Genomic DNA, 72,089 nt, shown 5'->3' on the forward strand with positions numbered 1-72,089 from the left:
TTCATTAAAAAAAGTCCGTTTCGAGTCAGCGCTCGTGTGTGTAGTCTTCTTACTTCGTCCTTCGTCTTCTTCGCGCTGTACCCCCCATGATGACAAATAAGGCGCTTTTAGAACTAACCAGGCCTAGCCACAAAAATCGGCTACAACTAGTCATTGACACATTTTCTTAGAGCGCAATGTTTTAATTGAAAACTTGACCCTACTTAGGTGGGACGTCCCTGATAAGGCACCCTTACGCATGCACAGTCCGCCTCTGGAGCTGAAGCAAAGTCATAACGTCGCATACGCATGAACGAGCAGAGACACGTCGCTAATGTGGCCTTTTAGGTTCGAATTGACCGCAATGAATACTGCAAGTGATTCTTCAGAGGCGGCACGACTCAGTGGAGCCCTGGACTGAGGGCCCACCCTTGCTCGAAGACTCAAGTCGCCAGCGCCCAAGCAGGACGACCAAGAAGTCTTCATCTCCGCGAATCTCTTGAAAGAGCAATAAAAGTTTTCTCTCTCTCTCTCTCAGAGGCGAAAATTAATCTATTCCTCAAGAAATCTCCTCGATTAAGGAATATAGTCAACAAAGTGATCTAGTCGGTAAAGAAATCTGTAAAGGATATATTCGCGTCTCTGCAAATCATACATTTTGCAAGAGGTCAGCCAGACCGTATCAATCCGTTTCAGAAGCTCCTGAGATTTTGCATCGCGATTGTGCGGCTGTTCTTCTCAGTATGTCTAAGTAGAATGTATTTATGAAAGCGTAGTGTTTTGCGTGTAAGAGCAGCGTGAACTTCCGTAAACCACCGTAATTTCTGCCTTTCTCTGGCTTCACCTAGCACAAATCGCAGCCCAAGTTCTTACCCTCCAACAGTCATTGCGCCGTTCCAGGTACCATGTAACCACTAAGGCAACGGAGCTAAAGAGGCCGAACCGCAAACGCAGATTGTTCGTAGAGTAGGTAGCGGCGCCGCCGCTGATCGGCGCAGCTTTGTTCATAAACCTTAAATATGGATGCCGCTCTCAAATTTTCACCTCCGTATATCGCGAAATGAAATACCTCAGCACCTGTCGCTCAATCTCTCGTTGCACAGTGGTAACCGCCCTGTGAGTTCTTGCTTCTCTTATTGGGCGGTCTGTTGAATCCTTCGTACATCAGAGTTATGCATACGTCACGGCATATTGCACAACACAATATACGTACACAACAGGCCAAGACGCCATCATTCACGGAGGAAAGCTCTGGTGGAAGCAGGTGTCTTTTCCGGTGAATGAATAGGTACAGAGGGCTAACATCATCATTTTGCACGCCCGATATAAGTGAAACTCAAGCCGAAGTTACCATAACCTCCGGTTTAGTGGTCAGTGAGCAACGCCGCTATTCGATGGTTACAGAGGCAGCATTAATGTTTTAAAGCGCTGTCTCATTGCGGCTGAGTGGGTTAGAAATATAATTACATTGCTTGGTTGCATGACAGCGTCCCTTCGTTCCATACAAGTATTGTCTTAAGTAAAAGTATACGCAGCGCAAGAAACAGACAGAAGAGGACAGAAACAACAGTACAGGACTTCTGCGCTGCCTATACTTTTACTTAAGATGAGCCACTGACTACCACATACAAAGATTTTGATCAAATAGTGTCCTTCGTTTTCGGGCTTTGTTTTTCCCGAAACTGGAAAGGTAAGAATTTAATGACATTTTTGAAGTATACAAATGCTCTATCTTACCGGCACTCACCAATGGGGCAGAAATGTGGAGGCTAGCAAAAAGAGTTCAGCTTAAGTTAAGAGCAACGCAGTGAGCTATGGAAAGAAAAATGATAGGTGTAACGTTAAGAGACCGGAAGCGGGCAGAGGGTGAGAGAACCAACGTGCGTTAATGACATCTAGTCGATAACAAGAGAAAGAAATATGCTTGGGCAGGCATGTAATGCGAAGGCAGATAACTGCTGGTCCTTAAGTAACGGAGTGGATTCCAAGAGAAGGCAAGCGTAACGGGTGGGGGGTGGGGGGGGTAGGAGAGAGAGGGCAGTAGGAGATTAGGTACGCGGATCAGATGAAAAAGTTTGCGGGGATACGGTCGCCGCAGCTGGCAAAGGAGCGGGGGGTTAATTGGAGAGACATGGGAGAGGCCTTTGCTCTGCAGTGGGCGTAGTCAGGCTGATAATGATCATGACATTTTTGGATTTCAAATTCAGCAAAATTCTGCTTGTTCACACAAAATTTCTATAATTTGGATTTTTTTTCTGTTGTTTCTACCTGCAAAGATGCAATTTACTCTAAGCGCTAGCATTTGTGCTAGACAAGGAATGCGCGACTTTTTGGCCACTATTTCGTCAACATGAAAATGGCGGGCTACGCTAGAAAACTGCTCTCCAAATCAGGTTTTTCTACACATATTAACAATATTTCATCGGATACACTAAAATTATACTACGTATACCTTCCGCGTGTGTGCAAGGCCAGCCTACCTTGTTGGACATCACAGACACCACGTTAGACACGCAGAAGCCTGGAGCAAGATGTCGTGAGCCTGGATAGTGCTTCAGACAATGATACCGAAGAAATATCTGAGCAGAATCTGTGTTTCGACCTCTTGCTTCTAAACAGCACTTTACAAACTTTCCCTCAAAGACATCCTCGTCATGCATGAACAACAAGAATTAAGAGATGGTTGAGATCACAAGTTCAACTAAAACCCTCCTTAAAAAAGCCCAGAAGTTACACAAATCGGAGCAAGTTTTGAAAGCCGATCCTGCGCGGAAGGAATACGGCACGCGATCACAGTAGAAGATTTGCGAAGCTTGGAGAAACAACCACTCACTGCCCACGTTGAGCGCGTGCCCTATTCTGTGTTGAGTGACGCCCTCTTCTCTTCGCTCCTGAATGGCGGTGCCAGGTCGTTGAGAAGTGGCTCGAGCACTCTGGTAATCTGTCTCCTCGCCTGATAAATAGTGATGCGTCCCTTGGCGGGCGGGTGAGAAAGCGGTTGTACCGTTGATGCTAAGTGTATGGGCACGTCTCTCTTGGCGCGAAGTGGCAAACTGGTGCGGCGGGCCCTATGTATGAAGGACATTTAGCGCCATTGGCAAACCCGCGCCGTAGTTCTATAGCTTTGAACAAGCACTTCGCCCTGGGTGAACCCCACTCGGGTAGCCACGAAACAGCGAAGAAACGCGCGTCAGTTTTCAGGACGACTACATCGTGATTCTCCGGTCGGACTGGCGCAGTTCCTGGTGACGAAATTATGTTTTGTACCGGTCGCCTCTCTCTCGTGGGTTAGTGCACTTTCTTACAGGGTATTTCTTTGTATTGCAGCCTCTCTCTAGGGATAATATGCATGTATTGCATTGTTATGGAGAACACCCTGCATGCGTTCTTAGGACTGTTATCCGAATCCTTACTATACATGTCGTAGTTCTTACGCATATAAAGCTTCTTTGTTTGCCAACCTTTCACTCCTTCCTGTTCTCTGGTTTGCGACCAGCGAAAGTGGGGCACGAAACAGTTGTCCTGGTGGCTGGTTTCTGTCTTAGCGAGCAACGCTGAGTCGAGGGCATCTGTTTAGATACTAACAGCCACATCATACACTTCCAGTGTCTGGGAGCGCACGCAACCAGGGTGCACTGTGGCAGCAAAATATCAGCTAATTTTCGTGCTGTAACTTCAGTTTTGTGTGGGAGAACGTACAGGGTCGTCCACTCTAAGTACGAACACGGCGAAGCGTGGCCGCGCTCCGCGGGGCGCGAGCGCATCCGGCGCGGTCGCGCATCGAAGCTTTGCAGCGCAGGCGCACACGGGCCTGGAGGCGGAGCCTCCTGTCGTCGTCTGCTACAGCGCGGGTGCGCACAGTGCCTGCTCTGTGGTGAAGCGCACCTAACTTTCTGCTTGATTGCAGCGCTCGTGTGCACCAAGACAGCACTGCGGTAAAGCGCACTAACCACAACGCGTCGTCGCAGGGTTGCGCGTACGACAACTAAGCGGCCTCTCGTGTCAGTGACACGATCTCGATGATATGCTTGTATTCCTGCAAACGTGTCATTTCAGGTTTGAATTGATTTGGTGTATGGAGTTTAACATCCGAAAGCGACATAGTGTACAAGGGACGTTATAGTCGATGATGTGCGCGTTTTTAACGTGCGCTGACATCTGCGGTTCTTGACTATAACGTCCCTTTCGATTTCTTTGAAAGAAGGTCCCGTTTTTGGGGACGTTTTTTGAGAGGTGTAGACGAGCTGGAATTGCAAAACGTTGCTCGGCTTGGATGTGCAGAGCATATGGCCACTTTTACGTGCCAAGTGCTGCATTTTGTCATAGTGACACGCATGCACTTCTATGCGAGAGACGTGAACCGTCGGCTGGAGAACAGAGAAAAGGTTGTCATTGCAAATAAAAAAGCTCGCCTTCTGTAGCCATTCCCTCCGTGCTTCCGACTTAGTGTGTCTGCATTTAATGCTTGTCTGTGTTCAACGAAATTAACATTCTAAAAATGAAAGTGCAGGACGCTGCTCCCGTCTGTGCGATCATTGCAAATAAAAAGCTCTTCTATAGGTTATTCCCTTCCTGCAACCAGCTAAGTGTGTCTGCATTTATACTTGTGTTCACTGAAATTGGCATTCTAAAGAACGTGCCAAATGCTGCTCGTTTCTGTGGTGCTTCGTTGATAATATAGCGCGGAATTCCGTGACTGATCTAGAAGCGGAACATCGCTAGTTTTAACCTTTCATTAATGTTTCGTGCATTCTCCCGAAGAAATATTGATAGCTTTACTCCAACAGACGCATATCATCAGCGCTAAACATCGCAAACGCGATGCGATAAAGCGCAATGGAAACAATTGTTTTTTGCGAACTGGCATCAGCCTGCTCTTTATCTCAGCCTTACTAGCCAGGCGAAACATTTCTTTAACCATGAGACTGAAGTTTCAATGTGACAGCTCTAAAAGTACAGCAAATTTGAGTTCGACGTGTTCGTTCCCAATGTTATCGCGGATGAGAACGGGCTGTCACAGCAACTGCCAAGCGCGAGCGCTCCGGCGGCTCCGGGCCGACAGCGACAGCAGCGCCGCGTGGTGAGAGGAAGCGGACGGGGGCCGCTTTCTCGGGCGCGGCCCGGGGGTGCTTGCAGACTGAAAGGGATCCAAAAACGTTGCCTATACAGTACCCATCTCACTGTCACCGCTCCAGACTATGGCAGTATTATGTGCTGAAGGTTTAACAAGGTTGTAGCGCTGGTTAAGAGGCCCTAAAAGTGGCTTTAATAAAGTTACCGTACGCCTGGGATGTTAAAGCACGCCACTTAACGAATCTTGTCCACTAAGAATTTTTTTAACGTGCATTGTAGAAACTGAGTTTGAATTTCAGCGTCTTCGCACCTTTACCTCTCCTGTCGCCACTTTTTGCACGCTGGAAGGTCGGCCCTCTTCCGCCAGCCCCACCCCCAGTGTCGGCGCTTCTTGACCAGAAGAAGCTGAGGCTTCTTGGCTGCGGCCATAATAGGTACGTTGCGGTTGAAAGAATGAAACCAATTGCCACATGTCAACTTGAATACGCAGGTGCATGCTAACGAGGAGGGTGCGAACGTGAAAAAATCGTCTGGAACGCTCCCCAACTTGCGCGCGTTATTGTGGGTTCTCTGTTGCGTGTATAAGTGTATTATTTGGCTCAGGAGTTCATAAAAAAAATTAGCGGGGGCTTAGCTTTGGTTACGCCTGGTAGGTTGCGAAAGCAAAAGCGCAGCGCCTCCAACAGAAGGAACGCAGTGCGCCGCGTCTACAGGTCACGCGTGGCTACCGGCCGCCGCTGCGCAACGACTCGACTTAGTAGCCCATCTCTCACCCCGGTATGACGTCGCGATATGACGTCACTAGGCGTGGTAGGACTGTCAGAGGTCATTCTAAATGTTGCGAGTGTCTACCGGCCGCCGCTGCGCGACGACTCGACATGGTAGCCTATCTCTCACTTGGTATGACGACAGAGGTCATTCTAAAGGTCAAACGTGGATACCGGCCGCCGCTACGCGAAAGGCCGTTCATGAGCGTGGTATTCCTTTCGCAATAAAAAACCATGAAGTGACTGAGCGAGTTCATGTGGTGTGTTGGGAAGGTGTTTCAGAGCCTCTTTGACAGGTCTACCGCTACGCCTCACCTAATCGCCGTTGTGCAAGCGGAACTGGCAGAACCATATGCCAAACTGGTGTTGTTTATTGATTTCAACATAGCGTCACCTCATCAGTACCAAATGAGCGCAAACACAAGCGTTTATCTTCAAAATATGCCAGGCGTCAGGAATGACATGAATGCGAAGAAGAACTAGTTTGGTTTGGTTTATTGGGGTTTAACGTCCCAAAGCGACTCAGGCTATGAGGGACGCCGTAGTGAACGTCTCCGGCAATTTCGACCACCTGGGGTTCTTTAACGTGCACTGATATCGCACAGTACACGGGCCTCTAGAATTTCGCCTCCATCGAAATTCAGCCGCCGCAGCCGGGATCGAAGCCGCGTCTTTCGAGTCAGCAGCCGAGCACCGTAACCACAGAGCCACCGCGGCGGGGCGAAGATCTAGTAATGCAGAATTTATTTATTTGAGCTTGAAATCGATCACCCATAGGAACTCGTTCCAGGCGGTGCTGTACACATAAGCATGACGGCCGCGTGGAACATCAACGCTGCCTGCTGCACCTGCGGGGAAGGTCACTGGCCTAGGACACTCCGCAGGTACCGCAGGTTGGAGAAGAGCTCGTACGCGGGCGGGCATCCTGCTGGCCAGTTTGTAGCCAGGGAACAGGTACAGACACCTTTTGCTGTTCGTCCTGAAGAACCACGCATGCAATCCGAGAAGAAAAAAAAAATTGCGTTTAGATTAATGGACTGGCTTATATCCTTTTCGATCACTGGGAGCCACAGCCTAAACGGTCAATAGCAAGCAGAACCTTTACGTACCCTGCAACCATCAGATGAAAAATTATATTATTCTCAAGTCGTATTAAGTTATAGTGCACACAACGCACTTTTACTAACATAGCTTCCAAGTATTGGTGACTAATTGAAGTGAATCTGTTAAAGCACCGAATTCGTCCACGTGCTTGTGAGACGCAGCTACTCTAAGCCGGTCCCGTCTTAGTGCTCCCAGAGCGACTAAGTTTCGCAAAGGAAGTTTTGCTTCTCTTTATTGGGGAGGTGCGAAGCTACGTCATAACGATGCGTCAAACACCCCGCCTGCACAATGGCAGCGCACCGCATACTGCTGTGCGAGTAAAATTATTAGGCAGGTTTAGTTACGTACAGTGTTCACATACGCAAACGTGAGATGTCTATGCGTAGCCTACGCGGAAGTCATTTGAAACCATATTCGTTAGACGTACGGCACGCGCGCTGCACATTGCTCCTAGGACCAATACTAACAGATAGAGACGCTGCTGTAGCGACTCTAATACAAGTCAAGCCAAACCAAAGCCAGTCGAACTTTGTCGGAGCTCTGGTACGAGGACGAGAAACGCGACTTCGTCATGCTTAACACCAGAAGAATGCCCTTTTATCAGAAAAACAAAAGCTATTTGTCACTTATTGCGAGGATAAGAATGGGTTAATTGAAGGAGTATACATCAGTTTAGTAAACGATAAGGCGTCAAGGGATTAGTTACGAAGCTGCTTTCGCACACACGTCCGTGAGACTCCCACAAACCCTTTGCGTTCTGCGCATGCGCGCTGGTCGCACGTAAAAGCACGTCAAGTTCCTATATACGTTAAACTAACTTTCAAGTGTCGGAAAACGGTTGTAGATCAGGGTAACGCGGAAGCTGCAGAAAAGTACGGAAAAGCGTCTGATAAATCTCTGAAGCAAAAATGATGTATTGAATGGTCTGAAAATGCCGCGCACTATACTGACACTTAAAAGAACCGCACTCGGCTGGAATGCAAATCCAGACATTGCTGGGAACAAGCTACCCGTGTCTGCTCGCAAATATCATCGCAACATATCAGACTTCAATGCCTGCAACGTTTCCTGTATGTTACGATACTTAACGAGACAAAGTTTCAGAGCCGCTCTACTACCCAAAGCGAAGCTATAGCCTGTGACTGTTCCGGTGTGGTAATAAAGTTGCCCGAATGAGGAAATTTTAGATCCAGGTAAGAATATTCCGCATATTATTTGTATGTAAATCCAAAGCAGCATCTTCTACGTATTTCCAATATTCGATAGGACCTGAATATTTGGAAGAAACAGAACATCCGGAAATGCATTTACAAGGATTGGTTTCCCTGTTCTGGTGCAAGGCTTCGCGAGCTGCAACGACAGCGGCGCAGCAACAAGGCGAGTTCGTGCGCAGCCCTGGCAGCGATGTGCTTGCGATTAAGTCGTTTATTCTGTGCAGACAGTGACAATGGGCCCATTTCGCACTCGCACTACTTCGCCTCGCCCACTGCAGTAATATAGTAAAGGAACGATTGTGATGAGGCATTCCACTACAAAGCGAATAGGTACGTCCAGCAAGCCAACAGCTATATAGGACATGTTTTGCTGGTTGCAACGACGTGAATGGCAAAGTGTGTTGGCTGCACTCTTTTAGTTTGTTGGGTACCTATGGAGATCATGTGGGAAAGAAAGACATGGCAGCTACGATTCACAATCGCCGCTATGAAGGCAGTTCATGTGAAACCTCACACCGCCCTCAAGCCCAGATCTGTTAGGAAACCTATGACGGAAGTTCCTGCTGTCACCTGCATAGATCGTCCCTCTCGATCATGTTCTCGCACCGCCTATCTATGACGACGCAAGAAAACATATGAAAGCGGTGATAAGCTGAGCTTCCAAAGGCGGCACTAACACGCCCCCTTCACATGCTAGTGGTAAGCATCTCACACAAGTGGAACTTCTCAGAGTTTCACCTGCCCTCGTCTTACCCCAGACTTCCAAATTTAAAAACATTTATATCACATTATATGGGTGCCAACCACTGTCCGAATAATAAACAATAGTCGTAGGATGTGGAAGGTCGAACGAGAAAGATGCGCAGCATTGGTACGGCGGTAGTGGGTGTGTCAGTTTTTAAAAAGCGGTTCATTGCGCAACAGGAACTCCCCTTGAGTGCATAAAGTTCCTAAATATTAACTACACAGAAAGCTGGCGCCACCATACTCGTGAGTTCCACAAGAGCAGTTTATCCACCGTTGGAATGCCGGGAACACGAGGTTTCTCTGCTTGGCTAGTGTTATCCACCGCGACTTGACGAGACCGCACCGCGACTTGACGAGACCGTGATACTGGGAAAAAGTAAAAATGAACAAGCGCGGCTGGCTTTGGAAGCTTTCCACATAAAGGAAAACGCGGTAGATTGTATCAGTGACACGTCCGTGGCTCTGTACGTTGCCGAAATCAACTTTTTGCGTTCGCGTCTGCGTTAACAGCCGTTGGCATGACTATTGTGATTACAGATTGCTTTTGAGCATGCGTGGCCAGGTGTATAAGTAAGCGTTTCAAGGAAGAAATAAACAGTTGTTAGTGCGCTTGTGTGTGTCCCTGTGTCTTTCTTCGTGGTTCGTCCTTTGATTGCGCATCCTTTACCTTCACAACATCATGTACCAACTAGGCCCTACCCAAGTTTTGTTGAATATCCTTAAAAAATAACGAAGATCGCATAAAAATCAATTTTTGCAAAAAGTTATGTTGAGGAGACGTTTTGGGATCGAAGTGTCTTATAATGAAATATTCGTGCTGTAAATTGCAATAAGTGGGCAAAAAAGCAGGTAGGTGTAAACGAGCACAGATTGGCCCACGGTGAGAGAGGGGTTCTGGTCATGACGCCAAATATAGCTAATTGTCAAAATCATATTTCCTGCGTTAGTAGACACACTTTTCAGAAGAAATATTCCATCAAAAGATTATTACATTTAAAATCAAAAATAAAAATGGTTCATTGGTGTTGCTTGCTATTCCGAGTTCGCGCCCCATGTTCATGCTCTAAGAAACTTGTCCGAACCCTCTGTATTCAATAAGTACGCAGCTGGCTCTTACGATCTCTTGGAACTGCGTATACGGTCTTTGGAAACACACGAACTAGGGAGCTGAAACCTGCGCTACTACAGTTAAGTGGCAGCTGCGCTCATGCTGACGCATGCAACTTTTATGCTTCTTTTGTGGGCCAGTTGGTGATCCATATTGAGAAAAAAAATTGATTTGAGGCCGCAAACAGGGACGAGAGTGTGGAAGAAAAACTCTATGATGTGTTTTCTTTGATGCCACCGAAGCACTCTTTCAACCTTTTCTGATGCAGGCTGAAATGAACCCCGTCGATAGGAGTTCAGAAATCACCCACGTGTTTGTGCTTATCATTCCGACCAGTTCATAAATCCGCTCTTCACTGAAACTGCATGTAGGTGCATGTACGCAGAGAGAAAGAGGAGATTGGGAAAGTGGATGTTTAATTTGCGTTTGCTGTCTATATATACACAGCTTGTGTACTGTTTACGAAAATAAGAACTCGAAGTTTACCTGCAGCCGTCATTATTTACTACGTAAACAATGTAAAGTTTGGTCAGCTTCACTAATCTCTCAGAAACGAGCGCACCAAAAAGAAATAATTGTCTTCTTCCGCTTCTTGACCCCAAAGCCAGAAAAACAACACCAGCGGGGGTGCTCATGCCCGAATTCACGTGAAGTAATCCACCCTCTTCTTAGTGAAAAGAGATTACATGTCTCAGTCTAACAACACAGCAGCAGCAGCAGCACTTGGACATTCTTTACGGTGACCATTATCGTGTCAGTGCACTTATTGCAGCCTTCGGACGCTTCAAATCCCAAATTAACTTCTTGCGTTGCAGGATAACTACACCACCACAAAGCGCACAAAACTTCAATGCAAACGAAGCCGAAGAATAAAAAAGTTTTATATGTAGAGCACTCAAAAAGTCAGCAGATATGAAATTGAAGAAACGGTTTCCGACATGCACAGTGGGTCCCTGGTGGATGAAGTGCGGAGCCGGCCAGCTTTCGCTCTGTTAATATATAAAAACTCTAAGCTTTACAGTTCTCCCCAAATAGGACAGAACACAGAACATAGAAATATGAACATGGTAGTCCTTCGCAGGACTATCACGCAGAACCACGTGCACTGTCTCTTATCCTTGTTGCTCTCTTTGTCGCTGTTTGTAGTTTACTGCGCAATGCAATGTTATGGGGCCGCATAAATTCGTCTCAGGCCTTTATATGTAGAACTTGAGCCCGACCGCTCGATTCGTAGCCATCTTAAGCACAACTGGCGAGTGCAGCGACGCCAGCGAACATCACCGTGCATGTCTAGGTAACCGAGAGCGACTTCATTCTCCGGCTGAGTAGGGCGACAAAACGGTACGGGCTCTAGGACGCTGTTGTTTAGGTGACGATAAACAAAGAACATAGAAAAATGAACACGACAGTGCTTCGCGGGAATATCACGCAAAATCAGGCATGCAGTCTTTTATGGCAGTTGCTCTTTTTGTCGCGGTTCTGTAGAGTTTACTGCGCATGCCCGGGTTAGGCCGCATAAACCCGTCGCAGGCCTTTCAATGTAGGACACTGACCACGACACCGCGAGATTGACACCCATCTTAAGCACAGCTAGCAACCTGAGCGATGCCAGCCAACATCACCGTGCATGTCAAGGTAACCTCAAGGGACTTCATTGTCTGGCTCTGTGGCACGAGAAAATGGTAAGGGCTCTAGGACGCTGTATTCTTGGTCCGAGGCTACACTGAATTCGGATACTTTTTTTCGCTCCTGAGAGGTGAGCGTCTCTCATTCGTTACTGTTGAAATTTACAACTTAATGCCTATTTACCCACTTTTTTGGACGTTTGCTATTCTATTCCGTTTCTCTAGGTAACATTGATTATTGGTTTTTTTCTCCTTTTATACTTCATAAGGTATGCGAAAACTGGAAGTTGCGGGCAAGGGGGCTGTGCTCGATATTGGTGGTAAATTCAGGGTGTTCAAGCCTAGGCTCAGAGCTATAAGCCTGAAGCCATCCCATGGTCGAGAACCTATATTAAATAGCCCCCTTTATTCGGCCCGGACCGCGTTGTCGGGGGACTCCTTCTCACGCAGTGGTCTAGTTCCATCTGCTCGCGCAGCTGGAGGTAATGCGGGAGCCTGCAGTCACTGTAAAAAGGTAGTAGTACTTACTAACTTTCGAGTAGTAACTGGCTGTCACATGTTTTACTACCCTGTTAGTAACTGCCCCTAGTGACGGGAAGGTTATTAAGAGTTACTAACCCATTCAGTTAGTAGCAGCTGGTACCAGCAGTTAGTAACTGGAAGCTAACCGAGAAAATGAACTGAAACTCGCATATGCTGCTAGGTTTTTCATACGGTGTGCTTCTGTGGCTTGTTAAATTTGTGCATACTGGAAAAATAAAAGATCTACACAGTCAGTTTCACTAATTCCCGCAGCCAGTGAGAACAATCAGAACGTGTTGGCCTGAAATCACACTCTTAGGTTTAGCATTATTGCTCATTAGACGTACAAGTCATGCAAGTTGATGGCACTAAACAAACGTACCGGGCCCACACAAAGGTTCAGAATGCAAGAAATGCACAAATCAGAAACACGTAAATTCTTCACAGTCACATGTTCGCTAAAATCTCACTCTCAATTTCTCGCTAATGGCTTTTACCCGTTGAGCATAGATACCACATTAATTATGAACTTGATATTCTCGAAATTGCTTAGTCTCAACGCCCCGGCAGAAAGGTTTAATTACAAAATCAATTTTTTTGTACGACAGTCCATGTCAGTTGTATTCTTTCACTTTATTTTAGCGTTAAAGGAACTTCGAAGTAACTAGCAACCATAGTTACTAAAAAGGTAACAAGGGCTTCTTTTATAAAGTATACCGTGAAGAGGATAGTAAGTAGTTAGTAAAACGTACAGTAAAACAAAGTCAAAGTAAGTAGCTTCGACACTGACCACCTGTTTACTATCTTTTTTTTAATGAGTCAAAGGTTGTGCTTGCGGCTTCCGTTCTTAAAATAAACATCATCCTTTTAGAGCCGTACGTGAAGTCAACATGCGTGAAAAACAATACTAGAAAATATACAATATAGGGGTACCCAGAGGAGACGGCCTTCAATCTTCTCGAACCACTTCCACCACCCGTTTGTGGTGCATAATACCTTAGATACTCTGACTGAAACGAAGCCTAGCAGTTGACTTTTTATGTATGGAGACTTTGCGCCAAAGTACCAATATCGACCTGCGCACTTGTTTTCTGAAGAACGGTGGACAAGAAGCCTTGCAGGAAATCCAGCCGGGAGGGACGTCGAGGGCGCATCGTCCGGCGCGGAAGGCTTGCAGGATGACTTCTGGCGCCCGGCCTTGGAACCTGCAGAAAGACGCCATCTGGAATACTCCTCTACTCACACATTAACTTTTTATTTAAGAGACGTCTTATTATTTATTCTAATGAGTATCAAGGCCTTTGCTCTGCAAAATGATCCTCTACATGTACAGGGTCGTCCACTCTAAGTACAAACACGGCGCAGCGTGGCCGCGCTCCGCGGGGCGCGAGCGCATCCGGCGCGGTCGCGCATCGAAGCTCGGCGGCGCAGGCGCAACGGGCCTGGAGGCGGTGCTTCGCGTCGGCTGCTACAGCGTGAGTGCGCACAGTGCTTGCTGTGCGGTGAAGCGCACCCAACTTTCTGCATGATTACAGCGCTCGTGTGCACCGAGACAGCACTTGGGGAAAGCGCACTAACTACAGCGCGTTGTCGCTGATTGCGCGTACGACAACCCAACGGCCTCTCGTCTCAGTGCCACGATTTCGGTGATATGCATGCATTGCTACAAACTTGTCATTTCAGGTTTGAATTGATTTGGTTTATGGGGTTTAACGTCCGAAATGGACCGACTACAAGGAACGTTATAGTCGAGGGCCCTAGCTTATTGTCGACCACATGCAGGTTTTTAACGTGCGCTGACATCCCACAGCACACGTGTGCCTTGCGTTTTGCCTCCATTGAAACGGGCCCGCCGCAATCAAGGGCATACCCTTTAGGGCGGAGCTTAAGCATCTCCCAAATTTTACTATTCCCATCTTCGCTGTGTCAGACGCCCATTACTTGCTTTTCGACTGCCTATGAAAGCTTCTCCGGCTTGATGCGTCATCATTTAAGTTGGAAGTTCCGCCCCGGTCCTGTTCTTTATGGCCTCTCTTCTGTAGCACACAGCTGAGTCACACATATTCCATAGTCTTGCACAAAACGGTGTTATTAGCTCCGCCACAGTGGCTCAGTGGTTACGGCGCTCGGCTGCTGGCCCGGAAGACGCGGGTTCGATCCCGGCCGCGGTGGCCGAATTTCGATGGAGGCGAAATTCTAGAGGCTGACCTACTGTGCGATGTCAGCGCACGCTAAAGAACCCCAGGTGGTCGAAATCTTCGGAGCCCTTCACTACGGCATCCCTCATAGCCAGAGTCGCTTTGGGACGTTAAACCCCAATAAACAAACAAACAAACAAACAAACAAACAAACAAACGGTGGTATAAGAGCTGCTCGGTGTTCATTAATTTTTCCTTGAGCAGAGTCAGTGCCGTAGATTTAAATGTGATATTAAAAGCATGCAGTACAGCAGTAGTACAGGTCCGACTTCCGTCATTTGCAAGGTGTATCGGCTGTCGGTCCATGCTAGGCAGAGCATCCCAATCTTTCATCAGCAGGCGAGGCTGATACGCTGCTTGAAATGACTGGCTGTCTAGGTGGCTGGTCTGCCCGAGCGAACAATTCTCGAATGATGTGCGAAAGCTCGAGCCACCAGACGTTGCTGGCTCAGCGTTTTTTTATCGGCAGACAACGTCACGTTATCAGTGTTTTCAGTCATCCTTGCGACTTCTCTTATACTTTGTCGCTTGTTTCCAATGCTCCTCTGCAATAAAAACGGTGTGGCAGTGTGGGGTTACCGCATTTTTAGTTGCCCGTGCGGGAAGTCAGCCATGTCTCGTGTACCGGAATGCGACAGAAGACGCATCGTAGATTTAAGTCTGCAAGCTTACTCTCAAAGAAAAATATCCCAGTTGACAAATAGGCCACTCTCGACCGTCAACCGGATAATCAAGGCATACAAGTAAGAGCAACGAATTAAGGATGCTCCGCGGTAAGCCCGCCCAAGAGTCACCACCGAGGAGGACGACATGGCCATTGTTGCGGCAGCGGTCGACAAGCCTACGGCGAGTGTGGGCGGGAGTAAGAACTGCGTCGGGATCCAGGTGTTTTCAAATACTACAGTGAAGCGTCGTCTGTACGAGGGAGGCATAAAATCAAGAACCGCGGCTCAGAAGCCCGTTGTGAGCGCGGCCAACCGGCAAAAATGCCTGGAATTTGCCCGACAGCATCAGCAATGGACCGGGGACCATTGGGCGAAGGTGGTGTTTACGGACGAGTCAGCGTTCACAACAAGATGGGACCAGAGGCAACGAGTCTGGCGGCCCGAGAACTGTCGGTAAGGATAATTACGTAGGCTATCGTATCCTAGAAAGTGGGAACTCAGATTTCGTCCACTATTATTGGCTGCCCAAGGGTATAATCAAACTAAGGAGCATTTTTACGTTTTTAGACTAATTCTGGCCAAGTATAATTTCCGCACTGGCCTAATTTTCGGTTTTTCGCAAATAGCGTACATTAGGAAAAAACCCAACTAAAGTTTGGCAAAACAAATTATTTATATCAGCATATTTCTGCTGCCCATCAGACAACGCTGAAGGATGAAATTATTCAATACCGGTTCCTTGTAGCTTAGCGGTTGCAACTGCTTGTGTACCAATGCCAACAAAAGTTTTCATTTTTTGTAGGTATATGCCGGAGTATATACAGCGAGTCGCCGCCAGCGGCCGTTCCGCTGTCAGCGTTTGGGGAGCTATGACAGCTGAAGGTCTAGGACCCCTGGTCCGAATTGACAGCCGGTTGAACGGAGACACTTATTGTGCCATCCTGGACGATGTGCTGCTTCCATATCTTCAGAAGAATCGATTGGTGGGCGAGTTGGTACAGGACTAGATGATACAAAGCGCAAAAGGGACAGGATGAACGAAGCGCCTTGTCCGTGTTGTTACTTCGTTCCTCCTGTCCCTTTTGCGCTTTGTTCCATATCTTGCTGGAGGACCATTCGCTTATAATAATTTTATTCTTCAGCATGAGAATCCCCATCCACAAGTCAAAGAAGGTGGCTGCGTTTCTGGAGCTCCGCGAAGTGGCAGTACTGGAAAGGCTTCCACAGTCGCCGGACCTCAACATAATAGAAAGCATTTGGGGCAAGTTGAAGTTCGCCTTGGCCCGTCGAGAGCTCCGTGTTCTCTCAGCGGACGCGCTATGGACTGTCGTCAAAGAGGAATGGGAGCGGCTTAGAACAAACACGGATATTTGCCGGTGCCTCTACAGCAGCCTGCAGAACAGAATGCAGGCTATGATTGACTCTATAGACGAGCCCACCCGCTACTGATCTCAGTCAGGCAACTCGCGGAAGCGTGCCACGTAAAGGAAGGTGACAGTCAGTGGCCCCATCCTTCTTTCACAATCTATGAAATCTTTGTTCTTTTGTCCTTGTTTTTTGTACGGCCGTGCAGTGCCACGTTCTGTGGGGGGTTTCAAGTATGCCGTCGGCTGTCGTTTGCGATGATGACTGTGTTGCCGCGATGCCCACATTTGAAAGTGTTCTGTAATTTCGCCATGCTTCCTACGCCCAGTGAGGACAACCAGCACGTTCGGCGTCTATACTAGGGTAAAATTTTAAACACTCAGCGCAGGAGGTAAGAAAATGGCGCGACCTCCAATATAACTACGCCGACCAATTAAACAATGTACGAAATAAGATTTTAAATTATGGCTATATTAACCCGTTTTGAGTTCACCTATAATTTCCGTAATATACAGAAAAAACACTACACATTTTTCGGGTCTAGGCATCTTCAGAAATGATATGGAAGAAATTTCATAACAATAGCAGCAATAGTTTAATGGAAAAAAAGTAGGACGCATGTGTCCCATTGGCACATGCTGTCCTTTTGAAAAAGTGGGACAGCACTGTCCCATTGACTCACGCGAGCACCAAGCTGTGATTAGTGCTGTCATTTTTGGTGGAAGGGGCCGAAGCAGGTGGCACATAGGGGTACATTCACACACCACACACAAACTTCGTGCGCGTTTCACTCCCGGAGGTGGAACACCACCTACATCTCCGCCTGTTTGGCACTTTCCTTGGGTTGCGACCATTACCTGCAAACCTTGTTTCGTCCGCAATTCCGACCATTTTTTGGCCGCTCCTAGTGCCACCTTTGTCCTTGCGGAACGGTCCAGCAGAGCTGTAGTGTCGGAACGTTTGCCCATTGATCAGCTGCCGTCCCAGAACGAGCCGAAACCACATGTTGCTCACGTCGCTATTGCCATTGTGCTGAATGAAGCTGTTTACAACTGCTCAGTCAAAAAGAAAATAAAATATGCGATACCACGACTTTTTCGATCGCCTGTCAGCAGCATAGAAGTTTCTTTTCTGGTCGAATTTGTCCACGGCTCCCATCCAACGGTTGTAGTCGGCGACCGCTTTTGGGCAGACCACACCCACTGATGAACCATTGGAAAGTTTTCTTTGGACTTCAGTTTCTTTCGGGTCGTGAAAATTAGATAGAACATGAATGTTCTTTGAATCATGCCACTGGTATGCTGAGACGTTGCCTTTGCTGTGCCAGAGGGACTCTCCCTTCTGAAGCTTGTTGTTTTTCTTTAGATCGTCAGGAAGATCCTTCCTGTTGACTCGGACGGTACCCGCGGCCAAGATACCCTTCTGAGCAAGCGTTTGCATAAGCGGTGTAGACGTGAAATAGTTATCGAAGTACAGCTGTGTCCCAGGCTCTACGCTTTCAGAAAGGAAAGGACGACATACTCGCCTAAGCTTTGGCCTGCGGGCCGGTGCTCATTTTTTCCCTCGTATACCTGAGACTGGAGCTTGTAACCAGTCTGTGCGTCTGCCCTGCACCATTCTTTGTACCCACGTTTGATCGGTTTCAAAAGAAGGTACTGCTTCATGCTTGACCTTCCTTTGAAAGCGATCATGCTTTCATCAATTGATTGATGACAGGAGGGAGTGTATTCTTGAAACTTTTGGTTCAGCTTTGTAATAAGAGGGCGCACCGTGGCCAGACGGTCATATGCCTCTTCTCCTTTTTTTCTTTCGTTGGGTTGTTCACATGAATGTAGTTCATAATTTGCTGAAATCGTTTGATGGACATCAGTTTTGAAATTTCTTCACAATGAAAGAGAGGGTCATGGCTCCAATACTGATACAGGTGGTGCCTTGGGCACACGCTCATCAACAGCAGTGCACCAAAATACGCTCGCAACTCTTCTGTCAGAATTTGCCACTTCCTTGGGTAATTCTTTGTACCGAACAGGTTCGTCTGCTCAACTAAAAATTCAATCATCTCATCATCAAAATAGAGCGCGAAGGCATCAACTGCGCGTGCTGGCGCCTTTAGGGAGGTTTGAGAATCCCACGTCTTTGGACTTTGAACTGTACTCAGCGGTTCATTTGTAGTCCATGCACTGCCGACCTCCTCCTCTTCTGGCTCACTCTCTCCACCTTGATCCAGCAGGAGCTCATTCCGTTTCCTTCTCACTCTTTTTTTTTGAAGGAGTAGACCGCCGTTGGCGCTTGCTTATTGATGGACCAGCTTCGATTTCATCGTCGTCAAAGCACGAATCCGACGGCGCTAGCTCAGGGACAAAGTCGTCCTCGCTGCTTTGGGCCTCGTCTTCGCTAGTCTCAGACTCGTCAGGCAAACTGAAGTAGAGCGCCAGTGCTTCATCCCGCGTAAGCGAGCGTCCTGCGAGTTCGTAAACGAAACGAAACTTAGAATTATCAACATCGACAGCTTACATCGTTAGTTGTAACATACTTTGTGCATACTGTGTGCAAAAATTGTGCCCCTGGAGCGCGCTCTTCACGTTCGCTTGTGGTTTTCGATCCCGTCAATCCGCCTCTGGTGCTCATAGAGACCTCTTTTTCGGGCACTCTGCGACTCTGACTACCTAATAAATCGTTTAGGGCATGCACAAAGTATTTCTCTTACAGGATAGAAAAGGAAAAACTTACCATTCATCTCGAAATCTCTTTGGGGAGTAACAAGCGGGAGTAATTTTTCAGGCAGGAATCTTCACAAAGGCAAAAGTTCAGCTTTGAATGCTGGTGGTGCCATCTACAGGAAAACCTAAAACTTAGTGGCACAAGTATTGTCAGAAACTCAGGATATATGGCGCGACAAGGCTGTTACCCAGAAATTCACCCGCTGCCGCATGAATACTTAATACTCCTGAGAGTAATAAGAAACCCATTGGCATCGAAAAACTTTATTTTTTATTTACTTAAAGTTACTGAAAGTTACGTAGAGTTATTATTTACTTTGGAATTTGCTTCTCGCTCATATACCAAGAAACGTTTTGGCTGCAGACTATTTTCGGTTTTGAAAGAATTGTGTGCGCCGATCCTGAATGCGGTTGAGCTTTCATTGACCTCAGTTCTATCCGACTTGTCATCGAATGGGTCTTCATATTGTCTCTTCCGTTCCTATTGTCTCCCAAAGCGGGGCCTCTGGCGCTAATAATTGTGTTTCAGGAATTGTTTAACTCCCCGAGAGGAAGAGTGCCGACTCCGTATCCTTTATCGCTATCGTCGGCATCAAGTACCTCGTGAGTCGCAGCCGACCGCCCATGTGGTTTGTGCAATAAAATTCGTACTTGTAGCTAACCCTGTTCTTGGGATTATTTACTTCGTTCCTTTTTCACTTTCATTACGTTCCACCACGTGCGAAACAAAAAATGTCGCCAGCAAAGCGCTATCGGAGACGACGAAAGCGTTGTGGCGCGCGAGAAATGAAGAAAGAAATCTAGACCCATTATCAGTGTTTGAGCGCTACGCTTAATGTCCTGCGGCTGGTGGCATGAGCTTCGGACAAAAAAAAAGCACTCGCTTAGGCTGCTTAATTTTTTTAAGAAATGATTGGGATGTAAACCAAAATTGCATGATGGTTTAAACATAATTGCGTTTTCTTTTCAACCTGATAAGACGTTCTGGTTATTTCCATAAGTACTGTAAATTTTGAAGCACCATGAAGCCATCCGCGAACTCCTTCGCGCACTGTGCGCACCCGCGCTGTAGCAGACGATGCGAAACAATGCCTCCAGGCCCGTGTGCACCTGCGCCGCAGTGCTTCGATGAGCGACAGCGCCCCGCGGAGCGCGGTCACGCTGCGCCGTGTTCGCACTTAGAGTGGACGGCCCTGTACGTACATGCCATGGCATTACATCAGGCACAGCACCTCGACTGCTTGCTACAAGAAAGTTGAAATATCCAAGATTTCAACACGACACCTCACTTAAGCTTATTTGTTGAATTCTCTATGTTTGCTTGTTCGCGCCCACAAATTTTATCATGAACAACCTACAACAAAGCCCAGCTTTCCATACTGTTGAACTACATCAAGTAAATCGTGGATTTGACAACCGCAGGTCGACCTCGTGCAGTAAACTCATTGCTGCTTGAGAAGCAGTGTGAGGTGACATTATTTGTATTTGACCCTAAATCTGTGAGCGTAGGGTGAAGGTGGGAGCGCGGGGTGACGCTGGATGTACCCAGCTGTTCTCACGCACCCGTTAAAATGGTCTGGAAGCGCCGGACTCTATCTCACTAATGCTGCTGCAGTGCAAAAAAATTGGCAGAAGATCAGCTTGGTTAAGCCCGGAAATTGCCAAAGCAACTTCACCCGTTTCTTCAGCCCGCATCCGCCGTGTCTACCGCCGCTCTGCGCCGACGGTTGTTGTTGTTGTTGTTGCGACTGAGAGAAGAATGAAAAGGAAAGTGCACGGGCCTGCCAACTGGCTCCAGCCGAGCCACCACCGCTGCCACGTGCAGATAGAGGAGAGTTAAAAGGTCAGAGGAAAGAGATAAGGGAAAGAAAAGACGCGCGTCGCAGCAACAACCGCGTCCGCCGAAGCGGACGCTAGCTGAAAACAGAGATAAGCGGCGCCGTCGGCTCAGAGCGCGCAGCTATAACGAGACGTGGGGAGTTACCAGGCATGACGTGAGAACCAGGCCTCCACTCCTCATGGTTTTAAGGTCAAATAGCATAGCCGCATGACCTTCAGCTTTTTAGAGTAGGAGAGAACTTTCGCTCCAAAATGTCGATATCCTTGGCCAGACGCACTGCAGTAATGAATATGCAGCGTACAGGCAGTGTTCACTACGAGGAAAACGGTGCGTCGTTAGTCTGGCCAGAATGCGTGCTCCGTGCCCCATTGATTTGAAAAAGGCACAGCAAGATTAACGCCTTCATTAACTACCCAACGTTCTGTCGCCAGCGTACATAGGCCCCGATCGCACCACCTTTAACAGGTACTCACCGAAGCCAGGCCCGCTGCAATCCAGCCATGGAAACCACAGGTCGACGCATTTCAGCCGGAGGGTTGGGACCGTCTTCCTCGAGGTAGGTGGTATTTGCCCGGAAGGTAGGAGCCGAGTCCCCTCCGGAGTGCAGCTGCCTGCTGGTCGAGAGATCCAGGATGCCACGGTGACGAAGTCACTGCTCCGTCATTGTTCGATCCGCAATTCGGGCTTTTTCCGCTCACGTGCCACGTTCTTATGATGATGATGATGACGTCCTCAGGCTTAATGCCACATACCCACGGCGGGGGATTGGCCAGGGTGCATAGCAGATACAAACGCACACATGTACAAGTAATGGAGTATTTTGATAATTTTGGGACGTAGAGCTATAATTTGTACAAAACAAAAAATACGGAAAGGAAAAGCAGTGAATTCACATTTTAGCAGAGAAATCTACTAGATGAAATTATACAAACGTGAATCCCGCAGTGACGCTTCTTCATCGCTGTCTCTTCTTGGCACTTCTTCGTCGTTGTTGCATTTTTATTTTGCCCACAATATTTCTAGCATCTGTTACTTAAACCAGATTCACCTAAGGCGAGAAGAACTCGGGTATATGGAGGGCAAACAGCGTTAACGTTTTTAGTTTACTTCCTTTCTTTGAGTGTTTTTTACCACGGTTGATTCGGCTTACAGTTGTCCAGTTCAATTTGTCGTCATTTTCATGGCCTTGCCAGAAGAGGACGCAAGATTAATCAGCCGGTAATTTCAATAGTTTCAAGTAGACCGGGGCCGCAGTCTCGGCCAGGTAGTCATACGGGCGTCGTTGCAAAGAGCGCCACTTGCGTTCGTAACTGAATATTTTGACAATTTCTAATGTTTTCTTTTCCCCGAACGCACACGTGTTCTCAGACGGCGCAGAGCTGTAGCTGATCGACAGTGGTGTTTGCACTGTGAATTGATCCAAGTGCACATGTGACACTAAACACTATTTCCGCGCTACACGCGTACGAAGAAAGGACATCAAGTGTTTGTGAAATAGGCAGTACACAGAGGAGACATTACTGCATCTCTGAAGGCGAAACGCAGATAAGTCAGTCATGACGTTGCCTAAATCGCACAGCATGGCCTAAATTGTCATTTTGTTGCCATTCTTACCTAGGCACTTCTAATTATTCCCTAGTCATTAAGTTCACGTCATGTGGCTTCTAGGGCATAGTGACAGTTCACATACCATGTGCTGACAGCCAACGCTCAGATGTCCTCATCTTCGTTGGCTTATTATACAAACGCCGTAGAATTAGAATATCGCGGTTTCTGCAGACAAGGAGATGCACACGGAAGGCGTGAGTTCACGTTGGTTAAGCGACCACTTGGACACATTGTGGCAGGAGAATTCTTGTACTCAATCTCCTAATGATTGAATTATTTTTTGTTCGTTGAACTTGGTGAGAATTCCTATACCAAAAAACGTGGGTCGCTCGTATTCTAAGGCACTTCTATTTGGTAGAATTACCGCAGAACGGCCATGTGTGGAGATATTCCCCTCCGAACCTCCAAACCAGTCCGCATTACTACGCATGCATGTTGGCGACGATCTGCGCGAGAGTCCTATCTGGTGCGACACGGTCGTTGTGTGGTGTTTCGTAATTAAAACATATAACCTTTGCACTCCACCTTCAGGCGGTCGATCGCGATGAAATGCTACGCTTGCACAAAGAGGCAGCTTTACTCGACTGCTTTTATTTTTGTTCAACCTCGAAAGCCCAATTTTGTGCACCTTGTGTCATACTCACAAATTTGATCGCATTAAATTGCATGTTGTAGTCATTGTTAAATCCATGAAAAAGCAGAAGTTTGTCCACACGTACACCTACCTAATGTTTCTATGCCGAAGCAGACCCGAAATGTCGCCTTTAACACCACGCAGTTCTTCTGCCATTGTGCTTAAAATAATTAAACCTTACGCAACTTGTACATGCGGAATCATTTTCAAGGTTTATGTGTACTGGCGACTCCAAATGGAGCGTAATTTCTTATACTACCTTTTTTTACACAAGAAATTCAATAGTTTCTCAGAAAATAAACTACCCAGAGAAATATTGGCGGGGCAGGCAGAGGCGGGTATCACTAAAGTGGCACGCTGCAGAACGAATTGCAGAACCTGCATCTGAGAGGCGCAATCTTTAAGACTTGGGACAACTGGCACACTGTGAGATCTCGAGGGAACAGTGCCCAGCTCCTAGATTTGTAAGCTGTGCAGGTCAGGCGACTGCGCGAGGTTTATCCTAGCCACGGAAAAGCATCACTCTTGGTTGGTTTATGGTTTATGGGGGTTTAACGCACCAAAGCGACTCAGGCTATCATTGAGGCCGTAGTGAAGGGCTTCGGAAATTTCTACAACCTGATGTTCTTTAACCTGCACTTACATCCTACTGTACACGGGCCTCTAGGATTCCGCCTAAATCGAAATTCGACTGCCACGGTCGGGATCGAACCCTCGTCTTTCGGGTCAGCTGCCGAGCGCCATAACCACTGAGCCAGCGCGGCAGATCTTTTGATTGCTTTCTGCATGCATATATTTGACCATGGAGGTATTTATGTTCGAGTGCACTTCCTCATTGGAGTACACACTGAGGACATACTAATTATATTTATAACCGGTGTTTCCACTTCATAGAGAGCCAATATGGACGAGGTAGCTCGAACACCAACATCGGCAGCAAGCGCGAATCAGGGGACGGAATACCACAGCCTCACTCAAAAGTAAAAAAGTTCGAGGGATTTGCCCGTAGGTCGGGCAGAGGGGCTCTTGAAACATCCGTGAAAGTACTAAGTTTCTCAGGGACGAGGGAAAGAGTTCATCTCACCTCGTAGAGATTTTGAACACTGGGGATAAATAAAGACATGGTGGAAAATAAAAACAGCGCAAACTAAGACAGAAAACAGAGAAAAGAGGGAGACACTACAAGCGCTGACTCGCAACTAAGGTTTATTAGAAAGAACAGAACAGAATATATACAATAACCACCAACGACTGCGTACGTCATAACAGATTACGTGCAAGGCGTGCAAGATGATCTAAACAGGAGCAGCGCGTGTGTGCACCCGGTTATTTAAGTACCTAAATTCCAAATCTGACAAGGCCACTGAAGGATCACTCACGCACCGTTTGCCGTTTTTCAGGATAAAGAACGCTTCCATCAGCTCACGGGTCACCTTATCTTGGTGGAAAAAAAGCACGTTAGATAAATGAAGAACCACACAGCGTGGCCGAATAGCAAGCCCCCTAATGCTGCATGGTTTTGACAGATGCTGTGTGTTTACAGATTGCACGGGAAGTGCCACGATCATTTCCTTTACCAAGAATTTGTGACAGCGCCCAGCCAGTACCGATAATCCTAGCGGACTATCATATTCTGCTTGGTCACTCATTTTCTTACATCACAGATGATGTCAGTGACCTTTATTGGAATCTGATCCCAGTGACACGCAGTGGCTATAAAGGGAAATAGAAGGTATTGTCCCAAAGTCCTTATAATGATTGGCAAGAGTTTGATATTACTTGGTTCCCTGCATAACTGTCACCATACGAATACTTTATGGGCAAAAAGTTAGCATACTTTTCGAGCACAGCGCATAGAGAGCGCACGTAACGCTGGTATAGATCCTCAGAAGGTGGGGCTTGTGACCATATTGTTGCAATGGCGTCTTTGGGAAGTGGAACACAAAAAATCACGGATAAACCGAATTGCAGAGCTTGTGAGCAAGAGTTGCAGATTTGTAATGCGTAATTACGTAACTTCCAGAAATTCCCTTTATAAGTGCCAGTCGTCGTAACCCTTCATGTGTCCTTAGAATGGCTCCGTCAGGGTTGGAGATGCGATCAATACAAATTCTGACCATTTCGAGGTCGTATTAAAGGAAACGAAGACCCAAACATGCACCATAACTTTTTCGCACACATTTTAGTATTTAATGAATTAAAAAAATGGATGTCTGGTACTGGTAATGAATAGAAAACATGAATAATAAGCTCATCTGCAGTGAGGCAATAACTTGCAGTTTCTCGTTTACAGACTTTACAGAAGATTATCTGTGTGAGTACGGATCCTATCCTAGTGTTTTGCACGCCGCGCTTCAGACTAGACAAAGACGAAAGCAACGGGCGAAAACAGCCAGAAATTTCACATGCCATCATGCACGGGAATAGCTTGCTTAGCCTGTTTTCAGTGCAAGTGCACTCGATCCACCAAGTGGCAAATCCGTACGAAATTTCTCATCTACTTAGCACTGCATGAGATGAGCGCGTGTGTGCCCACGTTAATATTTTGCATCAAATTACTAGTCGCATTCGCGATGACGATTAAGTCAATTTTCCAGCATTCAGGGCATTACGGAAGGAAAAGGCCGAGTTAGCAATTACAGCAAGGTGCAGAAAACTGGGTTACACACAAAAATGGCTCATATTGGTAAAATATTATTTATTGCAGATACATGATTCGCCTCTTGTGAGTGCACGTAACGTATTATGGCAGAGCTGCAAGCCGGTGATGTGCTTGTCGCTGAAGCCCACAGAATTGCTGGTCGAGAAGACTGGCACCGAGGCCGGCTTCTCCGCTCAATCGGGACGCTCGAAGCGATGGTGAAGTGTCCCCAACCTGCATGGGTGACGCTAAACTAGGCCTTGCAGCTGCTGCAGGTGCGCCTGTTTCTAGCGCCATCTCAATGCGCTAATTGATGAAGCTGGTGCCTGAGCCAACCATGCTTCCAGCCCCACACGGGCTGCTGCCCAGCGCGGATCATAGCTTGTAAGCACACTTTCCTTACAGGTAAACTAAATGTAAGGTATTGAATGGTAGCATTAGAGAACCTTGTGAAATCGATATGTATGCAGCGTGCAACCGTAAGCAGCAGAGTATGTCACCGTCATTCAGTCGAATTTATGTGTGGGAACAGGAAGCACGACAGGGCTGGAAATGTGCTCAGGCAGAGTAAGGAGCTCGCAGATAAGTGTGGTTCTACTGAGGTTGGAATAAAGAAATCTAAAGGCCGTCCGGATGGCCACACTTTTTTGTGATAATTTTGAACAGGGTGTTTGTGGTGAATAAGCACATCCAATTCGTTCCTCTCATAGAGCACATACTCACGAGGCTCCGCTTACATTATCGCTGCAATATTCTGCAGGAGAAATTAAAAAACATACACCAAATTTTTGAAATCTAGGTGTCATTCAAAGGTACAGGGTGCTCTCTCCTTTCTTATGTAGTCACGTCTTCTAAAACTCTATAGCAATGCCGGCGCTCTGAGGAGCCTCTGTTGCTTTCTCTCAATTTTCTTCAAGCCGCAAAATGCCAGAAAACTTTAAATAAGCGCCGCAGTTGGGCTTGCGCACAAGTAGATATGCCGCTTGTCTTCCCCCACGCATAACTGCCAGAATGCTGGTGGATTCCATCACCAACGTCAGCACTCCTAAGCCCAACATGGGCATGCTTTATCGAACAACCTTGTTTCGATGCCCCCATTTTTGCTATTTACGGACTTGAATTGTCAATAAACCATCGCCAAACTCGAGCGGCTATGCGGTCATCAAGACACTCTCCAAGACATTAAAACTTTGTTTTGTGGGTTGGGTTATATAGCGCATAAGCCGCTGAAGCTCTCATACGCCAAACAGAGGTTTTAGAAGATCTCACTGTTGCGCTTGCGGACTACTAGATTTGAAATGGTTATAAGTTGACTCACAACTTCTTAGCCTAGTAATGCATCCTGTACAAAGGGTAAGCTCTGGTGGAAAGTAACCTGTTTGTCGTAGAATAGTGTGACATGCTTTTTTCTAGGTTTTTCGAGTTTTCTGCATGGAAATGGGACAAGGTTCACGGTAAACACTTGGCCACAATCTTCACAAAGAGTATTTGTGTTTCATGAGTAGGAGCTCATGGATAAGTTCGCTTGTAAATGCCGTCGACGAGGCAAAAGGTACGACGGCTGTGCTTGCACACAAGTGGATAACCCACGTCTTTGTCATGCAGGTAAGAAAGTGCTTTGAAAAATGTTTTCGCTCTAGCGAGCGGTGTCTTGTCGTGCTGACGCGCCCTGGAGTAATTCCTGATGTAATGAGTCACCTCGAGTGTGCGACAACGAAATTGTTATTTGCTAGCCCTGACGTTTAGTCCAATCGAGGACCGATACTTCGGAACTTTCACATGTAACGTTTAAGGGACGCGGCTTTCATGTTGCGAAAATATTGAAGGAAAATTCAGCTATAGAAATCTCCAGATTTCGTATCAGTAAGGTGTTTTAACCCTTTCTGCCCAGGCGAGTCAATTTACACCACAATACAAATATCCAGCACGCCTGAGTAACGGACGAAAATACTATTAATTTTCAATATTATGGTTACTCCGGGATCCCTCTTGGTATCGACATCGCAGTTCACGCATTTCCATTAAGCTGTGCGGTCTAAGGAAGAAGAAGCAACGTGGCAGGCATGAAGTGAAGAAGCCTTGGAAAATCAAATTTGTACATATATGTCTCATTAACCTTTCCCTCTATTCCGCTCACAGGTTATTATGCTTCATGAAACGTGCATCCAAGCTCATGTCCGGGTCGAATGTATTATTTAATGACTAGGGGCAGCGGTGCAACAGGTATTTCACATGTACGACTTTGACCCTTTCAGTGCAGGTGCGGATGCACCTGAACTGCTTGCTGTAGTGCTGGAGTGCTGACATGAATATTCTCGCATCTAATAGACGAACTCGGAATATTTATTTTTGATCTACTGGAAAATAGAAGCTTTCGCTATCGTAGAAGGTGAATGTTGGGATTAAGGCTGGAAAGGACATTGCGGATATCGGCGAGCAGCAGCCGGAGCTAAGGAACAGTAATAATAAATGGACGCAGTAATACGGACGATGAGAAGGGAGGCATGTCGCAACGTAAATAGGAAAGAGCGCGGCGCATTTTGCGGCAACTGCGAGATCCACCTATCCGTTACGAAATAAAAAACATTCTGGAATTAACAGGAACACACTGCGCCGTCGTTCATCTTGCGAACATGGCGTACAGGTCGCCCAAGAGGCGACCGCGGCCACATTTATAGAGTGCTGCTCGAGAGGAGTTGGTCGCGAAGCGAGGGTGTTAGCGTCCGGCCGGCGCTGTGGTGCCAGGGCATTCTCTAGCGTGAGATAGCGACATTTCGTCCCCTTCCGCATTTCGCCACAGACTGCCACGCGGTTTGCTACCGTCCTCCCCCCCCCCTCCCCCCCCTTTTATACGATTAGCCGCTATGTGGAGCAGGTATGGGGATCAGCGATGCACAAAGCGGCTGGAACAAAGCTTTGGCCTATGGTCAAAAGTCATGCAAGGCGTCCGTGATCCGAAGGAGAGACTCAGGCGGACGCCATTGGCTGTGGCTGGCTGTGGCATTGCGGTTGAGCTTTAGGTGGGTGTCAGGTGGGTAGGTGTGTCGGGGGTGGCGTGATTTCTGCAACTGTTGCCAGTCGGAGCTGCCCGATTCCCAGGCAGGCACTACATGAGGCACAGCGAGGTGCGAGGCGGGGGAATGGCTGCTGTGGACTGCATGCGGCTGCTGGGACGTCCAGCCAGCCGTGGACTTATTGGCTTGAAAGTGACGGGCGGCCGCTCGAGTGCAGCATTCGTCACTGGTTTGTTAAAGATGAGGTAGCATGGTCGGGCGCCGGAGAGGGAATGAAGGAGGTCGGAGACGAGGATGCGGGAAAAGACAATGAGAGAAGACTTTTACAATTAAATTTACATTATTTACAAGTGAGCTCGGTAACGAGACGCTCACTGCTGGAACGCTGCATAAGGACAGCACATGATGAGACCATCTGATGAAAAGCCCTTCGGCCGTACCGCTGCCGAGGTTTTAAAGAGTTCCCTTTCCCTAGGTTCCCAGATGGGGGCCGGGCCTGCCGAGGAAGGAAGTTCTCAGTGGCACCAATCACAAACACACACACACTCCCGAGGGATCACCGCCGTCACGCGCTGGGAGGGGGGGAGCGATGCCATCCATGTAGCGCAGACGCCGGAATGTCCACCAGCGGCGTTCCCGCGCAGTTCATGCGTTCGAACGTGCGTTCGCACGCGCTGTAGGGGAGACGCTCGCTCAACCGGGAAGACGGACGCGGCTTCCGTGGCAATCCAGGCGCTCACCCAACGCGCGTTTTGGGGTTAGTCTGCGTTCCGCTGCAGCCATGCCGTTTTCTTCCCCACGACGAAGGCGAAACGTAACAGACTGCCCCGCATCCCGATGGACAGGGGACAGCATCCGCTGTCCGGAGAGATGTTGCCTGAGGCTGGTCTTAACCGGAGTCGGTTGTCTCTCGGCGGTTCTGGAGCTCAGCGCACCCCGAAGGCTTCCTTTGCACGTGCAGGTTCACAAAGGGCACTGCAAAGTGACTCGTGCTCCGCTAGCGTTAGAACCTCGCCGAAAACCCAACCGCTCAGTCAGCAAGCACGACACAATCCCCACTAAGCAATGCCAGGCTCTTTCCCTCTTACAAAGCCAATTAATCCCTGGGAGTAGTCCAGCAGCACTTAGAAAATGCCCACAAATCGTCACATTACACTACAAAGAGTATCTCAGTTTAAAACAATAAACAAAGCCAATAGGCTCAAAATCCTACATCAGGAAAAAAAAACACCAGCAAACAGCAACTTTGATGCTGATTCTTGTGCTAAGGACCTCGGCTTAAGCCGTCGGCGATGCCGCTGATACCTCCCCTTTTTGTAAACCTTGCATAACCCCGCAAGGCTTCGCTCAAAATCAGACAATGCCATAAAATCAAGCGACTCCAGCCGCTTATGCTAGTGGCCTACAATGGCCCGTCTGGCTAGCACTTTGCGTTTTAGCGGACGCTGCTACACATGCACCACTAGTACATGTTTCAAAACAATTTTTATCAAAAGAAACGCTTCCAATGTAAGCAACGCGTCCGAAACCTATTCCTGCTCAATTTTTTTTTTTCTGCAGGAAAGCAAAAAAAAAATGGCCTGGCATAGCTTATGGTTAAGCCTAGGATGCGAAGCATACCGCCGGCGGAGGCTGCGCGTCCGCAAGCGAGCGCACGAGTTGAGCCCCAGCTTTCACAGCTGTTGTGATGTCAGCGCCCCTAGCGGAAGGAGCGGGAGTTAGGCCGCCGGTGGAGGCTGCGCGTCCGCAAGCGAGCGCACCAGTTGATCCCCAGCTTTCACAGTTGTTGTGACGTCATATCACGTGGTGCGTCGATGTAGGTCAAGTGGTAGCTACGCGGCCGTGCGCGGCGCAGCAAGGAAGAGCTCGGTTGTGCGGCTAGTATGCTTCGCATAAAAAGAAAAAGCAAACACCAAAAACATACTCGGAATCCGCTGCTAACGAGCCGCGCCGCGGCTCAAAGGGGTTGCCTATTCTTCAACCACGCCCTGCGCGGTCGCACACCAACAGTGGCTTTAGCAGCCGACAATCGACAAAAATCGTTAACTGCGCTTTGACACCTGCGAGCCCCAGACGCCATGCAACTATGATTTGTTCCGCCGCACCCCGGCCGCGCGTCTTCAATACCCGAGCAGCGTCTGAACAGTTGAATGCGAGGGGTTGACGGTCGCGTATGAAAGAAACGCCTGCGTGTACTCTCGCGATTCATGAGTACCCTTCGCTTCTATTTTTGACTGGAGCCCGCTCTGCTGCGTTCCCTCGTGAGGTAGCAGTGCGGGCTTCTCTGTGGGCTGCTGCAAGTTTCACGCCCGACATAGAGAAGTTTCGCGATTCAATGAAGCAGACCAGGCCTTCAAGGAGGAAATGGATGAAGGAAACGCAGCCATGGACAGCTGAAGTATTGGAAAGCTTTAGAAAATGCTTAAATGGTGAGCAGGATACAACTGTTGCATTTTTTCTTATTGATTAAAGAACATATGCAAGATTATGAGATAGTGTTCTCTCCACGCCAGAATGCTTATTGATTTTCAATTTATGTTTTGACCTTACGGCTGCTAAGTTGTTCTTTTCTAATAATTCACCGAAAATTCTTTTTTTTTCTCATTCAAGCTTTATGAGGAGTTCACCGCTGTGACGAACATAAACTTGGAGCCAAAATTGCTCGGATTTATAAATGAGTACGGCGAGTGGTGTTTTCAGCTTGCCAAGGCTCGACGCTGCGCTAGAATCACTGCTGCGTAAATTGAAACAGAACTGGAAAAATTGGAAGGTGATGCAAAAAAGTGTAAGTATATCTATTCCGTGTTCATAATCTTGCTCAGTTCTATAACAAATTTTTGGTCGACAGACTGCTTTGCAGTTTGTGTGCTACAGTTGCTGCCAATGCTCAAAGGAGCAACCAACATTTTTGAAAGGTCTGGTAAGAAGCGTATTACTTTATTTTCTACGGCTATTTGTTTACTAAATTGGCACTGATTTGGCGCTAATACTATTGTTGCAGGACACCTACCCCGCCATTTCACTGAACAGTGCAAAACCTCATGAAGCAACTGATATTGTTGCCACCTTTGAGAGCCTAAGCGTTGAGATAATCGATGTATTAGCGGACATGGCAGCAGTGATGGAAATGTATTGGGTTTAGTTTTAAGTACAGCCCATGCAACAAGAACACCCTTACGGTGCTGGATCACTTTTGTGGTCTCGCCACATCAACGAAGGCGCCGTTAGGGGTCCGCACAATCTCTTCCATTGTAAGTGCGTTGAAGAAAACTGACGAATAAATGTTCGGAATATGTATTGCTCTGTGGGGCAGACTTTTCTGCCTGGTTTTTTGGAACAGGGCGAGTTTTAGTTCCTGATAAACACCAACACCCACTTGCCCATTGTTTTTATGACAGTAAGCACTAATTTCACGAGTGAATGCGAGTCTATTTTGCGGAAGAAGTCAGCTTTTTCTGGATTTTTTTAGATTTTAACCATACCAGGAATTTTTTTTCAGAATTACATGAAAATGCCTTCTGCAGATACAATTATGCCGGTAAGGCTGTAGGGTAAAGCAGAGGCGGATAATTTCTTTTTTTCCTCAGCAGATCATTGTGGAAATGAAGATATTTAACAGAATTATGCACTGCACTGATTAAGATATGTTGCACTTGTAGAATTGCAGCCCGTGACAGAGACGACATGTCCTCTAGGAACAAATTTGGTACCTAGCCCTGATTTTGAGATATACCTACTCAAGAGTGAGCAAGAAAATGCATTCGTGCCCATGCTGCTTTCTTCGTGCAGTGCGAAAATGTGTCGAGAAAGAGAACAGTGACTGCGGCACCAGCGCCTTTACCACACACATAACAGCTGCTAGGCACAGAATATGTTCTATATTTTAAAGGGCTACGATTGTGTGAGTCCATTTGGCTAAATTTGTGAACTCATAGAAATTGGTGCAGGTCTTTGTTAAATATCTAGGTTACTGCTATTATTTGAAGAGCAAAAGGTGTTCTGCTCTGTATGTTATTCAGGAGAAGAAACGGCTGGTATCTGCCGCAGAAATTTAAAAACAGTTGTTAGTCTGAAAGAAAAAACCCAGTATATAATATATACTTCGCATTAAAAACAGCATCTAGTGACTAGGTAGCAGCCGTTACTAACTGCGGGTAGCAGCCATTTCTAACTTAGTGGATTAGTCACTAAAATTACCGTTACTAACTGCGTTACTAACAGGGTAGTGACATATGTGACAACCAGTTACTACCCTAAGTAAGTATGTGTCTAAGTACCTAAGTAAGTATCTAAGTAAGCAAGTACCTTGTATCAAAGAGTGTACGCCATAGGGATGCGTCAAAAGCCCCGTAGGCACAGCGGCAGCACATCGGACACTGCTTTACGAATGAAATTATTAGGTAGGTTTAGTTTCATGTACGTACAGAGTTCACATAGGGAGTTGCAGTGGCTTAAAAACGCCTCATTGCACAGCAGCAGCTTCCCTTCACTGCGTATAGTTCCTAAACATAACCTACAGGCATATCTGGCGCCACCAGACATGCGAGTTCACCACGAGCAGTTATCCACTGTTGGAATGCCGTTAAGACGATGTTTTTTTGCTTGGCTGGTGTTATACTTAAACATAAAGATGATCGCAGAAAAATAAATTTTCGCAAAAAAGTTATTCTAAGGAAACGTTGTTTTTGAATCGAAGTGTCATATAATAAAATCTGGCTACAGTGAATTGAAATAAATTAGCAGAAAAGGAGAGAAGTGTTAACGAACACAGAGTGACCCACGGTGAGAGAGCGGTTTCGCTTCATGACGCCAAGTTTCGTTAATTTTCGAAATAATTTTTTCTGCATTAAACAGACAGACTTTTCAGAGCAAATATTCTTTCAAAAAAATTGTTACGTTTAAAATAACACATTTTAGGAGCTTTCTTTTTGGCGTTATTAAAAATAGAAATATTTCATTGGTGTTGTTTGCTATTCCGGGTTCGCGCCCTATGTTCACGAGATTAGAAACTTGCCCGAACCCACTCTGTTCAATAAGTTTATTCGACATGCACCCTGGTGGCTGTCGCCAACTCTTGGCGCTGCGTATACGGTTTTTGGAAACAAAAACATGAACTAGGGAGCTGAAACCTCTGCGAGCACAATTAAGTGGCAGCTCTGTTCGTGCTGACGCATGCAACCTTTCTTCTTAGCATGGCGTTCGTGTGGGCCAGTTGATGGTCCATATTGAAAAAAAAAATGACTTGACGAGGCCAACAGCGATGAGGCTCGAGAAAAAGAAACTCTGGGATGATGTGTTTTCTTTCATGTCGTCGCCCCTTTCTTCCCGCGTCGAACTACTTGTTCAACCTTATCTGATGCAGGCTGAAATGAACCTCGTTGATAGGAGTTCAGAAATCAACCACGCATTTGTGTTTATCGTTCCGGCCATCTCAATAATCCGCTCTTCACTAAAACGGCACTTCGGTGCACGTACGCGAAGAGAAAAACCAGCGTACAGTTTTAGAAAATGAGACAACGCGAAGTTTCCCTGCAGCCAGCATTACTTAGTACGTAAACAATTTAAAGTTTTGTCAGCTTCAGTGATCTCTTACGGAAGAGGGCACCAAAGGGAAAAATAGTTTCCCTTTGACAGAAACACAACACAAGCGCGTGAGCTTTAGCGCTAATTTTCGTGTAACGAACCAACTCTTCTTAGCGAAAAGAGATTACGTGTATTAATCTTACCACAGAGCAGCACAGTTACTGTACCTGCGCATTTTTTGAGGTGACCATATTCGTTTCAGTGCAGTTATTGCAGCCTCCGAATGCTTAAGATCTCAAACTAACTGGCTTCGTGGCTGGATAACAATACCACAAAGCGCACAAAACATTATTCGAGACGAAGCTGAAGAATAAAAAAAAGCGATCCACAGAGCACTCAAAAACTCAGCACATATCAAACAGAACAAATGTCTTCCGGCATGCATAGCCCATCCCTGGTGGATGGAGTGCGGAGCCGCCAGCTTTCCCTCTGTTAATATTTATAAACTCTATGCTTCACTGTTCTTCCGATGACGATAAACAGAAAACATAGAAAAATGAGCACGACAGTGATTCGCGCGAATATCAGGCAAAATCAGGTGCGCCGTCTTTTATCCCAGTAGCTCTCTTGGTCGCTGTTCTGTATAGTTTACTGCGCATGCCCGGGTTAGGCCGCATAAACCCGTCGCAGGCCTTTCAATGTAGGACACTGACCACGACACCGCGAGATTGACACCCATCTTAAGCACAGCTAGCAACATGAGCGCCGCCAGCCAACATTACCATGCATGTCAAGGTAACTGTGATTGTCCGGCTCTGAGGGGCGACAAAATGGTACGGGCTCTAGGGCGTTGCATTCTTGTTCCTAGGCTACATGCAGTTGGTATACTCGTTTTCGCCCACGAAGTGAACGTTTCTTATCCCCTGCTGTGGAAATTGACATCTTAGTGCCATTTACCCACTTTTAAGAATGTTTCCTATTCTATTTATTTTATCCAGGTAATATTGGTTGTTGGTTATTTTTTCCTTTTAGAGTTCAAGAGGCTAGCGAAAACTGGAAATTACAGGGAAGGTGGCTGCACTTGATATTGGTGGTAAATGCATGGTCTTCAAGCCTAAGCTTGAAGGCTGAACCAGCCATGGCCGAGAACCTATTTTAAAAGCCTCTTTGTTCAGTCTGGTCCACACTGTCGTGTAGACCTTTTCCCACTCAGTGCTCCAGTTCCGTCTTCTCCGGGAGCTCGAGGTGATGGGAAGTCAGCAGTCATTATAACGTTGGGAATTTGTAGCAGCACCATCGGCCTCAGACAGCTTAAGTGGCAGCGGCCGCCGATGAAGACGACACCGAGGAGCATCCTAGTTGGCCCCTCTCCTCGCACTGGAGCCTCTCGCGATTCTGTTCCTGCTGGCTCAAGACAGCGCATCGATCCCTGGTACTACTTCTAACAGATAAGCCGATATTTGCCTCATCCCGGCCTGATATTCGCTGTCGCGACACTTCGGTATTCTTTTCTTTAAAAAATGGCTTCGGCTTAGCTCGCTTAAGCCTGGTTATGCAAGGAAAAAAATTGTTCATGCGTTGTTATGCTGTGTTTATAAGCCAGGTTAGACTCAACCTCTTCGTCCGTCGCCGAAGTTTTTCGCTGCCGCCTTTCGAAATCCTTGCACCGCCGTTGAGCCAGTCGACGCTCCCATACTCATCGGCCTGTGCCGCTAGCTTGGTGTGTTTAACTTTCGTACTCTAGCTAAATGCTTATCATGATTGGCAACCTCAGCCGGACGATCAGACTCAGCCCGTCGTCTACGAGACCGTCCCGATGGCGTAGACAGTCCCGGCCTACTCGTTTCATCCAATCCGAGAAACTGCGAGGCACGCGAGAGCGGCACCGTCTCCCTTTCAAGAAAACGGCGAGTCACGTGGTCAGTCATGGGGACACAGCTGGCGAGGCGGCGGCGGCGTTAGGCTGCATCTGCGGCGAGTCACGTGGTACACCACGTGTCTGACACACCTCCACTCCTCCATTTGAATGTCACATGTACCGCAGCGATGACTATGGCTAGACGAGGCCAGTAAAGCTTTTGCTTTAATAAACTTCGTCCTATTTGAGCCGTAAAGGTGGCACGCGTGAAAAACAAGATTGGAAAGTATTCAATACAGGGGTTACCTTACAAGACTGCCTGTATCGGTCTGCGTACCTGTTTGCTGAAGAACGATGGCCGAGGAGCCTTGCAGGCGGGGCGAAAAGCTTGGACGTCGATGGCGCATCGTCCGGCGTCGAAACCTTGCGGACTGGCTTCTGGCGCCTGGCCTTGTAACCTGCAGAAAAACCCGCATTTGGAGTCCTCTTCCAATCCTACATTACCTTTACTTTCAGAGAAGTCTTCTTTATTATCTATTCTAATCAGTATCAAGGCCTCAGTTCTGAAAAATGATCCCCTACATGTACAGTCTTCGTCAAAAGTAACCAGGCTGCATGGTTTGCTTCTAACTCGTTCAGTGGAGCTCTTACAGCTTCCCTGAAGCTGAAATGGTCGTTTAAGGTGAGGCTTGGGGTCTTCTTACCTTCCAACCCCTTTTGATCTTTAGGAAAGCCACAAAGGATCCACTATGCAAGCTAGAAGCAAACCATGCAGCCTGGTTACTTTTGACAAAGACGGGTGCATACATGCCATGGAATTACATCAGAAACAGCACCTCGACTATTTGCTACATAAATTTGAAATATCTAAGATATTACCGCGACACCAAACTAAAGCTTAGTTGTTGAATTGTCTAAGTTCCGAAAGGTTTTACTAATAAGTAACAATTAAAGGGTTAAGTCGGTCATCGGTGTGCGTTTGATGGCGACCTTATATGTATTCACTCACGGTGTGGCAACTTGGAAAATGCGGAAAGCATACTGTGCCTCTGATCAGTCGACCCGAAGGGCAGTGTGGTGTGGTTTTGCACGACTGAAAAGCGAGATAAGAAAATAATAAAGTTAAGTCCCAAATGATTCACGGTGTCAAACTAAACAACATTGAGAGGAAAGGTGAAAATGGTTAGTAATTGCCCCGAAAAAGGGATTCCCAATAGCGCTTCTTTATTCATTCATAGCCGACACGGCAATTTTTTGTATAACTTGGGGTTGTTTCCTTCTCGACATGAGCTGCTTGCCACACGGCGCAATGTCATATTGGAGCAACCGGTGCGCCTTATTATACTTCATCCTGGCGCGTTAACAGTATTACATATTTAACTCCATCTTTTATTAAAACAGCCTTTATTTTAGGCGTTTAACAGGTCCTAGGCCAAGGTGACGAGGGCGCGTTGCAGTTTCAGATCCAGGAGGCGAGCCAGATGAGCCACGGTGGAGGTGGGGGGAAAGGATAGGCGGGGGACTGGAATGCAGAGTGGGACTGTATAGGCAGTGTTCTGCATCTGCATATGTGTGTGGACAGTTTGGGCACTGAGGTGTGGAAGTGTGGTTGTGGAGTTTAACGTCCCCAGCGACTCAGGCTATGAGGGACGCCGCAGTGAACGGCTCCGGAAATTTCGACCACCTGGGGTTCTTTAACGTGCACTGCCATTGCACAGCACACTGGCCTCTGTAATTTCGCCTGCATCGAAATTCAACCGTCGCGGCCGGGGCCAAACCCTCGTATTTCGGATCAGCAGCCCAGCACCATAACCACTGAGCCACCGCGGCGGCCAGCTGTGGACGTGTACCGGTACAAATAAAGTATGGCTAGTGTATGTAAGAGATTAAATTAAATTCGGCGAAGAATTCCAGCTTCACGGATCGATAAGGATGGATGTAGCAGTGGTAAATCAGCTGAGTCCAATTTTTGCGGCGTGTAGTATTAGTCGACTGTGAGTTTGTATAGCCCTGAACGTCTGCTGCGTCGGTTGGCTCGTGCGTGGGATTTCCGGCTCCCGGCGTATATTATCGCACGCAAGCTGGTGAGGCAGCTTATTGCCGGGAATGCCCATGTGACCAAAGGTCCACCGAAGGGAGACCGGTTGTGGGCTGAGTGCTTTGAGGGCAGCATCTAAGGCCGATCGGATAGGGAAGGGGAGGGCTCTTTTGGGGAAGGCACGCAAAGCTGCCTGCGAATCGGAATAGACAACGTACGCAGGGGTGGGGTGCCCAAAGTGTGTGATGGCATCGGCGATCCCGTGTGTTTCTATGACGAGAGTGTTGGTTGGGGAGGTGTATGGAGCGGTTGTGTGAGCGTTGGTTGTAGAGAGGGAAGGGAAAAGATGGGAATGCGAGGCGGCTCTCGACGTACCGAGCTGTTCTCAAGCTCCTGTTAAAATGGTCTGTGAGCTCGACGAAAACGACAAAACTGACAAAACTCGTAAACTGTGAGCTCGACGAAAATGACAAAAAGCGTATCGCCATGGGCTTTCCTTCCTCTTATGACAGAATCTGATCTTTTCAGCATTTTGTCTAGTCTGAAACGTAACAAATCTCTCGGACTTGACAACATTTTCATAGGTGATCTGATAAGAAACATTACAACTCTGAAAAATGTTTTGCTGCTTATCTTAAACGGCATAATTAAGAGTGGTACATGGCCAGAATCACTGAAGAGCGCTCGCGTTGTTCCTCTGTACAAAAGTGGGAAGAAGAATGATATTGCAAACTACCGCCCCATATCTATTCTTTCCTGCGTATCCCAGATATTGGAAAAACATGTACTTTCTGTGATGAATGCTTTTATTACTAAACATGACCTAATGAGTGGGAATCAGTACGGTTCTGTCAGCGGGTCAGGAACACAGGTGCTATTGGAAAATCTCTCCTATTTGCTGCATCAAAGCCTGGAGAACAATGAGGTAGCATTCGCACTTTTTTTGGACGTAAAAAAAGCTTTCAACACGGTAAATCATCAAAGTTTGTGTTCTAAACTGTACTCGTATGGATTTAGGGGTCCTTTTTTGTCTTTAATTGAAAACTATCTTCACAATCGTTCTCAAGCAGTCATGTTTGGGCCTATCTGCAGTCAACGCTGTAAAAGTGCTGTGTGGTGTCCCGCAAGGGTCCATTTTATCTCCTTTGTTGTTTAACTTATATGTGAATGACATATGTGACCATGTGAAATCATCCACCATATTCCTTTACGCCGATGACACTCTACTAGTCTCAAGCAACCCTGATTTTTCATATGCCCTGGCTAACCTTCAGGAGGACGCTATTAAAGTTAGTGATTGGTTTGCCTCAAATTTAATACAAATAAATAGCACCAAATCCCGACTTGTCTGTTTTCGTAACCCGCATAAAGATGCACCAAGTGCAGGTTCCATACATTTACACACCTCATACTGCTCTTTGTGTTCTTGTGAACCTATAATTAGCGTCCCGTCGGTTAAGTATCTTGGTATATACATAGACAATGATTTGGCATGGAATACTCAGATGACTCACATTTGTAAGGAACTCAGAAGTGTTGCATGCTTGTTGTTTAATTTGCGAACTGTGATGCCATTTTCTATTAGAAAATTAGTCGCCCAGGCTCTGGGGTATAGTGTCTTGAGATACGGTATGTGTTGTTTTTTTAACTGCTCTTTCACATGGAAAAGTCGGGTTAATAGGATTTTGAAAAACATTGCTACAAGCGTTCTCTACTTGCAGCAGGAAAATCTGCCCAACAGCGTCTTTACCGCAGCCGGTTTGCCTTTTTTTGACAATCTATTTAAACAAATTGTAGTACTGAAATATTTTTGTAATAGCGCATACAGCCACAGAAATACGAAACCGGTACCGTTGAGACATGTTCCTCGCTATCATAAACCGAGAGTGCGCACTCACTACGGCAAAGCAACTAGAAAATATTACGTGCCAGCTATCTTCAACGAATTACCGGATGATTTAATTTCTTTAGCCACCCGCAATAAACTGCGTGTTGCTGTTCAAGTGTTAGAGAATCTTTAACATGTACTAAAATCTTATCAGTGCTTTTTCATTCTTTCCGTGCCAAAATTTTTGTGTTCTTCATATTTACGTCTTTTAATTTTCTTTTGCCTCTGATGGAGCTCTGATGTAGCGCGAAGATTGCCGCGGCTGCCGCACAAGCCCACTTGTGGCTTCGGCGCTTCCGTTTTTTTTGTATGTTCAGATTATGCTGAATAAAGATTATTATTATTATTATTATTATTATTATTATTATTATTATTATTATTATTATTATTATTATTATTATTATTATTAATGCTGCTGCAGTGCTAAAGGCAATCTCCAGTTACATCTGATGGTGTGTCTATGAGTGCACTACCCAATGAACAGAAAGAGTGGGAATGTTTTAGAGGCAGATGGAAGGCTTAAAAAATTAATGGTGGTTCAACCCGGCTGAAACTTGCAAGACGATAAAAAGATGCAATGGCGCGTCAAACGATTTACGGAAGTTGCGAAAGTAGATAGAGTAGATAGTAGATAGCCGCAAGGCGTGCAAACGCCGTCGGCTCAAAGCTCGCCGCTGAAGCGAGGCGTGGGGAGTCAGCAGACATGACGTAAAAGCCAAGCGTCCACTCCTCCTGGTTTTAAGGTCAAATAACGTAGCCACACGACCTTCAGCTTTGTAGACGAGGAGAGAACTTTCGCTTGAAAATGTGACAATCCTTGGCCAGACGCATTGCAGTAAGAGTTGCAGTGCAGTAACGCTTATTATATGCAGGGCGTTCAAAAGTAGAATATCGCGGTTTTTTGAAAAGGAGCAGGTGCACAAGAAAGGCGAGATTTCTCGTAAGTTGTGCGAGTCACCACCGATTTTCCAAATATGTCCGCGTTCACACACACGCATGTCGACGATGATGGGCTCAAAAGTCCTGCCTAGTGGAACGAAGTTGTAGTGTAGGGCGTTTTTCTGGGAACTTTTCAGGGAAATAATAAGCCTGATAGCTCTTGCACTTTAACTTTGGCCGGTTGATACCGATAGAATGCTACGCACGCTCAAGAACAGCTTTACTGCACTCCATGTATTGTATTCAATCCTGTAAGTCTAATTTTTCGCACCTTGTATCATACTCGCAGATTTTTCCGCAATAAATTGTATGGTGTATTCATTGTGCAATGCATGACACCACGACAGCTCGCCCGCACGGATAGCTACCCATTCACACAGTGACTGAGGAGGTGTTAGGTGTCGTTCTTCATAACCCCCTAAGTGAGATTATTGATGCGGTCACCGTCTCGCAATACGAATGGCTATCGAACACAAGAACTGGCAGACACATTCTGCCCACTCTAGGTATAACAAACGATTGACAAGGCGTACCAACAGCTGACCTTCCCAAACATATACGCCAGCTTCTGGTCATTCCACCAATACCTGGGAATATGCACCAATATTTTAACACTGAATGTCGTGCAGAGAGAGCCAAATCGGTGGCCAAGCGTTTTCTTAATGATACCTCTGTAGTATATGTCGATGCAGGAGATTCCTCGGATGACAAGATGGTAGCGGTGGTCACCAGCGAACATGGTACCCTCGTAACTGGGGGCACTATACGCACTCAGCGCACGCATGTTGGAGAAGAAACAGCGATTGCTCCAGCCAGTGCGGAATCTTCAGCAGATACCGTAGAGAACGACTAAAAGTTGGCGGTACCTAATTACGCGCTGGGAAGAACCTCCCCACAAGCAGCAAGGATACTGCAAAATTCTCAGCCAGCACGGCGTATTCGCCTAATCTGGACGCCTGGGCATCCCTCCCTTCCTGGTAATGAGGCGGCTCATAACCTAGCTCGAGGACTTTCCTGCAAAGCTGGGTCGTGCTCCCGCCCTCCCTATTCTCAGGCAAGAAGAGGTTTTCTTACAGAAAAATCTTGCAGTACTACTGGCTTGCAAGACTCAGGTTCCCCCCAGCATATATAACGCTCTCCAAACGACAGGCCAAAGCCTGGCGTAAATTCAAACTAACACCTATCCTATCCCCAGTTGTGTAGCTTCCATTCGGAAGGCTTCTACTCAGACAAATGCAAAAATTGTGATAGCAAAGCCGATCTAAATCATATCGGCTGGAACTGCCCGCAGACCCTACGCGCGAGTCACGTCATTGTCGACTGTAATGAGGGGGGGCTCTAATATTAGCTCAGACCTGGGGACATAGATTAAGCTCCTCCAGCTGGCTGAAGACGCCTCTGCTGCCCAAGGGATAGCGGCAGTCGTACAAGCGTGGGCGGCTTCGGTTCACTCCTCTGTATCGGCTGGTAATAAAGTTTCACAACCACCACCTACCTAAGGCTTCATTACCGAAGGAGACCCAAAATGCCGCCTTTAACAGCACTCACTTTTTCCGCCAATGTGCCCAAAATTATTAATCCTTACCGCAACTTGAACATGCGGAGTCATTTTTAAGGTTTATGGGTACTGCTCATTTGAATAGGAGAGTAATTTCTTACACTGTCTTTTTTGGCACACGAAATTGAAAAGTTCTCAAAAATTGGCATTTGCTTAGCTCGGCTATGCCAGGATATACGTAGCGAAAGCAGGACTCAGGCCTCTCCTGTGGCTGTTGTCGCTGCTGCTAGTGGTCGACAGACATTGGACGCACGTTAAACGTGCCCGTTCGCGGCGGCATATTCCCGGCGTTTAGCCAGTCCTTCGGCGCGCTGTTCCTCTGTTTACTGGGCGATTCGTTTCCTCTTCATCTCGTTCTGATATCGATTCCACTCCTCGTTCCGCTTAGGAGACGTGTCGCCGCCCGTACTGCCGCCTCAACTGTGGTTGTGCCGGACGCCAGCTCTCATTTTCAATCCTCCGACATGTTATCAGGCATGCGACACAGCTGGCGAAGCGAGCGGAGGCGAGCGCAACGGCGAGGCAAGCGGTGTGACGTCAGCTGCGGGGGTTGCTAGGCAACGCCTCAAGGTCGGTCTGGGTGCCTCCTCGGAGCATCGCCACAGCGAAATCGCAAGTTCGTGGCCAATGTTTTTTTCGCTACAAAAACAAATTTATCAGCAAAATGATGGCCGGGGGGAGAGGGGCGGGTATCACTGCTTAGTCGGCACGCTACAGAACGAAGTGCAGAACCTGCAGCTGAGAGACTCATATACTTTGAGCCTTGGGCAAATAGCAGACGGCCAGCTCCCAAATTTGTAAGTTGACTCGATGATACAAGGCGCAAGAGTGGACAGAACGGACGAAGAACTAACACGGACAAGGCGCTTACTGCAACTGTGGTTTATTGCACTAGCCAGTTTTTTGCAGGAAGGTGCAGGGAAAAAGCGTGTAGGCACACACACACCCGCATGACTCTGTGACGATAGCTGTGTCGGTATGATTTCACCCGCTCGGCCAAATATACAAGTTTTGTTTTTATGCGTCAAACATACACAGGGGGTGCTTGCACATAAATCACTTGCTTTTGAAATCCTCAGTGATTTCTCTGGTGTCCTTTAATTTATACTTACTAATGACGCATATGTGTCTGAATATTGGAGGATACAATCATGGCACCCTTCCAGCGCGCAGCAAGTTGGCCGTTTATGGCAACTTTTTGCACGTCGTTATGATACCCAAGCAAGTTTTAAGTTGTGGAGGTGAGGCGACTGCGCGAGGTTGATCTCAGTCACAGAAAAGCTAACCGAAAAGCAACATTTCGCGGTTGCTACACTTTGTGCCGCTGCACTCTCATAGTGCACGCGTATAAGCTAGAGAGTGTGTTTGTCTTTCCTGAAACCGCTGTAATATACGGTGCATTTATCAGTGGTGGGAAGCGGACGAGGTACAGCGTTCGTGGTTCGGAGAGGTACGCGGTCACGGCTACCGATGACGAGGCCATGCTTTGAACGAACGTGTTGGTGACAGATGTGGATTGAGGCTATGCGTGGGCAACTTCCTTCTCGCTCCTTGCCTTTTGTTCCTACACAGCTTTCGAACACAGTGCGAAAGCACCAAGGTGCCACCCGCGCAGCAACCATCCCAAGAGAAGTGGGAGGCCCAGGTATCCAGCGCCGACTCTTTAAGTCCTGCTCGTAGTGGGGGACAGGGCCGCGCCGAATGGCCAGGCCTTACAGCCTTCTTTACTGAAGACGCGGCCTAGGGCCAACCCTAGCGTGGTAATATGGGCAATAAAGTTTATACTATCACTACCACACTTCGAACAAATAAATTAAAATTAGCAGTGCACCGTCACAGCTGCTGCCTCGTTTTCATGATCAGCATCGCTACATGATGGCTAACTAGTCAAGAAATTATGCTAGGAGCTCACACACGTTTGGAAGTGGCTGTGAATGCACAGAAAAACGTTCAGGTGCCTCTCAAGAAATGTTTCATTTCTACAAGTGGAGTCGTGCAATATTTCCATTGCTTAAATTTGTGTCAACAAACTCTTTAGCCCCGCCGCGGTGGCTCACAAGTTACGGCGCTCGGCTGCTGACCCGAAAGACGCAGGTTCGATCCCGGCTGCAGTGGCTGAATTTCGATGAAGGCAAAATTTTAGAGGCCCGTGTACTGTGCGATGTCAGTGCACGTTAAAGAACCACAGGGGGTCGAAATTTTCGTAGTCCTTCACGACGACGTCCCTCATAGCCTCAGTCGCTTTGGGACGTTAAACCCCAATACACCAAACCAAACCAAACTCTTTACTCTAAAAGATTGTTGATTTGCTTTGGGACGCAGTTCAGTTTCAGGCAGAAAAGCAGCCATAAGCGAGACAAGCTGCTCAACGCTTGAACGCCGACTGCGCGTTGTCTGCCAATGCAGCCACAGACGAACTTGTAATATAAATTGAGATTTTGTTTTTCTCAAGAAAATCGTGCATTCAACGCTCCCTTCCCACGAAGCGCAAAATGTTGGCCAAATTAAAGGAGGCAGAAATTTCCTGTGAAAATACATGCTCAGCGGCCCTCTCAGTTTGATTGTTCACTTAAACCGACGCATACCATTGTTGAAAGCTCCGAACCTCTCATTCGGTGGTTTAAAAAAAAGTATCAGAGGTGGTGGAGAAATGAACCGGCGTTCTGCTTGCAACGGCACCATCATTCACAGAACTGCTACAGTGGCGGGGTGGAGGCAGTGTCGCGCATGAGCAACACTTCGGTCTCATGCTTGGGGAATTTGCCATGACCATATCACGTAGCTGGCGTTAGTCGGAAACGATTCCACTTTTTGGTTGTCTTGTTTTCGCAGGCCCACATCTTTTTGGCCACCCAGCTCAACAGCCTAGTGTGGCTCGCTAAACCCGTGCCATTGTCGAAACACTGCGATGCATGCACCCAAAGCGATAAATATTTATGTCGAGTAGGTTAGGGGGCTCCTTCATAAGAATGAGGTGTGGTGCCTGCCGCGCCTGCCTGGCGAGTGCCATATTGGTCGCGGCCGTCTGGAGGATGCCGGATTGAGATCGCACATTGGATCGCAGTCGGGCCAACACCGCCCATGAAAGTGCGAATTTATTTGTTATCTATGATGTTAGAAATGCTGGGCATCATGTACTTTTGCACAGTGCGCTCAGGATAAATAGCTCTGACCAGGGCTCGTGATATCAGGTAATTTTCAGATGTGACTGATTGAGGATCAGGCCATCATTCGGAGCAAACTACCCGCAGCTGCCTGGGAAGCGTAGACTCTTTGTCCGTATTAAGTCCACTTAGGCCACCCTTTTTAAGAGGCTTGAACGGGACGCATGATGGGGAACAAAACGACGCTCATTTGTCCGCAGTCATCTTTTCGGTTAACTTAAGGGAACATGTCGTCATAGGTAATCGATTTCCTTAGTGCTTGAAAGGCCAGCTACGCAGTGCGAAAAAAAAAATTGTGTAGTTCGTGTGTGCAATATGATATTTTATTTGTTGATATAGGAGTACAACGCAGGCAGTTACAAATGTTTGGCATTAACGACATTAATACTTTAATGAATCTCGTATTTTTTAAAATTTTATGGCCGATATCTTTCTTTTTTTCAACATTTAATATCATTGCCTCCGTTCAGATGAGCTTTCATCCAACTCTCAACTTCATAAACTTCAGTTTGATGTGATGTACAAACAGCGTTCAGGAAATCCCGCGAGCGGTAGACGATCCAAAGGATTCGATTGAGTTGAGTGCTTTCACCAGGTAGAAATCGGCAACTTGATGACAGGTGGCAGCCTCATCCAAGAGACTCATGTGCGGTTGAAGTACACAGTGCGCGGGCTTGGCCAAAGCGCGCTCTCCAGCCTCCGAAAAATTTCACCATTTTCAGTGCTGCTTTGGAGTCGTGAATCGCAGAGTGTAAAAAAAGTACACAGCCGTTCTCAACAAATTCTGCGTACACTAGGATGATAGGGGATAAGAGGCCGAGATACCACGCCGTACTTGCCGCCGTACTTACCGTACCTGCCGGAAGGTGTTTCCGAGCCCCTTTAATAGGTCTGCCGCAACCGCTCACCTTGACACCGTTGTGTAAGCGGAACTGGCACAGACATATCCTACACTGGTGTTGTTTCTTGATTTCGACATAGCGCCGCCTCATCAGAACCATATGAGCGAGCAAACAAGCGATTATTGCCAAAATATTCCAGCGTCTGGAATGACAGGAATGCGAAGAAGTACTAGTGATGTAACGTTTATTTCTTTGAGCTTGAAATCGATCACCCATAGGAACTCGTTCCAGGCGGTGCCGCACACAAAAGTAGGACAGCCGCCTGGAACATCAACGCTGCCTGCTTCACCTGCGGGGAAGGTCACTGACATAGGATACTCCGCAGGTACCGCAGGTTGGAGAAGAGCTGGTACGCGGGCGGGCATCCTCCTGGCCAGTTCGTAGTCAGGGAGCAGGGACAGACCTTTTGTTGTTCGTCCTGAATAACCACGCCGGATACCAGAGAAGCGGAGAAGAAAAACATTTTGCGATTAGAAGATTGCACTGGCTAATATCCTTTACGATCATTGCGAACCACAGCCTAAACGACGAATAGCAACGTGAAAAATTTCGGCCCCTGCGATTGCACTGGCTAATACACTTTACGATCATTGGGAGCCACAGCCTAAACGACGAATAGCAACGTTAACTATTTCGGCCCAGCAACCTTCAGGTCAAAAATTATATTATGCTCAGGTCGGTTTGAGTTCTCGTGCACACAGCGCACTTCTACCAAAACAGCTTGCAAGGATTCGTTACCAATTGAAGTGAATTTGTCTAAAGACCGCCGTGCTCCAAGACGGTTCGGTTTTAGAGCTTCTAGAGCGATAATTTTCAGACAGAAAATTTTGCTTCTCCTTATTGGCGAGGCGCGAAGCTGCGTCATTAGGATTCGTGAAACACCCCGCCTGCACTGTGGCAGCGCAGCGCACACTGCTGTACAAGTAAAATTATTAGGCAGGTTTAGTTTCAGGTACGTATGGAGTTTACGTAGGCAAGCGGCAGAAGTCCACGTAACCTACGCGGATGTTGTTTGAAACCAGAATGGTTAGCCTTACGCCACGCACACCTTGCTTTGCTCCTAGCGCCATGTACTAACAGATACAAACACTGCTGTAGCCACTCTAATACAAGACTTGTCAAAAGCATGGCAGTCGAACAGCGTCGGAGCATTCCTATGACGATGACAAACAAGTCTTCGTCTTGCTTAACAGCTGAAGAATCACCCTTCTATCTGAAAAGCAAAAGCTGTTTTCACTTCAAACTTATTGCGAGGGAAAGAATGGGCAAAGCGAAGCAAATTAAATCAGTTTAGTACACGATATCGCGCCAAGGGGTTAGCGACGAAGCTGTTATAGCTGTGAAGCGGGCAGGCACGGCGCCGGAATGTTTAACACGCTACGTACAGGGTCGTCCACTCTTACAACACGCTAGCGCATGGCCGCCCTCTTCAGAAGGCCACCGCGTGCGACACAGTCGCTCATCGCAGCAAAGTGGCTCAGAAGTAGGTGTACCTGGACGTGGTGCTTTGCGTCATCTGCCACTACGATTCGATGCGCAGCCGTTTAGGACGCAGCGACCCTCCAAAGAGCGCGGCCATGAGCTAGCGTGTTCTAACTAAGAGTGAACGACCCTGTACGCCAGGAACGCAAAGTCCGAACCCCATGTACGTTCGTGAGACTCACGCACACCCTTTGTGTTCTGTGTATGCGCTCTGGTCACCCGTAAGAGCTCCAGATCCGGGAAGCCTCTACCTACGTGAAACAAAATATTTCTACTGTCAAAAAACGGCTGTAGATAAGGGTAACGCGAGAGCAGCAGGTAACTGCGGAAAAAGCGACCGATAAACCTCTGAAACAAAAATGAAGTATTGAATGGTATGAAAATATGGCACACTATACTGACATTTAATAGAACTCACTGCAGCTGGAAAGCAAATCTAGACATTGCTCGGACCAAGGGATCCGTATCTGCTTATAAACTTCGTCGCAACATATGAAGTTCAATGCCTGCAACTTTTCCTGCCTGTAACGGTACTTGACGAGGTAATCTTTCTTCATACGCTCTACTACCCGAAAAGAAGCTATAGTCTTTGACTGTTCGCGGTCAAATGGTAAAAATTCCTGAACGTAGCAAATTTTATATCCAGGTTCGATTATTCTACATCTTATTGGTATGTATTTCCAAAGCTGGATCTTCTATGTATTTCGAATATTTGTAGGACCTGAATATTTGGAATAAACAGAACATCCGGAAGTGCAAGGATTGGTTTCCCTGTTTACGCGTAAGGCTTCTCGAGCTACACCGACAGAGGCGCAGCAACATGAGAAGTCCGTGCACTGCCCTAGCGGCCATGTGCTTGCGATTAGTTCGTCAATTTTGTGCAGATGGTGACAGTGTGGCCATTTTGCGCATCTGCATCTTCGCCACTGCACAGTATTTTGCCTGCACTCTTTTAGTGTGTTGGGTCTATATGGAAATCCTGTGAAAAAAAAAATGCATGACAGCCCCTATGAAGGCGCTAGATGTGAAACATCATGGCGCCCTCAAGTCTCGCTGTTTTACGAAACCTATGACGGAAGCTCCTGCTGTCACCTGCCATCGATCGTCCCTCTTGAGCGTATGATCGTGCCGCGCATCTATGCCGACGTATTAAAACATATGAAAGCGGTGATAAGCCAATGTTCTGAAGGCGGCCCTTACACGGCCGCTTCACCTGCGGGTAGTACGCATCTGACACAAGCGAAAGTTGTGCGAGTTTCACCTGCCATCTTATTACTCCAGACTTGCGAATATAAACACGTTTGTCTCATCACGTTGGTGCTGACTACTATCCTCAATAACAGAAAATACACATAGGATGTGAGAAGTCGAACGCGGCAAATCCGCAGCATTGCTGCTGTGATAGTGGGAGTTTCAGTGGCTAAAAGACGCTTCACTGCGCTGCAGCAGCCTCCCTTAAAAACATGGAGTTCCTAAATATCACCTACAGGGAACGCTAGCGCCGCTATACATGCGAGTTCCACAAGAGCAGTTCATCCACCATGCGAGTGCCGGTATAAGACCAGGTTTCTTTGCTTGGGTGGTTTGGTCCTTAATCATTATGATGGCAGAAAAATAAATTTTCACAAAAATGTTACCTTAAGGAACCGTTGTATTAAGTTCGAAGTGTCCTTTGTTATAATCAGCCTACTGTTAATTCAAATAAATGAGCAGAAAAGCAGATAAGTGTAAACGAGCTCAAAATGGCCGACGGTAAGAGAGGTGTTTCTCTTCATGACAGCAAATATAGCTAATTGACGAAATCATAATTTCAGCGTTCAACAGGCACACTTTTCAGAGCAAACATTGTTTCAGAAAATTCTTGGGCTTAAAATACCACTCTCTAGGAGCCTCTGTTTTGGCATTATGAAAAGTAAATGTATTTTATTGGTGTTGCTTGCTATTCCGGGTTCACGGGCTATGTTCTTGCCATCAAAAACTTGCCCAAACCCACTCCCTTCAATAAGTAAGCTGATTTCGCGTGCCCATGGCTGACTGTCACCATGTCTTTGCGCTGCATATACAGTGTCAGGACAGAAAAACATGAATTAGGGTGCTGAAACCTATTCCACCACAAATAAGTGGCAGCTGTGTATACTGACGCATGCAACTTTTCTGCTTAGCAAGTTTTTCTTGTGGGTCAGTTGGCTATCCATATTGAAAATAATAATGGAGGCGGCAAACTGGGATGTGACTATAGAAGAAATGAAACTTTGGGATGTGTTTGATCTGACGTCGTCGCCCCTGTCTTCCCACGTCGAACCATATTTTCAAAGTTTCTGATGCAGGCTGAAATGCACCTCGTCGACAGGAGTTGACAAATCAACCACTAATTTGCGGTTATCACTTCGACCATCTCATATATCTGCTCTTCACTGAAACTTCATGTCGGTGCACGTATGCTGGATAGAAAAGAAGATTTAGTTAGTTATATGGGGTTTTATGGCGCATAAGCAGCTATGGCTATCATGCGAAAAGAAGATTGGCGAAAGGGTTGTTTAATTTGTGTTTGGCGTCTATATATACACAGCTTGTGTACTGTCTTCGAAAAAGAAAATACTCGATGTTTCCCTGCAGCCGTCATTATTTACTGCGTAAGCGATCTAATGTTTGGTGAGCTTCACTAATCTCTAACGGAAGTGCGCGCAAAAGTGAAGAATTTTGTTCTGTTTCTTGATCAGACAACCAGAAACACAACACTGGCGGGTGAGCTCATGCCCGAAATCACGTGCAATGATCCACCCTTTTCATCGAGAAAACAGATTTCGTGTGTGAGTCTTACCCCACAGCAGCACAGTTACTGTACCTGGGCATTCTTTACGCTGACCTTTTTTGTGCCAGTGAACTTATTGCGGCCTTCGGAAGCTTCAGATCTCAAATTAACTCACTCCGTAGCTGTATGACAAAACCATCAAAAAGCGCAGCAAACATCAGTCGAAACGAAGCTGCCGAATAAAAAAAAATCGGATCCGTAGAGCACTCAAAAAGTCAGCAGATATCAAACAGAAGAAATGGCATCCGGCATGAATAGCACGTCTCAGCTGGATGAAGTGTGGAACCGCCAGCTTTCACTGTGTTATTGTTTAGGAGCTGTCTGCCTTACTGTTCATGTGGCGGCGACAAACAAAGAACGCAGGCAAACGAAGATGACAGCGCTTCGCGAGAGAATCACACAGAATCATGTGCGCCGTATTTTATGCCAAGTAATCTCTCTGTCTCTTGCGTAGAGTTGACTTCATATGGCCGGGCTAGGAAGCCCTACAAATCCGTCGCAGGCCTCCAATTTCTCCAATTTCAAGTATAGTTCATCACGTGAACCGATGATTTTACTACCGAAAGATGACCTCGCGCCATAAACACATTGTCGCTGGAGAAGCAGTGGCAAGTGAAAATATTAGGACCTGACCCTAAAGCTGCCAACGATGGGAAAGCTGGGAGCGCGAGATGACGCCCGATGCACCGAGCTGTTTTCACGCGCCTGTTAAAATGGTCCGGAAGGGCCGGACATAATCTCACAAATTTTTCAGAAGTTTCCAATTACATCTGCTTGTATATCTATGAGCGCTGGCCAATCAACTTAAAAAGAGGAAATATTTTGGACGCGGATTAATGGCTGGTAAAATTAGCGGTTGTTCAACCAGGCTGAAGACAAGAGAGAGCTCTGTTAAGGTAACAGCGCGTCACGCGATTTCCGGCAGATGCGAGAGTGGCCTTGGCTCCGAATACGCAGCTGTGGCGAGGCGCAGCGATTCAAGCGATTCGGTAGTTGCAAGGCGCGCACGCACCGTCGGCTCAACGCGCAGCTGAAGCGAGGCGTGGCGAGTCACCAGGCATGGCGTCAGAGCCAAGCCTCCGCTTCTCCTGGTTTTAAAGTCGAATTTTGAGCCACTTGACCTTCACCTTTGTACGGGAGGATAGAGTTTTCGCTACAAAATTTCACAATCCCTGGCCAGACGCATTGCAGTAATATATCTGCTGAGTAAGCGCAGTGTTCACTATAAGGAAAAAACGGGGCATCGCTAGTCTGGCCAGTGTGCGTTCACCGTGCAGTATTTAGCAGAAAAAGTCTGAGCGAGTTTCACGCCTTCGCGAACTATGCAGCGGCCCCTCGCCAGCGTTACTAGCCCCCAATGGCGCTGCTTGTGACGGGTACTCACCGAAGCCAGGCATGATGGCATCCAGCCATGGACCGCGCAGGCGGACGCACTCCAGCCAGGCGGTTGCGACGGTCCTTCTCACCGTAGGTGGTCAGCGCCCATAAGGTACGAGTACAGGCCCCCACCGAGGGTAGCTGCTTCCTGGCCGAGAGATACCGGATGCCAGAGTGACAGAATTCGAACCGCGCCATTGTTCGATCTGTCTTTCGGGCTTATTCTGGTCACGTGCCACGTTCCTATCACGCGGCGGCGCTCCTTCATCGTCGTCTCTTCATAATGCTTGTTCATCGTTGTTTCCTTTTTGTTTTGTCTAAGATATTTCAGTGCGTCTGTTACTTCAAACCGGATTCAATCTGGGCGACAAGAAAGTTTTCACATGGTGGACAAACAGCTTTACTGTTTGTAGTTTATTTCCTTTCTTTTAGAGTTTTTTACCATGGTTCATTCCAACTTTACTAGATTACTTTTCCAGGTAATCTAGTAACGTTGGGTCATTCGGTTTATAATTGTTCAGTTCACTTCGTCGTTAATCTCATCGTCTTGCCACAAGCGAGCACAAGCTTAATCCGCCGTTAATTTTACCAGTTTCGAATAGAACAGGGGCGTAATCTGAAGGCAACTGCGGATGTTTTTTTTGCCATGAACGCGCACGAGTTTTCAGACGGCGCATAGATGTCGCGCTTCGACTGGGGCGGTTGCACTATGGGTTGGTTCAAGTGCACATGTGAAACTAAACACTATTTTCTGCGCTATACGAGTTCGAAGGAAGGAAATCGAGTGTTTGTGAAATGGGCAGCAAACACACATTATTGCAGCGCTGGAGGTGAAACGCAGATCCCGAGTCAGCCAGAACGTTGCCTGAATCACGAAACGCGACCTGAATAGTCATTTTGTTCCGAGCCTCTGGAAGACGAAGCTTCAGTGCTGTTATGTGTGATTAGTATCCTCACCCAGGCACTTACTATTTCCTAGTCGGTAGGTGCGTATCATGCTGTTTCAAGGGCGTCATAGTAACAGCTCACATACCATTCTAACAGCCAACGCTAAGAGATACACGTCTTCGTTGACTAATTATAGACTTGGTGTAATATTTAAACAACGCGATTTTCTTTTCCTATGCAAACAAGGACGTGCACACAAAAGGCGAAATTTCACATCGGTTAGGCGACCACTTGAAGACATTGTTGTTGTTGTCCTCTAAATAATGGCGCGTACCCACTGCGGGGGATTGGCCAAGACACAGGCGTCAACTGATAGGTACTCAGAATGTTAAAGTAAATAAATAATGGGGAAAAAATAAAGGAATAATGATATTAATAATAATTAGAAAATGAATGAAAGAAATTTAGATGTGTAATTGAAATAAGCTAAACAAATACTGTGAGATCGGTGACTGAAATAGAGAACGGGGCTAAATATTCCATGTTTCGGAATGATTTCGCTGCAGAGAAATATTCATCATGAGAAAGACCAGAGCTTCAGGTGGCAGCCATTCAGTGTCTGTAAGGAAGTTTTGAATGGCGGAGAGCACATTCCAGTTACTGTGCCCAAGGAAGGAAGCCCCAAGAGACAGAACAACTCCAGCTGACAGACTTAGACCTAGCTGTCGTAACGGATGCTCTGGCAGGCGGCTCCGTAAAGAGGAGAAACGGCGGGAGGTCAACAAGAAATGATCTACCGTTTCGGGTTCTCCGCAGAACGGGCACAATGGGGAGACCGCAAGACCAGATCTATAAAGGTAGAAGTTTAAGTGAGGCACGCGACAACGTAGACGCGTGAAAAAAACCTCAAGCTTGCGTGATCGCCATCCTTTACTGCACCACGGGTAAAGGAGATGCCGGAATTCGGGAGAGGAGGTCAGTGCTGCTGCTGCGAATTCTTTCAAGAGCGGATACCTGCGAAACCTGGCCGCAGTTATATATTCGCTGGGTGGAAGCACAGATACGACTGGGCCTTGAAGAGATGACTTCGCCTGGGTATCAGCCACCTCATTCAAATGGATTCCTCTGTGCCCAGGCACCGAGATCAACCGTAACGAACACACGTGGGGTGGAATCAAGCACTTGAGTAAGCGTAGTGCCTGAGATGTAGGCGCGGTGAGAGAGGAACACAACGATAAAGAATCCGTCATAATTATGACAGAAGACAAAGAGCTGTTTAGTTTGCGCAACGCCACGACTACTGCTAGAAATGCGGCCAAATAAATAGGGGTGTAATCGGGAAGGCGGAGTGAGAATGACCAGTCAAGGGAGATGGAGAAAATGCCAACACCGGCCTTTTCTTCACACTGTGAGGCGTCTGTCGCTATGAACACATGAGATTTAAAGCGCAGCAAGTAATCCTGTAATAAACCGGTGAGCAAATGAAAAGGCATTAACTTTGCATATTTTGGAAAGATGTCAACGAAGACAATCTGAATAGATGAAGAATTGGCGCATACCGGAAGGATGTCCCAAATGCGGTCGTTTAAGGGGTCAAGGAGGGATTGCGCATTGTGGCTGGAGAATTCTCATCGTCGACCTCCTCATTGATTGAATTTGTTTTTATTCGCAGAATTGAGCGTTAATTCCTATACTAAAAAAATTGATTTCCCCGTATTCTAAGGCTCTTCAGTTTCGTTCAATTACGGTAGAACGGCTATGTTTTGTGATGTTCCCCTCCGAATTTTCAAATCTGTCCCGGTTCCTACGCATGCATGCCGGCGAAGATGGGCACCAGAGTCCTCCCTGGTGCGACGCAGTCATAGTGCAGGGTGTTTCCTCTACGAGCTTTTAAGAGAAATACTTAAAAATGATAACTCTTGAACTTTAACTTCAGGCGGTCAATACCAAATAAATTCTAGGCACGCGCGAAAGCCACTTTACTGGAATGCTTTTATTTTTTTTCAGTCCCGAAGGCCCAATTTCGTGCACCTCGTATCATCCTCGTAGATTTGTGCTCATTAAATTGTATGATGTATTCACTGAGAATCCATGAAACAGCGAGATCCTGCGCACATGCACACCTACCTAAGGTTTCACTGCCGAAGCAGACCCGAAATGTTGCCTTTAACATCACTCAGTTCATCCGCAACTGTGCCGAACATAATTAAATCTTGCTCAACTTGTACATGGGGAATCATTTTCAAAGTTTATGCGTACTGGTGATCCAAAATGGAGCGTAATTTCTTATACCAACTTTTTGGGCCCAATAAATTTTATAGTGCCTCAGAAAATAAACTATTACACGAAATAATTTCGGAGGGGGGCGGATATCACTGCTTAATTAGCACGTTGCAAAACGAATTGCAGAGCCTGCAGCTGAGAGACGCTTACTTTAAGACTTGAGGCAAATGGCACTCCCCGGGATCTCCAGCGAGCACTGCGCAGCTTTGTAAGTTGTGCAGGTGAGGCGACTCCGCGAGGTTTATCCCAGTCACGGAAAAGCAACACCTTGAGGCTGCCTTCTTTGTGCATATATTTTGCCATGAAGGTATTTGTGTTCTATTGCACCTCCTCACTGGAGTATACACTGAGGATGCCCTAATTATTTGTATAAAAGGTGATTCTCGTTCAAAGAGAGCCAACAAGCAAGCGCTAGCTCGAACTCCAACAGCGGCAGCAAGCGCAACTGAGGAGACTGAATAGCACAGCCTCAGTCAAACTTAAAAAGTTCAAGTGATTTGCCTCTAAGTAGTGCAGAGGGGCTCTTCAAGCTACCGTGAAGGTCTTAACTTCCTGAGGGACGAGGCAGAGTTCCTCTCAGCTCTTAGAGATTTGGAACGCTGGGGCTACAAGAAGAACTACACTACGTGGCCGAAAAGTAAGCCGCTATGCTCCATGCTTTTGACAGATGATGTGTGTTTACAGATTGGAGGGAAAGCGCCGCGTTAACTTCCGTTACTAGAAATTTGGAACAGCGCCCAGCCGGCTCCGCTGATCCTGCGGACTGCCATATTGTGCTCTGCAGACACTTGGTCGTTCGCTTTCGTACATCCCAGATGGTGTGAATAGGTTATATTTCAATGCTTAACCCCATGCGGCACGCAGTGGGAGCAAACGAAATTAGAGGCGCTTGCCCTGAATTCCTGATAATGATTAGCGAGTGTTTTGTATTGCTCCGTTTCCCTGCATGACTGACACCTGACGAATGCGTTAGTGGCAAAAGGTTGAAATACTTTGCGAGGACAGCACAGAGAGTGCGCGTGTGACGCTGGTAGAGATCCTATGAAGATGGGGTTTCTGCCCATATTCTGTTAATGGCGTCTTTGATAAGGGGAGCACAAAAAATCTGCGATCAGGCGAACACGTGTCCTTACAATAGCTCCGTAAAGGCGGGAGGTGCGGTGAATAAAATTCTGGAAATTTCGAGGTCGCATTAAAAGAAAAGAAGACCCAAACAAGCGCGCAAAATTTTCGCCAAGATTCTTAGTATTTAAAGAATTCAAAAGAGCGGACATTTGACCGGATAATGCAGGGAAAAACTCGAGTAGCAAACCCACCACCTGCAGTGGGGCACTAACTTGCCGCATCTCGTTTACAATCTTCACCGAAGATTATCTGTGCGAGTGCGGATTCTGTACTGCTGTCTCGTACGCCGCTTTTCAGACTAGACAAGAATGAAAGAAAGCAACGGGGGAAAATAGCCAGCAAATTAGCATGCCAACATGCACGGAAACAGTTTCTTTAGCCTGTTGTCAGTGCAAGTGCACTCGATCCACCAGGTGGAAAATCCGTGCGAACTTTCAGAACAAACACTCTAGCTCGTCTATTAGCACACCTGGTAAGCGCCAATGCTCTCATGGTAATATTTTGTATAAAATTACTAGCGATTTTGGGACGGCGATGCAGGCAAGTTTTCAGCCTTCAGGATATTACGCAAGGGCAATCAGAGTTAACAATTATTACAAGGCGCACAAAACTGGGTTACAAGTTATGCGCGAATATGCCATATCTTACTAAAATGACGGAGCAATTATTTATTATATTTATTTATTTCAGATACATCATTCGCTTGTGGTCACCGCACAAATTTTATTATGGCAGAGCTTGAAGCCACTTATATGCTTGTCTCTGTAGCCCAGACGTTTGCTTGTCGAGAAGACTGGCACCGAGGCCGGCTACTCCGCTTTCTCTGGGCGCTCGATGCGATACGCGAGTGATCGCACGCTGCATGGGTGGCGCTAAACTATTCCCTGCAGCTGCTCCAGGTGGACTTCTGTGTGGCGTCATCTCAAAGGAGTAATTGCCAGAGACAACCATGCTTCCACCACCGCACTGGATGCAGCCCAGCGAGGATCATAACTTGTAAGTAGACTTTCCCTACAGTGAAACTAAATACAAGGTATTGAATGGTCGCATTAAGGAAGCTTGTGAAATCGATAGGTATGCAACGTGCAACCGTAAGGAACCGAGTCTGCAACCGTCATTCAGTGGAGATTTCGTGCGGGAACAGGAAGCACGACGCGCCTGCAGATATGTTCAGGTAGATTAAGGAGCTCGCAGATTATCGTGATTCTACTAGGTTTGGAACAAAGAAATGCAAAATGACGTGCGGATGGCGCTACCTTTTTATGCTAGTATTGAACAGCGTGTTTATGGAGAATAAACACATTCAAATCGTTCCTCTCATTGAGCAGATTCTCACGATGATGATAGTGAATTTTTATGGCGCAAGGACATCGGCGGACAAGCAGCCCCATGACGCAAGGTGTGTTCGTTTGCTCAAGGTGGGGTCAAAGAACTATTTCCCAATCATTTCACCCTGATTAAGGCGAGCATCAGGCCAGGGGAAGCATTCTCCTGAGACGTCATTTACATTATCAATATATTCCTTTTTCGCAGAGTTTCAAAAAAAAACACCAAATTTTTTGAACCTAAGTGTCATAAAATGGTACAAAATCCTCTCTGCCATCTTTTGTAGCCATGACTCCGAAAACTGTACAGCAATACCGGCGCTCTGAGTAGCCTTTGTTGCTTTCTCTGAAATGTCTTCAAGCCGCAAAATAACTGTGAAGTTTAAATAAGCGCCGAAGCTGGGCTTGCGCGCAAGTAAATAAACCGCTTGTCTTCAACGCACATACATTTGCCAGAGTGCTCGTGGATACCATCACCAACGTCAGCACTTTCGAGCACAATATGAGCAGATGATAAGTAACGACAGTGTTTCGATCCCCCAAATCTCCAATCTACGGACGGGAATTATCAATGAACCATCGCCAAATTGGAGCGCCCATTCGGTATTCAAGGCACTCTCCAAGACATTAAAAGGTTCGTTTGTGTGTTGGGTTTTATTACGTATAAACAGCTCAGGCTATCACACGCCAAACACAAGGATGGGAAGATCTTACTGTTGTGCTGGGGAATACTAGTTTTTAAAGAGTTACAAGTTGTCTGACAATTCCTCCTTCTAAAAATATATAACAGCTGGGTGATAATACTAATGCATTCTGTCCAAAGGTTAAGTTGGGGTGGAAAGTAGCGGGTTCGTCGCAAAATACTGTCATATGCTTTTTTCTCGGGTTCTCGAGTTTTCTGCATGAAACGGAAGCAGGGTTCACGGTAACCACTAAGCCACATTGTTCAAGAAGAGTATTTCTGTTTTATGACTACGAGGGTATGTGTAAGATTCGCTTGCAAAAGCCATGCACGAGGCATAAAGGCACGGCAGATGTGCTTGCGCAGAGGTAGATACCCCGCATGTCTTCCTCGTCCAGATAAGAAGCTGGAAAATGTTTTCGCTCTGCGAGCGCTGCCTTGTCGTGCTACCATGATCTGGCGTACTTCCCGATGCATTGCCGTGAATTGCGTGAAAAAGAACTTGTTATTGGTAGCCTGTGACGTTGAGTCGATACTCGGACCCGATACTCCGGAACTTTCCCAAAATCTGCGACAGATAGCATAAGACATAAGGTCCGTTCGATTCGCCTGCACTCCCTGCACCAGTTCTGTAAAGTTTCGCGGCGGTGCCGCAAGCGCGCAGCGCCAGTTCATGCAGTTCAGGTGCACCTTGGCACTGGCTGCTTCCAAAACGAATGGTCGAGTGCAGGCCTGGTCGTCTGCCAGCCTAGGCGTCGCCACAAAATTGCAGCCAGTAGCGTGGCGCCCATATATCAACGGCCGCCAACATCCCAAACCGCATGAAGAATCTTCAAACAGTACATCGCAGCGAAGTGTTGCCATGAATCAGCCTCGATGCAGCCTCGCGGCAGCTAAGCGAACCGCACGTCTGTTCTTTTACTGAACACTATCGACTGAGCTGTGCGCGCGCCGACTTGCATCTTAAGCTATTGCTGCAACAACGTGCATCATGCTCCGTGCACGTCTTTACCTTTTAGTTAACATAAGCGACTTCGACTACTGTTATAGCACTATCAGTCCATAGGAAAGACGCCGGTACAGGTCCCTCAAGAGCATGGTGGTCGAAAGATGCAAGGTACGTGCCAGCGAGGGCCGCCGTTCCCACCTCCGTCTCCGCCTTCTCGGGTGGCCAGTCACGTTCCATAAGAGTCGGACCCGTGCAGGGCACCGTTCTCATCGACGAGTGGAATAATTTGAGTATCTCCGCCGTTTATCGCAAAGCGCAAGCCATCATCGCGCAAGCCGTCGTCTGCTTCCATGGCGGCCGCAGCTGCACCGTTTCGGCACCGACCACTGAGGAGGTGCACAGTTTTCCTGAACTAGACCTGCACAACGTCTGCACTTTTTTGATACGAATGGCGTCGTGCAGACGGCGCCATCTTGCACCGCTGAAACGGATGGCGAAGTGCAGCACCGCGAGAACCAGTTCACGTAGTGCAGGTGAATCGAACGGACCTATAAAAGCAAGAAAATATGAAATGTTAGCAGCAACCGACAATACATCAGAACATTCAGCTTTCCTCTGTAACAGGCTGTCGTCATGCATGGAACGGGCCGCCAATCTACAACAGATCATATCAGCGCTGGAATCAATTCGACAGGCTCTCGACAATCGTTTCAGAAGGCGGAATGTTGTTTTACATTGTAAGCAAGGTGATGAAGGAAATGACTCGCTGCATAACGCTGTGAATAAAAAAAGAATTTAAAGTCCCAAACAAACGAGCGTGCAGAACAGGTAGGTGATAAGAAAACAAAATACAGATATAAAAATACACATATTTCAGCGACAAGACGAAAATAGTGCGAAAGTGCCATTTTTATAACGGATCGCGTTTACCAACAGTGAATATTTTTCACCCCTTTTTCATGAGATCAGAAAAAGCCATGGAAATACAGGAAACGAAGAAAAAATTCCAGGGATAATGTGTACCTAGTTTATGATAACGAAAGTTAAACGGTGAGCAATATTTTTGGGACTGTGAAAAAAAAACCTGTCTCCTGTTACGAAACCAAAAACTAGCTTTCGAATGCATGGGCCCTGCTACCGCGCTGTCCACTACCTCCCAGATAGCTGTCCTGAACTTCCGTGAAGATTAAGCCGGAATTCTAATTCCTCATAAATTCCTCACACTACGCTATTGTATGCAAGGGCCGGCCGACACAAGGCGGCAGTGCGGCTTTATTGATGAAAAAAAATCGGCAGTGGCTTAGCTCTGCTATGCCAGGATATACGTAGCGTAAGCGGCTAACTGCCAAGAGACAACCTCGGGGTCTGAGGAATTTAGGTTTTCCAGTCTTCTCCGCCGACTGGCAGGGGTTCTTCTCACTTTAATCTCCATGAAGACCGCCCTGCATCAACCGCATGTCCTGCGCATTATATACGCACGGTGCTCCCTCCTGGCGCGTGCGCAGTAGCGCGCGGCGCGGCAGTCGTAAACACAGCGGCGGGCGCACGCGGCTCCGGCGCGTCTTCGAAGACTGACGTCACGCCTCTGGAATGCGTCGACCGGCGGAGCGTCGGAGAGGAGCGCGCGCGCCGGCGGCGGCGGCGGCGGGGAGGGCGACGCAGTTGATGATGATGATGATATCAACTTTAATTTCCGCCAGATAAGGAAGCCCCCTACTCCCCGTCCCCGGCACGCAGGCCCATGGTGACGGGGGCCGGGACCTCCGCGATTAGAAGCCGGCGAAGAGGTCTCGATTCCTACAGGCTTCTGCCGCCAGCCGGATGACTTGTTGCTGTGGAGCAGGGGCCTCGCTCCGCATCAGGGCTTCCCAGGTTTCTCTACAATTTATGTTTTCATTAGCCCCTGGGGAGCTAGCACATTCCCAGATTATGCGGTCGAGGGTCCGTCTCGCCCCACAGTGCTTGCACTTATCGTTTTCTTTGTTTTCTCTATGAACATGATATGCCCAGACCGGGTTTACGATGTTCCCAGCTTGGAGGCGTCACCATGCGATTACCTCCATATTGTTTAGACTTTTATCCGGTGGTGGCACCAGTCTCCTCTGTAACCTGCAATTTTCAACAATTTCCGTATAATTTTGCAGACGCTCGTCGATGTTCCTGCAGTCGGGCGACTCCACAGCTACCTGGAAGTAGAGAGCTCTGGCTAAGTCGTGGGCCGCGTCGTTGCCAGGATTGGACGCGTGTGCGGGAGTCCAAATTAGGCTAACTTTTCTGTTTAGCCGTCTACTGGCCAGAATCCTTGCCGCTTCCGGCGAGACCCTACCCTTTCCAAAATTATAGATGGCCGTTTTGCTATCGCTAACTATAAAAGTGTCTTCCGTTCCAACGCAAGGGAGCGCTATCGCAACTTTTTCAGCTGTTTCCGCGTTGCGGCTTTTAATGGTGGCTGCCGATGCGGGGGCACCGCGGCCGTTGACCACTGAGGTGACCGCCGCACCCGACTTGCCACTTGCTGCGTCCACGTACGCAACGGACTTGCTGTCCATCGGATCGACGCGTCTGATTAGTGCTTCTGCTCTCTTCTACCCCCTTTCAGTGATGAATATGGGATGTATGTTACGAGGGAGTGGGGGAATGATTAGATTTTCTTGGCAGTCCGGCGGAATGCTCGATTTGACTCGTAGCCCCCTATCGGTTTGTAGGCCTACTATTTCAAGGATGACTCTGCCTGTGGTTCCTTGGCTTTATCTTTGGAGCTGTGAAATTTTGACAGCCTCCGCTATTTCGTCCCAGGTGTTGTGCACTCCCATAGAGAGCAGCTTCTGTGTGGAGGTGCTAATCGGTAAGCCCAGGGCCCTCTTTATGCACCGTCGAATGAGCGAGTCTTGCTTCTTCTCCTCAGCCCTAATGTTTAAGAAAGGTGTGGCATAACTCGCGCGGCTTATTACGTATGGTTGAGTTAGTTTAAGCAAGCTTCTTTCCTTGAGGCCTCGTCCTTTCAGCGCGACCCTTCTAAATATGCCAAGGGCTTGCGTGGCAAATCCCTCGAGTTTTTTGATTGCCCCATCATTATATCCATTATCCTAAATAAATAGCCCTAAGATTCTGATTTGATCTACCTTTGGAACTGGTTTCCCCTCTACTTTAATGTCAAATTTCCAGTTGTGCTTGAATCGTAGTGACTTCGGGTTATAGACGTATAATTCTGATTTTTGCGGAGAGCATGAGAGACCCCTACAGGCAGCATAGTCGACGACAGTGTCCGCCGCAGCCTGCAGGCGCTCCTCGGTACTCGCATCGCTCCCCTGGTTAATCCAGAGGTTGATGTTATCCGCATACATACTGAAATTTAGCCCCTCTATGCTCCGCAGAGCTTCGGGGAGGGCCCTCATTGCCACGTTGGAGAGGAACGAGGAGAGAACCGAGCCCTGCGGCGTGCCCCTGCTCCCTAACTTCAGTGTGCGAGACTCGATGTCTTGGAACTTCATGCAGGCAGTTCTGCCTGACAGAAAGGCTTTGATGTAATCGTATGTTCGCACGCCTACCCCAATTTCATGGAGACCTCGGAGGATTGCTTCGTGTTTGACATTATCAAAAGACTTTGTCAAGTCTAGGCCGAGAATTACTTTGGCGTCTCTAGAACGTTTTGCTCCATAGAGCGCGTCAGTCTAGTCTGAACTACGCACTCGATCAATTTTCCGAGGCATGAGGACAGGGAAATAGGTCTTAAATTTTCCAGTTTCGGGGGTTTACCCGGCTTTGGGATTAGAATTACATTTGCCGACTTCCACTGTCGAGGTAGGTGGCCTTTAGTCCAAATTTCTTGCGTGTACTCCGTCAGAGCGTTGATGGAGTCATCGTCTAGGTTTCTTAAAATTTTTTTAGTTATCCCGTCAGGGCCCGGGGCCGATTTCGTTTTTAGCCCCAATATTTCTGCCCTGACCTCCGCCTCCGTGATGGGTGCGTCGAGCTCCTCGTTGGGAGCGCCGTCGTATTCTGGACGGGCGGTACTATGGGTATCACTAATGTACATGTTGATTAGTTTGTGCATAAATTCCGCATCTGTTCTCTCAAATGCGTGCCTGGCTTTTGATAATCTAATTCGCGATTGGGTTTTTGAATTGGTCGGATCTAAAAGGTGTCTCAGAAGACCCCACGTGCTGGAAAGGCTCATGCTCCCTTCCATCTCGTCACATCTGTTACGCCAGTTTTGTTCGCATAATTTGATCGCATAATTTTCAATTTCCTTGTTATGTCTAGCGAGCCTTCTTCTAAGATTACGGTTCAATTTTTGCGTCTTTAGTCTGCGCTCCATGCCATGTTTTGCCTCCCACATGTGAAGCAGTTTGCTGTCAACTATCTCTGGGGCATCGTCCCCTTCAAGCGTCTGTGTTGCTTCTCCAACGAGACGCATGAGGGCCTCCGTCCATTCCTCTATGTTTGTGATCCTCCCAGTGGCAGCTTTCTCCCTCTTCTTCCTAAATATTTCCCATTCCGTGACTCTCGGTTGACGCGCACGACGCGTTTTAACTCCAGTTTTAAGGATCGAGGCCAGAATGAAATGATCGCTGCCGAAATTTTTCTCTGAATTGTGCAATTTTAGATCTGTCACATTTTTAGAGAAGGTCAGGTCAGGGGAGGTGTCTGCGCACACGCTGTTACCCACCCTGGATGGACTACTAGGGTCCGTGTGTAGGGTGAGTCCCAGCTCATGCGCGTCCTCCCATAGCTGCGTGCTTTTGGGATCTTGTTTATCGTAACCCCATTCCGGGTTCGCGGCATTAAAGTCACCGACTATTAGCAATGGGTTAGTCCCGGCTGCCTTAATCGCTTTGCGAACGAGGGCCCTGAATCTCACCTTTCTCTGCTGCGGGGTACCGTACAAATTTAAGAGGAACACGCTCGGCTCCTTTTTTCGTCCCGTAACAATTTCCAATAGCACTGCTTCAATTTCGCTCGAGTTGACATCGTGCTCGATTGCCGCAATATTCTTCTTAATAAACTTTGTGACGCGAGATTTATTATCTCTGCCACTTGAATAAGCTTGGTATCCCGAGGGTTTTGCTGTTTTGCACGTCTCCTGCAGGGCTATAGCTAGCGGTTTCTCATCTAATAGTGTCAGATATTGTTGCACTAACGCCCGCTTGCTTTGGAATACGCGACAGTTCCACTGCCAGACTAAAGACTCAGTTGGTGCGCCTCTGGCCATTTTGGAGCTGTTCAAATTTTTCCTCTGTTTTCTGTTGCCATTTTCCGATGGCAACTAATTCTGCCCGTTGCCTTTGCACTTCAACCCTAAGAGCTTTTATCTGGCTTTGAGTCTGATTTAGTGCTCCCAAAATTTGGGCCATGAACGAATCGAATTTAACTTCGATTTTGGCTTCTAATCTTTTCTCTAGTGCCGCCAACGGATCAGCGTCCTCCCCTTTGCGTTTAGTAGGAGGCGGCCTAGCCGATTCTACAATCATTTTTTCCTCCGCCGTTGTCGCAGGCTGTGTGGGAGTCACAGCCTTAGGCGCCGGGGCTGTTGATCTCGAAACCAATTTTGTTGGCGTTCAGTGAGGGGAGGGGGACTCCGTACGCGCCAGCAATTTTGGTTTATTCAGTTCCAGTGTGAGTTTATTAATGATCTCTTTAAGCTCCCCAACCTATTTCCTTAATTGCTCGATCTCCTCGTCCTTGTCTTGAGCCTGGGAAGCCCCCCCTGTCAAAGCTTACCCTTTTACGGTCCCCGCTCGTGCTTCGCGTCTTAGTCCATGGGTTCGCCGTGTCCCTGGAACACGATCTCCCCCGGGTTCTGGATCCGGAGCGGCCCCTGGTGCGGGAGCTCGAGCGGCCGCGCTGCTGCGGCTTACTTCCTGTAGTGTCCTCCTCCTTGGGTCTTGAAGGTGACGTAGGCCCTCTGGATCCGGAGCGCCCTCTGCTTTTGGAGCGCGAGCTGCCCCGACGCTGATGCTGCCCGGGGTGCCTTCCCGTGGTCTCTTCCAGGCTCGGGAAATCTTCGGCACGGAATCCCTCGTAGTTGTTGCCGCGCTTGTGTCTGGGGCGACCTTGGCGGGTGGAATTCCCCTCCAATGTTTGCTGGGTCCCGTGTTTTGGCGAACTGCCGCCGCTTTGCTCCCATCGCCTCTTCACCTCATAGGCGTGCGGTAGAGCTCCTTGCATTTCTTATCGCCGAGCAGGTGTCCTTTGCCGCACAGCTGACACTTGGTCTCGCATTGATGGCCTTTGGGCGGGTTTTCCGCCCCACAACCGCGGCAGACGTCGGCTCGGTGGCCCATTCTTCCGCATGCGTTGCACAATTCGTATTTTTTCTCCGGTAGAGTGCGCACCGTTGAGCCAATGGCGGAGATCTGTGGAAACAATTGAACACCTCATAATCAAATGTGATGGTATCCATCCGGATGTCGATGCAGGCACAGTCACTTTTTCTGAGGCCCTAGGGTTTAAAGATAACAATGGTCATGTAAATAAATCTGCAGTGGAAGTCAGCAAAAAGCGATTGGAGGATTGGTGGCTGAAAAGCAGAGATGTGGAATAAGGTTAGAATAGTAGGAAACCGTAGGCAAAGTTGGTGGAGAATCTTAATGAGAATTGCCAACACAGTAAACAAAAAAAATAATAAATAAAGAAAAGCTGAGCATGGTGGAAATTGCCACCACCCCGTTTCAAAGGGGGCGCTCCTATTCATCCATCCATCCATCCATCGGCGTGATGCGCACCCACCTCCGGACTTTGTTATCTTCGAGCAGTATCAGGACTGTCTTCGATTACTTGCCTAATATTCGAACCCCCAGTACCGGGGGGTTGCCGAGCGTCTTGAGACGGTGCAATATTTCCACCTCCGAGAAGTAGAGGGGACGTTGTGGACTACGCCCTTTCCGCAGTCCTCCGGAATGCGACGTAGGTGGTCATCTCGATTCGCTCCCCTTCGAAAGTGAGCTGCTTTAGCTCTGCGTATTCTCTTTTTCGCCCGGCGTCTCTCGTCGCCACGAGAATGGACTGTTTACGTGTATTTATGGAGACGATGTCTTCTCCCGCTGCGTCTTGGTCGTCTCCGGCAGCCCGGATTATTGCGTCCGCCAAGTGCGCGTTCCCGTGTGTCGTCGTCGGCCTCGTGACGCCATCGCTGGGTCTCATGATTATCTTTTCGGCGTCGCTGGGGAGCCTGATGTTTTGCCTTTCCACCGACTTCGCCACCATTTTCCTTCTCGCGAGCTTCTCGGCAGCCCGCCGCCGCGCGTCTGTTGGTTGGGGCTAAGGTTAGGATTAGCCTCCTCCGGAGCCGCTTTGCCTTTTTTCTTGCTGGTGTACCACTGCCCGGGCACATTTAGCTCGCTCGGATCAATGCGCGTCCCTTCGACGGTTTCCATCATCGTGCCTCAGCCGTTGGGCGGGACTGGGCCGCCGACGGTGGCTGCACCTCACTAGGCCTAGCTTTAGGCTCGGACGCTCTCCGCGGAAAAGTCCCAGAAATGACAGACAAAAAAAAGGCTCCCACCTCGGAAAATTTGGTATCCGCAGTATTCGCTTGTCGTCTTCTGTCGATTCGGAAGGCTTTCGGTTTCCGCACCACAAGATTTTCGTACGAAGTGGCCGTGGTCGACGGAGCCCATCGACCTCACGTCCGCTCCTAAGCGCTGCCTCGACGGAACCCTCTTCTAGGGCGACGCAGTTGCGCCTCTCGTGACGTCACGCGGCTGCCGCGCCTGCGCAGTACGGTCGGCGCAGAAGACACCCGAAGCTCCCTCCAACCCGCGTAGTGTAGCTTACGTTACAAAAGAAGTCTGTTTCGTTACAATAGCAGTAGTTGAGGGGAGTGGAAGCTATTTTTGGCGAATTTTTTTTCCTGTTGCGACACTCTTTATGGAATTCGTTCATCGCACTTATTTGTCCTATCCTGACATTTAATCATTGCATGCTACAGGCGATACCACGTTAAGGGGACGCGGCTTTCAAGTCGCGAAAATGTTTTTTAAAAAATGGAACTATAGAACGATTTCGTATTTATGAGGTGTTTCAACCCTTTCTGCCTTGGTGGAGTGAACTGACACCACAGCACAAATATTTAACTCGCGCCTCAGTAATACCCCTGTCAGACTAGCAAATTTAATGTCATTCTCATTGAATGACATTGGCACCTAATGTCATTAATCGGCTGCTACACGGGAACATAATGTCATTAGGTTCGAATGTCATTCTACATCGAATGAGTTTGGGAAACTCCTTCGCATTCGATCTCGAACCGAATGCCTACTCTGGACACCAGATATACAGCAAAAACAATCTACGCGAAAAAATAACGAGCGCACTGCCAAAGTTAGAAATTGTATTTATTTAGTACTGCTAAAAAATTTAGTTCTGCTCTCGGTCTCAGAAGCAGCCAACGCAAGCGGCGAGCGTGAAGCAGGGCCTTTCCCGCGACCGTCAATCATTTTGGATTGCGTGTTTCTCCGGTTGGCGTTTCATGTTCGTTTAGCTCAGAAATACTTAAAGATGTAGCTGAGCAGTTCACGTTTTGGAAGTAATTTCCACGCTCCTGCGCGCTCCACCATGTCAGCCATTTTGTTCGTTTATATTTATCGAATATCTGGTTGACTTTGTACTCGGCTTAGCTTCTGATGCCTAAAGTATTGCAGAATGGCCGGAAATGATACTTTAAACTTATAATATTGCACAGAAATGTTCTCAACCGTTCTTGAAACACTACACAACAATTTCAAACATTTTCATGCGCGCTGACGTCTTTGAATTGCACTATTTTTTTTTTCATTGATCGCCACTGCCATAATTTTCAAATGACCTTATGTTTTACCGTGTTGCACCAAAAGAGACCGAATGACGTTCGGCGATTCGAATGCCATTTGGTTCCAATGACATTAAATCTGCTAGTCTGAGAGGGGTATAAGGTTTGAAAATACTATTTTTTATTGGGGATAGTTCCTTTGGGATTCCTCTTGATATCAGCATCGTTGTTCATGCATTTCTATTGCGTTTTGCGGTGTAGAGAAGCAGAAGCAGCATGGAGGGCAATAAGTGAAGAATCCTGGGAAAAGCAAATTTGTAGATTCATACCTCGTAAACCGTTCCTTCTGTTCCGGTCAGGTTTTGTGCTTTGTGAAACGCCAATCCAAGCTCATGTCCGGGTCGCATGTATTATCGCGCAGGGGCTCCGGTGCCACATGTTTTTCACACGTGCGATTGAGACACCATCAGTGCACGTGCGGATGCGCCTGCACTGATTAGATTGTTGGAGTTCTGACATGAATAATATGCGCATCTAATAGTAGAAATCGTAAAATTTGGTTTTCATGAAATGGAAAACAGAAATTTTCGGTATCGCAAATGAATGTTGGTATCAAGACTGGAAAGGAAAATGCAGATGTCGGCGAACACCAACCAGAGCTGAGCTAAGGAACTGTTATAATAAATGGACGCAACAAAAAAGGACGAGGACGAAGAATCCATATCGCAACGTAAACAAAAGAGAGCAGCGCGGCTTTTTTGGCAACTGTGAGATCCATTGATCCGTTACAGAATAAAAATATGCTTCTAAGAGTTGTGCACAGCTCAGAATATGAAAATTTTTCTTTCACTTCTTTGTTGTGAATTTCGGTAACTAAAAGAGTTCTTTTCTCATTTCGCATCCACTGCGCTCTGATCTCCTATTTTGATACCACACGGGTTTCAAGTAGGTTTCAATTTTCCTGGCCTTAACTAGAACACACTGCGCTGTCAGTCGCCTTGCGGAAATGGCGTGTAGGTCGCCCTAGAGGCGACCGTGGCCGCAATTACTAGAGTGCTGGTGGAGGGGAGTTAGCGGCGTAGCGGCGGTGGCAGCGTCCGGCCGGGGCTAAAGTTCCAGGACATTCTGTAGCGCGTGCTAGACACACTTTGTCCTTTTCCGCATTTTTCCAACGTCTGCAGCGCTCCGCCACAGGGCTCCCCCCTAGACGATTAATCTGTATGTGAAACAGGTATGCGCTTCAGCGATGAACAAAGGGGTTGGAACAAAACGTTGGCCAACGGTCAAAGGAGTCCGTGGTCTGAAGGCGAGACTCAGACGGGCGACTCTGGCTATGGCTTTGCGGCCGAGCTTTAGGTGGATATCTGGTGGGTAGGTGTGTCGGGGGTAGCGAGATTCCCTCAGCTGTTGCCGGTCGGAGCCGCTCGGAACCCAGACGGGCGGCTACGGGAGCCAAACCGAGGTGCGATGTGGGGGAATGGCGGCGGTGTACTGCATGCGGCTGCTGGGACGCGCCCACTGCCAGCGGTGGAATGATTGGCGCCGATCCTTTGATGAAAGAAAGACGCAGGACATCACACAAATGCGAAGAAGTGCTAGTGATGTAAAATTTATTTCTTTGAGCTCGAAGTCGATCACCCACAGGAACTGGTTCCAGACGGTGTCGTACATCTAAGTACGACAGCCGCCTGGAACACAGCCCTTGCTGGGTAGCGCCTGCTGGGCAGGTCACTGGCTTAGGATACTCCGCAGGTACCGCAGGTTAGAGAAGAGCTGGCACGCAGGCGGGTATCTTGCTGCCAAGTTAGTAAGGAGGCGACAGGAATCTTGGTGTTCACCCTGAAGAACCACGCCGGCAAACCGAGAAGAAAAAAATTCTGTGTTCAGATTATTCCTCTGGTTTATATCCTCTTATATCATTGGGAGCCGCAGCCAAAACGAAAAATGGGAACTTTTATGTGCACTGCAACCCACAGGTCAAACATTATATTGCACTCAGCTCGCTTCATTGTCCGGCTGTGTGGTGCGACAAAGTGGCAGGGGCTCTAGGACGCTGCATTCTTGTTCCCAGGCTTCATGCTCTTGGGACACTTTTTTTTCGCTCATGCGACGTGAGCGTTTTGCACTCGTTACTGTGGAAACTTACAACACAATGCCTTTTCACCCACTTTCAGGATGTGTGCTATTCTATTCATTTTCGCCGCGTAGTTTTTGATTATTGGTTATTTTGTCATTTTTGAGTTCAAGAGGCAAGAGAAAACTGGAAGTTGCAGGGATTGTGGGCGTGCTTGATATCGCCCAGTTATTCTGCCCGGACCGCGTTGTCGGCTAGACCCAATCCCACGCAGTGCTCTAGCTCAATTTGCTCGCGGAGCTGGGGTTGACGGGGAACCTGCAGTCGTTGTACAGTATTAGAAAAAATTACCGGTATTTACTAACTTTGGGGTAGTAACTAGTTGTCACATATTTCACTACTGTGTTTGCAACGGCCGTTAGTAACGGGAAGGTAAGTAAGAGTTACTAACCCGTTCAGTTATTAACGGCTCCTACCAATAGTACCTGCTACCAGTACCAGAAACCAGACACCGCTAAATTTTTCACGGTCTAATCTAATCCCCAAAATCTCACTTTCAATTTCGGGCTAGTGGTTCTTACCCGTTGAGTTTAGATACCAGCGTTAATTATGATGTTGAGATTCTCAAAACAGCTTAGTCTACCTAAAAGCACGCTCCTGTAGAAAGCTTTAATTACAAAACCAAATTATTCGCACTAGACTCTGGGTAAGTTATATTCTTTCACATTATTTAAGCGTTAAAGAAACGGTTACTAACAAGATAGTAGCTATCGACCATAGTTAGGAAAATGTAAGCTACGGCTACATTTACTAACTATACCTTGAAGATGATAGGAAATAGTGAAAAGTATAGTAAACGAAGACAGAGTTAGTGGCTGCTAGTCACTACCTTTTTACTACCATTTTTAAAGAGTGTAAGGTTGTGCTTTAATCTTCTGTTCTTAAAAATTGACTGCATACTTTTAGAACCGTAAAGTTAGAATGCGTGAACAAGAGTATTGCAAAATATTCAACATGCAGGCACCCGTAGACGACTGCCTGCAATCTTCTCGAACAACTTCTACTATCTTTGTAGCACATAATTCCTCAGGTACTCCGAGTGAAACGAAGCCTACCAGTTGACATTTTTCGAAATAGTAACTTTGCGCCAAAGTACTAATGTCGATCTGCGTACACGTTTGCTGAAGAACGGTGGACAAGGAGGGTTGCAGGAATGCTAGCTGGCGCACCGTCCGGCGTGGAAGCCTTGCGGCCTGCCTTCTGGCGCCCGGCCTTGCAACCTGCAGAAAGACCGCAATTTGGAACCGTCTTCCTCGCGTACTATAAATTTCATTTCAGAGACGCCTTATTATTTATTCGAATGAGTATCAAGGTCTTTGCTCCGCAGAATAATCGTCTACATGCAATTAAATCAGGCACACCACCACGACTGTTTGCTACATGAAGTTCGAAATATCTCTGATTTTGACGCGACACTAAACTTCACAGTATGTGTTAAATCCTATAAGCTTCGATATGTTTGAGCATCAAGTAACCCTTAAAAGGTTATATTGGTCATTGCTGTTCGTTGGACGGTGAACTGGTATTGTGCACATACACTAAGGTTCGGCATTGTTAAAATTCTGGAATGCATGCTGTGCCTCTCACTG

General features: G+C 47.4%; 2 pseudogenes; both read left to right on the forward strand.

Moving 5' to 3' along the window:
- Positions 1-14,949: 14,949 nt before the first annotated feature.
- Positions 14,950-15,875, forward strand: LOC149354704 (uncharacterized; annotated as a pseudogene).
- Positions 15,876-28,920: 13,045 nt separating this feature from the next.
- LOC149354705 (uncharacterized) lies at positions 28,921-36,172 on the forward strand (annotated as a pseudogene).
- Positions 36,173-72,089: the final 35,917 nt, after the last annotated feature.

Source organism: Amblyomma mixtum, chromosome 3, assembly GCF_055824585.1.
Source record: "Amblyomma mixtum isolate Tamu chromosome 3, ASM5582458v1, whole genome shotgun sequence".
NCBI lineage: Eukaryota > Metazoa > Arthropoda > Arachnida > Ixodida > Ixodidae > Amblyomma > Amblyomma mixtum.